The sequence below is a fragment of the Coregonus lavaretus genome (genome assembly GCF_964263955.1).
Source record: "Coregonus lavaretus genome assembly, chromosome: 12".
NCBI lineage: Eukaryota > Metazoa > Chordata > Actinopteri > Salmoniformes > Salmonidae > Coregonus > Coregonus lavaretus.
In genome coordinates this window covers 29283215-29355303 of record NC_139999.1, presented here as the reverse complement: position 1 = coordinate 29355303, position 72089 = coordinate 29283215, and the positions used below count along the sequence as shown (strand labels likewise).

Genomic DNA, 72089 nt, shown 5'->3' with positions numbered 1-72089 from the left:
CACTTTCCTTTCACTAATTCCGTGCAGCAAATCATGCCTCTCATGTCAAGTCCCTAGCAAGCAAGCGATAATGCACACACACAAACACAAACAAGCAAACACACACACACGTACATATATCCCTTGGGGTTTAATGATGCCATAAATAGACCTCTTCTCACATTGAAACACTGTCTGTGAAATGCGATGTTCATCAAACACCATCTCCTTCTCTCTTTTGTCTCTTTCTCTCTCATTTTCTCTCATGACATCACTGCTGGCTGTATCTAGATTTCACCCTTGGCGGGACAGTGTCTAGAGATCTCCCTGGTCTAGAGTCACAAATGGGTGAGGAGGTACCTTTACAAACTGCACCTTGAAGCAAGTTATCACACATGCACCCTCCCATTCTCCGGTCACACACACAAACAAACACCCACACAAACCCAACCCCCTACAGTGGGCTCAGCAGGGTTACACACACTCTCTCAGACAGCCCTAGATCCCTGCACGCTAGACAAGTAGCAAAGTTTTATACACACACTGCACACTAGCCATCAAAGTTGTACACACAGACACACACACACATACACACACACTCACCCGTGCACACCACACAGTAAAGTTGTCCACCCTGAAGCCTTTTACTTCCTCTCTAAAGTGTGATCACTCTGTCATGTTGATCATAATGAGTGAAATAGGGCGTTTACAGTTTTTTACGATTGTTTACACACTAAAATTAAAATGTCCACACAATTAGCAAAATTGTACTCCAATGAGCAAAACACCTCCACAGATTTGCACAACATTACACACAATGTCCGCCTCACCCTTTTTGCAAAACATTACACACAGTGATTTGTAAAACTCTACACACATTTTCACACCTTAGACACAGATAAGGATCGTGAGGTTACTTCCTTGTAATTACAAAGCACCGGATTGCCAATTACCACACTAATGAACGAATTGGATAAACACATCTACCAGGTGTGGAAGCACACATGTGCTAATTTGAAAACGCAGCACTCAGGTGTGCTATAAAAGGCAGCAGGTGAGTTCACCTGTCTTCAACAAAAATGGAAGGAGTTAGAAGAAGAAGAAGAGTGAGAATGAGAGGGAAAGCTCAAAGAGGAGATGAAGGCGGTAGAGGAAGAGGAGAAGGAGGTAGAGGAAGAGGCATAGGTAGAGGAGAAGAAGGTAGAGGAAGAGAAGGAGGTAGAGGAAGACACCTAGGTAGAGGAAGAGGTAGAGAAGGACTTGAAGAGTTGATAGAACCTGAACAAAGAAGACGAGGACCAAATTTGACTCGAGAAATCCGTGCAACACTTATTGACCATGTTATCAACCATGGACTGACACTGATGGAAGCTGGACAAAGAGTTCAACCAAATCTCAGCAGAAATACTGTTGCGTCAGTAATTCGGACATTTCATCGAGAAAACAGGTAAGCTAACCACACAGTATACATTGAAACTGAAGCTTGTATAATCAATATTGTTTACTGTGACATTTGACAGTAGGCTGCATATATATATATATATATATATATATATATATATATATATTTATTTATTTTTATCTTATTTTGTTTTTACATAGGATTGAGGGTCGAGGACACCAAGGTGGAAGGGGCCCTATGTTTAGTCGTGCACAAGAGGCCGCCATTGTGAACATGGTTTTGGCCAATAATTGTATCAGGCTACGAGAAATCCAAGCCAATATCATCAATGATGACAATATTTTCAATAACATCCAACGAGTCTCTCTGTCAACATTAGGTCGAATCCTAAAGAAAAATCAAATATACATGAAGCAACTGTATCGGGTACCATTTGACAGAAATTCAGAGAGAGTGAAACATCTGCGCAATGAATATGTGGAGGTATGCATTGTTCATCTGACTATGGTGTGGTATCATGCACTGCTCATAATGTTCTGTCACAAAAAAAATACTGTGCTATAGATATTGAATAGCATCCTATTTTCTTTAATGTGTTTCAGAGAGTCTTGCAAATGGATGCTGCTGAAATTCAACATGAATTTATATATGTGGATGAGGCTGGATTTAACCTTGCAAAAACAAGAAGAAGAGGGAGAAATGTAATTGGGCACAGGGCAATCACCAATGTGCCAGGGCAGCGAGGGGGTAACATCACCCTTTGCGCTGCTATCACACAAAATGGGGTCCTCCACCACCATGCAAATCTGGGACCCTATAATGCAAATCTGATACTTGCATTTCTTGACCGATTGCATGAGATTGTCACAGCATTACACCAAGTGGACCAGATGCGGTACATTGTCGTTTGGGACAATGTCTCATTTCATCGGGCTGCTCTAGTCCAGAACTGGTTCCATGATCACCCTGATTTTGAAGTTTTATACCTTCCCCCATACTCCCCCTTCCTGAATCCTATAGAATAATTTTTTTCAGCGTGGCGGTGGAAGGTATATGACCTGCGGCCTTATGACCGTTTGCCCCTCATTCAGGCCATGGAACAGGCATGTGATCTTATTGAAGCAGCTTCAGTGCAGGGGTGGATTCGTCACACAAGGCGATTCTTCCAACGGTGCCTTGCCAATGAAGACATAGCCTGTGATGTGGATGAAATGTTATGGCCTGATCCAGCCAGACGGAGAGACGGATAGTTACAGTATTCTTGTTGCTTTTACAGTAGTTTTCTTTCATTTCTGTTTACTTTTACTTTACTTTTCTTCAGAGTCAAAGTGTATGTACTGTAATTCATGCAGTAATTTTTATTTGTCTACGGATTTTATTTGTTTACAGTAATTGATATCATTGTTGGTTGATTACTGTAACTGATTATGGTAAGAAATACTGTAAGTATTGAAATAAATACTTGAAATATTCAGTCTGCAGCATCAAGTGTTGTGCAGTGCTTGGTAAGGTTATAGTAGGCCTACAGTATTTGTCTACATTCTCCTTATATCTCAAAACAAATCATGAATAATGTTGTGAGTTTCTCACTATTTTTTGTCACCTAAATTATCTCTCACATACAGTAAGAATGTCTGGCCAAAAATCTTTTTATTTTTATTTTTTACAAATGTGTTTTTTATTTATCACAGCAGTGTGAAACTGGCTGCAATAGTGTATGATCATTGATGACTGTGTTGGTTAAATGAAAACAAATAGCATTTTCACAAATATGTGTATATGTTTTGACTGAAGTGTGTATGTTTTGACTGAAGTGTGTCATTTTGCAAACAATCTAGGAATTTTGCTAATTGATTGTGGTGTTTGGATAATTGTGATTATATTTTGACAAAAAGAACTCTGTTTTCAAAATCGCGTGTAAACAATTGAAAAAAACGGTAAACTGTTCTTTTACCCTATGCACTTACATGTTACACGCTTAGCCCACGTTCACCTGAGCAGTGTGGGTTATGCAATGACACACAGACTACATGTTTCAGGAACATGCTACACGGAGAGGTCTCTGATAACATGCAGATGACTGATTAGGGTGTGTTTGTTTGTGTGTGTTTGTGTGTGTGTGAGTATGTCTGTGTGCGTGTGCGTGTCTGTGTGTGTGTCGGAGTTTCCGTGTGTCACGGTCAATAACCCCCATGTCACCCCGAAAACATGACATGTCAGACTCATTAATGATTTAGCATAAATCAGGTCAACTCTGCACATGCAATCGCTTTTTCTCTCATTTAAACCTGCCTCGTTCCATCCATCCTTCCCTCCCAGACAGCTTTAGACTTGACTACTTCCTAAGTATTCAATGAGAGATAAGCTGCTCTGGTCTGCAGTCTACATAAAGGGGTACAGGAAAATATTCCTCAACAGTGTAGGAGAAAACTTGTGTTTATGACTTTTCTAAAACAAATTTATTTCTGACCTCTCGATAATCCTCAGAAATCCTTTCAATTAGAGAATGGGGAAGTTCTCCCATTACCCATTACCCCTGTCTCAGGAAGATGCAAGGAGAGTGAGATAATTGGCCAATAAAAAATTTAATAGGGGAGCGGAGTGAACCAGCGTGTTGTGATGTGTGTGTGTTGTTGGGGGGGGGGGGGGGGGGGGGGGGGGACATTGTTGGGCTAATCCGCTGTGACAGGTTTGTTAGGTTTGTTGGTTGATAATTGGATGCTTGCAGACCCACTTTTGCACTAATACAGTAATACTGTACAGACATCATTATTGATAGGAGCCAAATAGACGGCACAGGAGCTGTGTGTGTGTGTGTGTGTGTGTGAGTGTGCATGCTCGTTGCGCCTGTCTCAGGACTAGTGAACCGTTTGGGTGGTATTTGAGCCCATACAGAACTTACAATTACAAATATGGGAAGTTTAGATACAGTATAAACGTGGTTCCCTTAGCTCAGTTGGTTGTCAACACCAAAGTTGTGGGTTTAATTCCCTCTTGGGCCACATATACTGAATAGATGTTTTAGAACTGTAAGTCGCTTTGGATAAAAGCGTCTGCTAAATGAGCATATTATTTTTTATTATCTGTACACTAAAATCCCCTCTCTCTTTTTCATATCAGGGCCATAACAATGATGATAATAGGATCACTATAAATCCCTGGGGTCTGACTGTCCCTGTAGGATGCTCTGGGAGTAGTACTCTGTTCTAGAATTCCACTCTAGCCTACAGGCTTTCTGTTGGCATACTAATGCACACATGTGCAGCTAAGAATGACGGGTATCGGACCAGGGTTGTCCGTGCAACTCAAGAATGCATTACTCCACTGAGATAATGCTAAAGTCTTCAAGACTCAGATGCAAGGTTACTCATCAAATGAGCCTATACACAGACACACAGGTAAATACACACATACACACCCATTTACACACACACATTCAAACGCAATGACACAATAATGTTTGAAGCCCCTGTGTGTGCTTCAGAAAGCTCTTCGTGAAGGAAACCTCCAGATGAAACCTCCAGCCTGTCCATTCCATCTGTAGGGAAGAAAGAGGAGCCAAATGACTGTCTTCCAGTGGGAAAGACGTCACTGATGGATCAAAACCGTCTCTCGTTTTATCTTTCTCAAACATTCATGTTTCTTAATGTGGAACTTTGATGAGATGCTTCAGTTCCTTCACATAGATGTATATTGGTGGGAATTTGTTGGGTTTGTAATCAGGGGGTTTTAATGACACACACCTTACATAGTTTGTAGTTACACACATGTGCATACACACTACTGACGCTGGTGTAATTGTAACACACTCACTAATATAGCAAAGTTAAAGTAGTGAAACTATTTTCAGAAAAACCTTGGGTTTCTAATGCACCACTGCCAGTGTGTGTCAGTCCATTCAACTTTCTCTCTATAACAAATCTGATACGGGAGAAGAAAAGTTCTGAACAATGCTAGCTGGAGGGAGGGAAGGGGCTACACACACACACACACACACACACACACACACACACACACACACACACACACACACACACACACACACACACTTCCCCTGCGGGGAGGCTGGGCTGGTGGGATGCCAGTGTGTGGACAGTGTTAATCTCTCCATTCCTCTCCTCTCTCTCTGTTTTCTGATCTTTCGTTCAGAAGGAGTATTAGACCCCTGAGAAACACCTAACCTCAGCATGAACCTGCAGAGCACCTCAGATATGACAGCTCACACTCCCTCTGATCACACACACACACATAGACACACACACTAACAAGCAAACACACACACACTGCTCTAATAATTAATATGCACACACACCTCTCTCACTCGCATACACTCTCACACACATATTCTAACACTCACTCATCACAGGAGAGTTAAAGTTGGAGAGGGACCTTTGACAGCAGGAAGGAGGAGAAGACAGGAGGGAAAAGAGGAGAGAAAAAAATGAGGATCTGTGACCTTTAATTGTGACAAGTGTGAGAGCACTGACATCTCTCCTCTCCACCTTTTAATCTCTCCCTCTCTCTGCCTCTCCCTCTTTCTCTCCACCTCTCCTTGAGGATGAGTTGTGCTGGTTCTCAGATGGAAGGGCTCAGTGTGTGTGTGCTTGCGTATGTGAGTGTGGTGTGTGCGTGTGTGTTGATGATGAGGCTAGATCAACAGCATGGACGCTTTGATCCAATACCTATTTTTATCCCCAGATGAGAAAGAAGCGGGGGGGGGGGGGGGGGGGGGTTTGGAGGGGAGCTTTTGACATAAACACGATAATGAGCATACAGCCCATTTGGATTGGCTGTGATGCTTAGAATAAAGTATTCTAATAGAAACAGGAGGTTTTGGTTTTCAGTAATTGATGCTCCAATGTGTCTCCAATTAGTGTATCTCAGTGGTGGGTGCTGCTAGGTTCTCTCTCTCTCTCTCTCTCTCTCTCTCTCTCTCTCTCTCTCTCTCTCTCTCTCTCTCTCTCTCTCTCTTCTCAGTGGTGTCGTGTGTCTCTCTGTTGAGGCCTGAGAGTGCATCCCTTTGATCCCCTCCATTCCTCCATCCCCTCCTTTCCCCAGCCCTCAGTCCTCTCTCTCCCCTTCTCCATCCCCATTCTGGCCCTATGGGAGCCAGACCAGGCTATAATGACCGCCTTGTGTCGGCCTAGTGGGGCTGAAGCCTGGGAATAGATTTGAGGCCTCCCCCCTCCTCAGTGACGCCTTTCCAGGCATACCTGGCTGCAAGCTAATCCCTAAGAATGTCCAGCTGGGTCTGAGGGCCTGTTGTTCTGACTGCTCTAATGCCTTTCTCAGATTCTAAGGTGTACGCTGTAGGCTAGAGGGGCTGTGCTAGGGGAGTATTAGTTGTTCAACATAACAGAAACATACACAGAAATGTTTTTTTATGGGAAATGCCATGTGACCCTCTGTGTACTTGATCACATAGATGTGCATTGTGTGGGAATTCTGTTAATCCCTGAGAGAGGGGGGGGGGGGGGATAGGATGGGAAGATGAGTCATAAGAACCTTATTTAAGACCAAATGGGGTGTTCACAGGATGACAGTTGGGACACAAGATCAGAGTGCTTTAAATGGACATCTAAAATCTGATTTTTGATTTGTAAATAACTCAGCCATCTTTTGACCAAACCCTTAGCTTTTATTAAACTAAGTTAAGATGTACGATGGGCCTACATTCCAAAGTGTGTGTCATTTGGTCCTACAGTTGATCAGAAGAAGATTTTTAAAAGTATGATTAGCATAGTTTAGCATATTAGTGTATGTGGTCCTCTGTAGCTCAGCTGGTAGAGCACGGCGCTTATAACGCCAAGGTAGTGGGTTCGATCCCCGGGACCACCCATACACAAAAATAAAAAAAATGTATGCACGCATGACTGTAAGTCGCTTTGGATAAAAAGCGTCTGCTAAATGGCATTTTATTATTATGTGCTAATATGCATCTACTGCATGGCCGTAACTACATATTTTAAAACTACTAATTAAAAAATATATAATAATACAAAATAAAGAAAATACATTTTGGGTCAACATCTAAATATTGCTCCCAGCATTGATCAAAGCTCAGAATGCCTATATTCTTGATCTGACTGAGTTCTAATCGCGCCTGCCTCTTTGTGAATGAGTGGAATCATGAACAGTGGTTTGTTCATTATATTCGCCTGCGTCCCCCTGAAACGTGAAACTAACTACCCCAGCTCACAGTCGGCTCAAGTAGGCAACTAGAGAGTCAGAGACGCTGATGACAGTGTGTTTGTGAGATGTAAGACAAAAGGCCATTTTAAAACCATCCCACGACTCCTGCCATGTCTACAGATATACCCAAACAAACAGAAACCGACTCTCTGAGAATGAATGACCGACTGGTCAATAGACGCTTATAGATATGTCAGTCAGTCAGCCTCCCCCCCACCCCAACCACCGGACCAAACCCTGGTTATGGCCCTGATCTACTGGGATAGTGTGGCCATCTTTGAATGCATTAACATAATTTTTTCTAACTCTTTAGGGACTATGGTGATGAGTCCAAAGACCAAATTTGGAGTGAATCTGACTTTTAGTCCATGAGAAGAAGATTGTTTATGATTATTTAAAGCATTAGCGTTACATAGTCAAAAAGGTGAATTGTTAATAGTTTTCTTATGTTTTAAGATATTAATACCAAACTTAACTTGGTTCATCGTGGTAATGTCTTTGATGGCCTTTAAAAGTTTGAAGCTGATAGGCCATTGTGAAGCAGATTTACAAAGAATTTAAATGGACATGTAAAATCTGATTTCCTGATTTATCAATAACTCAGCCGAATTTTGTGTTATTTCCAAGATGGAGGAAAATCTATCCTGGTGTACCTTATGGGTTCTTGAGGCAACTTGCATACAAAGTTTCAAGTCGGGCGGAGGAGATGAGGGTTTAAGTGAGACTGCTTATAACTGTGCCACCTATAGGCCAATCAGGGCCATTCTTTTTGAACAAGTTACTCATGGCCTTTAGTTTCTGTGTCCCAAATTAGAAAAAATGTTACCAATCTATGATTGAATTATTTGACCATGTCAAGTAAATTTTTTTATCTAAGAATAACAATAGGTTTCACAGTTTAGCTGGGGAGAAGGTTAGAGTGAGAAAGATAGGGGAATGAGAGATAGAGGTACACATAGAGAGAGGATAACACCTTACTAAGATGCTGTCAGTGTTATAAATAACAGTAATCAATGTATCAGCTGGCTTTATCTAAAGTCCTAATTTATTTTCAGTGCCTTCAGAAAGTATTCATTCCCCTTGACTTTTTCCACATTGTGTTGTGTTACACCCTCAATTTAAAATGGATTCAACTTTTATATTTTTTACCACATAATGTGGTAAAATATGTTTTTCGAAATGCTTACAAATTATTTACAAATTAAAAACTGAAATGTCTTCATTCAATAAGTATTCAACCCCTTTGTTATGGCAAGTCTAAATAAGTTCAGGAATAGTTTTTTGCTTAACAAATCACATAATAAGTTACATGGACTCTGTGTGCAATAATATTGTTTAACATAAATATTGTAAAAATGACTAGCTCATCTCTGTACACCACACATACAATTATCTGTACAGTGCCTTGCAAAAGTATTCATCCTCCTTGGCGTTTTTCCTATTTTGTTGCATTACAACCTGTAATTTAAATGGATTTTTATTTGAATTTCATGTAATGGACATACACAAAATAGTCCAAATTGGTGAAGTGAAATGAAAAAAAATTACTTGTTTCAAAAAATTCTAAAAAATACATAACAGAAAAGTGGTGCGTGCATATGTATTCATGCTATGAAGCCCCTAAATAAAATCTGGTGCAACCAATTAGATTCAGAAGTCACATAATTAGTTAAATAAAGTTCACCTTGTACAATCTAAGTGTCACATGATCTGTCACATGATCTCAGTATACGCTACCGTTCAAAAGTTTGGGGTCACTTAGAAATGTCCTTGTTTTTTAAAGAAAATTTTTTGTCCATTAAAAGAACATCAAATTGATCAGAAATACAGTGTAGACATTGTTAATGTTGTAAATGGCTATTGTAGCTGGAAACGGCTGATTTTTAATGGAATATCTACATAGGCGTACAGTGGCTTGCGAAAGTATTCACACCCCTTGGCATTTTTTATATTTTGTTTCCTTACTACCTGGAATTAAAATTGATTTTTTGGGAGTTTGTATCATTTGATATACACAACATGCCTACCACTTTGAAGATGCTAAATATGTTTTATTGTGAAACAAACAAGAAATAATAATAAAAAACTGACTACTTGAACGTGCATGACTATTCACCCCCGCCCCCCCCCCCCCCCCACCAAAGTCAATACTTTGTAGAGCCACTTTTTGCAGCAATTACAGCTGCAAGTCTCTTGGGGTATGTCTCTATAAGCTTGGTACATCTAGCCACTGGGATTATTGCCCATTCTTCAAGTCAAAACTGCTCCAGCTCCTTCAAGTTGGATGGGTTCCGCTGGTGTACAGCAATCTTTAAGTTATACCACAGATTCTCAATTGGATTGAGGTCTGGGCTTTGACTAGGCCATTCCAAGACATTTAAATTTTCCCCCTTAAACCACTCGAGTGTTGCTTTAGCAGTATGCCTAGGGTCATTGTCCTGCTGGAAGGTGAACCTCCGTCCCAGTGTCAAATCTCTGGAAGACTGAAACAGGTTTCCCTCAAGAATTTCCCTGTATTTAGCGCCATCCATCATTCCTTCAATTCTGACCAGTTTCCCAGTCCCTGCCGATAAAAAACATCTCCACAGCATGATGCTGCCACCACCATTCTTCACTGTGGGGATGGTGTTCTCGGGGTGATGAGAGGTCTTGTGTTTGCGCCAGACATAGCGTTTTCCTTGATGGCCAAAAAGCTCAATTTTAGTCTCATCTGAACAGTGTACCTTCTTCCATATGTCTGGGGAGTCTCCCACATTGGCGAACACCAAACGTGTTTGCTTATTATTTTCCTTAAGCAGTGGCTTTTTTCTGGCCACTCTTCCGTAAAGCCCAGCTCTGTGGAGTGTACGGCTTAAAGTGGTCCTATGGACGGATACTACAATCTCCACTGTGGAGCTTTGCAGCTCCTTCAGGGTTATCTTTGGTCTCTTTGTTGCCTCTTTGATTAATGCCCTCCTTGCCTGGTCCGTGAGTTTTGGTGGGTGGCCGTCTCTTGGCAGGTTTGTTGTGGTGCCATATTCTTTCAATTTTTTAATAATGGATTTAATGGTGCTCCGTGGGATGTTCAAAGTTTCTGATATTTTTTTATAACCCAACCCTGATCTGCACTTTTCCACAACTCTGTCCTTGACCTGTTTGGAGAGCTCCTTGGTCTTCATGGTGCCGCTTGCTTGGTGATTCCCCTTGCTTAGTGGTGTTGCAGACTCTGGGGCCTTTCAGAACAGGTGTATACAGTGGGAAGAAGGTACTCCCGAGTGGCGCAGTGGTCTAAGGCACTGCATCGCAGTGCTAGCTGTGCCACTAGAGATCCTGGTTCGAATCCAGGCTCTGTCGTAGCCGGCCGTGACCGGGAGACCCATGGGGCGGTGCACAATTGGTCCAGGGTAGGGGAGGGAATGGCCGGCAGGGATGTAGCTCAGTTGGTAGAGCATGGCGTTTGCAACGCCAGGGTTGTGGGTTCATTTCCCACAGGGGGCCAGTATAAAAAAATATTAATAACAAAAAAATAACATGTAATGTATGCACTCACTAACTGTAAGTCGCTCTGGATAAGAGCGTCTGCTAAATGACTAAAATGTAAGAACAAGTATTTGATACACTGCAGATTTTGCAGGTTTTCCTACTTACAAAGCATGTAGAGGTCTGTAATTTTTATCATAGGTACACTTCAACTGTGAGAGACAGAAACTAAAAGAAAAATCATAGAAAATCACATTGTATGATTTTAAAGTAATTAATTTGCAGTTTATTGCATGACATAAGTATTTGATACATCAGAAAAGCAGAACTTAATATTTGGTACAGAAGCCTTTGTTTGCAATTACAGAGATCATACGTTTCCTGTAGGTCTTGACCAGGTTTGCACACACTGCAGCAGGGATTTTGTCCCACTCATCCATACAGACCTTCTCCAGATCCTTCAGGTTTCGGGGCTGTCGCTGGGCAATACAGACTTTCAGCTCCCACCAAAGATTTTCTATTGGGTTCAGGTCTGGAGACTGGCTAGGCCACTCCAGGACCTTGAGATGCTTCTTACGTAGCCACTCCTTAGTTGCCCTGGCTGTGTGTTTCGGGTCATTGTCATGCTGGAAGACCTAGCCACGACCCATCTTCAATGCTCTTACTGAGGGAAGGAGGTTGTTGGCCAAGATCTCGTGATACATGGCCCCATCCATCCTCCCCTCAATACGGTGCAGTCATCCTGTCCCCTTTGCAGAAAAGCATCCCCAAAGAATGATGTTTCCACCTCCATGCTTCACGGTTGGGATGGTGTTCTTGGGGTTGTACTCATCCTTCTTCTTCCTCCAAACACGGCGAGTGGAGTTTAGACCAAAAAGCTCTATTTTTGTCTCATCAGACCACATGACCTTCTCTCATTCCTCCTCTGGATCATCCAGATGGTCATTGGCAAACTTCAGACAGGCTGGACATGCGCTGGCTTGAGCAGGGGGACCTTGCGTGCGCTGCAGGATTTTAATCCATGATGGCGTAGTGTGTTACTAATGGTTTTCTTTGAGACTGTGGTCCCAGCTCTCTTCAGGTCATTGACCAGGTCCTGCCGTGTAGTTCTGGGCTGATCACTCACCTTCCTCATGATCATTGATGCCCCACGAGGTGAGATCTTGCATGGAGCCCCAGACCGAGGGTGATTGACCGTCATCTTGAACTTCTTCCATTTTCTAATAATTGTGCCAACCGTTGTTGCCTTCTCACCAAGCTGCTTGCCTATTGTCCTGTAGCCCATCCCAGCCTTGTGCAGGTCTACAATTTCATCCCTGTTGTCCTTACACAGCTCTCTGGTCTTGGCCATTGTGGAGAGGTTGGAGTCTGTTTGATTGAGTGTGTGGACAGGTGTCTTTTATACAGGTAACGAGTTCAAACAGGTGCAGTTAATACAGGTAATGAGTGGAGAACAGGAGGGCTTCTTAAAGAAAATCTAACAGGTCTGTGAGAGCCGGAATTCTTACTGGTTGGTAGGTGATCAAATACTTATGTCATGCAATAAAATGCAAATTAATTACTTAAAAATCATACAATGTGATTTTCTGGATTTTTCTTTTAGATTCCGTCTTTCACAGTTGAAGTGTACCTATGATAAAAATTACAGACCTCTACATACTTTGTAAGTAGGAAAACCTGCAAAATCGGCAGTGTATCAAATACTTGTTCTCCCCACTGTATATACTGAGATCATGTGACAGATCATGTGACACTTATATTGCACACAGGTGGACTTTATTTAACTAATTATGTGACTTCTGAAGGTAATTGTTTGCACCAGATCTTATTTAGGGGCTTCATAGCAAAGGGGGGGAATACATATGCATGCACCACTTTTCCGTTATTTATTTTTTAGAATTTTATGAAACAAGTAATTTTATAATTTTCACTTCACCTCACAGGTCCTCAACTGGCAGCTTCATTAAATAGGACCCGCAAAACACCAGTCTCAACATCAACAGTGAAGAGGCGACTCCGGGATGCTGACATTCTAGGCAGAGTTGCAAAGAAAAAGCCATATCTCGGACTGGCCAATAAAAAATAAAAGATGAAGATGGGCAGTCTGAGATATGGCTTTTTCTTTGCAACTCTGCCTAGAAGGTCAGCATCCCGGAGTCGCCTCTTCACTGTTGACGTTGAGACTGGTGTTTTGCGGGTCCTATTTAATGAAGCTGCCAGTTGAGGACCTGTGAGGCGTCTGTTTCTCAAACTAGACACTCTATTGTATTTGTCCTCTTCCTCAGTTGTGCACCAGGGCCTCCCACTCCTCTTTCTATTCTGGTTAGAGCCAGTTTGCGCTGTTCTGTGAAGGGAGTAGTACACAGCGTTGTACGAGATCTCCAGTTTCTTGGCAATTTCTCGCATGGAATAGCCTTCATTTCTCAGAACAAGAATAGACTGACGAGTTTCAGAAGAAAGTTCTTTGTTTCTGGCCATTTTGAGCCTGTAATCAAACTCACAATTGCTGATGCTCCAGATAGTCAACTAGTCTCAAGGCCAGTTTTATTGCTTCTTTAATCAGCACAACAGTTTCCAGCTGTGCTAACATAATTGCAAAAGGGTTTTCTAATGATCAATTAGCCTTTTAAAACAATAAACTTGGATTAGCAAACACAACGTGCCATTGGAACACATGAGTGATGGTTGCTGATAATGGGCCTATGTACGCCTATGTAGATATTCCATAAAAAATCAGCCGTTTCCAGTTACAATAGCCATTTACAACATTAACAATGTCTACACTGTATTTCTGATCAATTTGATGTTATTTGATTGGACAAAAAAATTGCTTTTCTTTCGAAAACAAGGACATTTCTCAGTGACCCCAAACTTTTGAACGGTAGTGTTCTGAAAGGCCCCAGAGTCTGCAACACCACTAAGCAAGGGGCACCACCAAGCAAGCAGCACCATGAAGACCAAGGAGCTCTCCAAACAGGTCAAGGACAGAGTTGTGGAAAAGTACAGATCAGGGTTGGGTTATAAAAAATATCAGAAACTTTGATCATCCCACAGAGCACCATTAAATCCATTATTAAAAAATGGAAAGAATATGGCACCACAACAAACCTACCAAGAGAGGGCCGCCCACCAAAACTCACGGACCAGGCAAGGAGGGCATTAATCAGAGAGGCAACAACGAGACCAAAGATAACCCTGAAGGAGCTGCAAAGCTCCACAGCAGAGATTGGAGTATCTGTCCATAGGACCACTTTAAGCCATACACTCCACAGAGCTGGGTTTTACGGAAGAGTGACCAGAAAAAAGCCATTGCTAAAAGAAAAAAATAAGCAAACACGTTTGGTGTTTGCCAAAAGCCATGTGGGAGACTCCCCAAACATATGGAAGAAGGTACTCTGGTCAGATGAAACTAAAATTGAGCTTTTTGGCCATCAAGGAAAACGCTATGTCTGACGCAAACACAACACCTCTCATCACCCCGAGAACACCATCCCCACAGTGAAGCATGGTGGTGGCAGGGACTTGGAAACTGGTCAGAATTGAAGGAATGATGGATGGCGCTAAATACAGGGAAATTCTTGGGGGAAACCTGTTTCAGTCTTCCAGAGATTTGCGACTGGGAAGGAGGTTCACCTCCTAGCAGGACAATGACCCTAAACAGTAGTCTGTTTTTTTGTATTATTTCTTGTTTGTTTCACAATAAAAAATATGTTGCATCTTCAAAGTGGTAGGCATGTTGTGTAAATCAAATGATACAAACCCCCCAAAAATCCATTTTAATTCCAGGTTGTAAGGCAACAAAAGGGGGGTGAAAACTTTCGCAAGCCACTGAAAACAATCAAAAATTGGAACAGGTCCTTTTTGTCTAGAGAATTACAAAGTCTCATGAAAACCTTAATAATTCAATTCAATTCAATATACTTTATTGACATGGAAAGTAAAATGCTTACATTGTCAAAGTAAACAATTTATTATTTATATACAAGTTATTAGTTATCTATTCTTTCTACAATGTGCTCCATAAATAGACAAGATAGAGGGAAAGAGAGAGGGGGGAACAAGAGAGAGACGGAAAGACGTAAGGAGAGGATTGGGGGCAAAATGCTGCAATAACAATTCTGTATGAGACGTCACTCATTGATTGGTTCAATACATCACTCTCTGAGCAACGCATACACACATGCACACACACAGTTATAGTGAGGGGAAAAAGTATTTGATCCCCTGCTGATTTTGTACATTTGCCCACTGACAAAAAAATTATCAGTCTATAATTTTAATGGTAGGTTTTTTTTAACAGTGAGAGACAGAATAACAACAACAAAATCCAGAAAAACGCATGTCAAAAATGTTATAAATTGATTGGCATTTTAATGAGGGAAATAAATATTTGACCCCCTCTCAATCAGAAAGATTTCTGGCTCCCAGGTGTCTTTTATACAGTTAACGAGCTGAGATTAGGAGCACGCTCTTAAAGGGAGTGCTCCTAATCTCCGTTTGTTACCTGTATAAAATAGCCCTGTCCACAGAAGCAATCAATCAATCAGATTCCAAACTCTCCACCATGGCCAAGACCAAAGAGCTCTCCAAGGATGTCAGGGACAAGATTGTAGACCTACACAAGGCTGGAATGGGCTACAAGACAGTTGGTGCGATTTTTCGCAAATGGAAGAAACACAAAATAACTGTCAATCTCCCTCGGCCTGGGGCTCCATGCAAGATCTCACCTCGTGGAGTTGCAATGATCATGAGAATGGTGAGGAATCAGCGCAGAACTACACGGGAGGATCTTGTCAATGATCCCAAGGCAGCTGGGACCATAGTCACCAAGAAAACAATTGGTAACACACTACGCCGTGAAGGTCTGAAATCCTGCAGCGCCCGCAAGTTCCCCCTGCTCAAGAAAGCACATATACAGGGCTGAAGTTTGCCAATGAACATCTGAATGATTCAGAGGAGAACTGGGTGAAAGTGTTGTGGTCAGATGAGACCAAAATCGAGCTCTTTGGCATCAACTCAACTCGCCGTGTTTGGAGGAGGAGGAATGCTGCCTATGACCTAAAGAACACCATCCCCACCATCAAACATGGAGGTGGAAACATTATGCTTTGGGGGTGTTTTTCTGCTAAGGGGACAGGACAACTTCACTGCATCAAAGGGACGATGGACGGGGTCATGTACCGTCAAATATTGGGTGAGAACCTCCTTCTCTCAGCCAGGGCATTGAAAATGGGTCGTGGATGGGTATTCCAGCATGACAATGAACAAAAACACACGGCCAAGGCAACAAAGGAGTGGCTCAAGAAGAAGCACATTAAGGTCCTGGAGTGGCCTAGCCAGTCTCCAGACCTTAATCCCATAGAAAATCTGTGGAGGGAGCTGAAGGTTCGAGTTGCCAAACGTCAGCCTCAAAACCTTAATGACTTGGAGAAGATCTGCAAAGAGGAGTGGAACAAAATCCCTCCTGAGATGTGTGCAAACCTGGTGGCCAACTACAAGAAACATCTGACCTCTGTGATTGCCAACAAGGGTTTTGCCACCAAGTACTAAGTCATGTTTTGCAGAGGGGCCAAATACTTATTTCCCTTATTAAAATGCAAATCAATTTATAACATTTTTGACATGCGTTTTTCAGGATTTTTTTTTTGTTATTCTCTCTCACTGTTCAAATAACCTACCATTAAAATTATAGATTAATCATGTCTTTGTCAGTGGGCAAACGTACAAAATCAGCAGGGCATCAAATACTTTTTTCCCTCACTGTATACAGCAACTACAGTGCTTTCAGGAAGTATTCGTACCCGTTGACCTATTCCACATTTTGTTGTTACAGCCTGAATTCAAAAATATGTTTTCCCTCTCATTCATTTACACATAGTAGTGAAAACTTTTGCAAATGTATTGAAAATGAAATACAGAAATATCTAATTTACATAAGTATTCACATGTATGTGTCATTTGGCAGCGATTACAGCTGTCTCTAAGAGCTTTGCACACTTGGATTGTACAATATTTGCACATTAATCTGTAAGCGCCAGAGAATGGAGTTCACAAGCATCGATGAAGCCCTGAAGTTAAAGAGAGCCCAGTGCCCTGAGGACAGACAAGCACACTAGGCTACATACAGTGATGCCTAAGACCAGTTTATTGTAAATTGAGACAATATTCCTCCCCCTCAATACAATCTAGACTCTACTGTCCCCAAGTAACTGTTATTCTCTTGGAAGTAACAATAGAACTGATGCCAATGAGATACATGGACACTGAAAACACACTATAAAAGAGGAAATGTAGCATATAAGTAAATAATTGTCAATAATTGTTCTATGGATATGTGTGTGTGCGTGTGGGCGAGAGGGTGTCAGTGGGTGTATGTGTGGGTATGTGTCTGTGCATATGAATGGGAGAGTGAAGGAGGGTGAATATGAAAATGTGTAGGAGGGTGGGAGAGAATGGGTGTGCGGAGCCATTGGGATTATGTTGTGTGTGAATGGATGAGTGGGTGGATGTATAGAGGGGTGTAAATGTATCTGAGAGAAAAGAGGGGGGAAAAGCCGGAGGTTGGGATAAACTGGGCCTGTGTGGGTAAGGGAGGGCAAGGAGGGGAGGTGGTGATACGCTTGGCTTGGGGGGGCAAAGGTGGGTAAGGATGGGAGGGTCAGACAAGCTCGGCTTAGGTGGGAAAGGGGGAGTAAATATGGGAGGCGGGGTTAAGTTTGGCTTGGGTGGAGTAAAGGGAGGAGAACAGGGAGGGGTGGTGGAGAGGGATGGATTTGGTTTGGGAGAGAGAGAGAGAAGGAATTAATTATACTACAATGTAATTGTATTTCTTTTTGTTATGACTAGTAAACCTGTTGTAAAATAAATTCTGGACAGATTAGGAAAGGATGACGAGTCATTATTATTACTTGTTTGACATTACAACTAAGATTCAATGGTGGTTTTTGGTGAGAATGGAGAGGGGTTATATCCAGGGGATTGGGTGACTGGGAATGCATCAGACACTTATCTGACGTGTGCGTGGGGCCTCTACTCATCCAATTTCAGTCTCTTGGAGGACCCACTCACCCCATGTAGACCCCAACCAGCCACTATACTTTAATTTAATTTAGGTAATACAAACCAACCACAGTACTTAAGTGGCAGTCTTTATTCAAATGCATACAATGTACACCACATGACCAAAAGTATGTGGACACCTGCTCGTCGAAATCTCATTACAAAATCATGGGCATTAATATGGAGTTGGTCCCCCCTTTGCTGCTATAACAGCCTCCACTATTCTGGGAAGGCTTTCCACTAGATGTTGGAACATTGCTGCGGGGACTTGCTTCCATTCAGCCACAAGAACATCAGTGAGGTCGGGCACTGATTTTGTGCGATTAGGCCTGGCTCGCAGTCGGCATTCCAATTAATCCCAAAGGTGTTCAATGGGGTTAAGGTCAGGGCTCTGTGCAGGCCAGTCAAGTTCTTCCACACCGATCTCGACAAACCATTTCAGTATGGATCTCGCTTTGTGCACGGGGGCATTGTCATGCTGAAACAGGAAAGGGCCTTCCCAAATCTGTTGCCACAAAGTTGAAAGCACAGAATCATCTAGAATGTCATTGTATGCTGTAGCATTAAGATTTCCCTTCACTGGAACAAAGGGGCCTAGCCCGAACCATGAAAAACAGCCCCAGACCATTATTCCTCCTCCACCAAACTTTACAGTTGGCACTATGCTTTGGGGTAGGTAGTGTTCTCCTGGTATCCGCCAAACCCCGATTTGTCCGTCTGACTGCCAGAAGCGTGATTCATCACTCCAGAGAACGCGTTTCCACTGCTCCAGAGTCCAATGGCGGCGAGCTTTACACCACTCCAGCCAACGCTTGGTATTGCGCATGGTGATCTTAGGCTTGTGTGCGGCTGCTCAGCAATGGAAACCCATTTCATGAAGCTCCCCACGAACAGTTCTTGTAATGACGTTGCTTCCAGAGGCAGTTTGGAACTCGGTAGTGAGTGTTGCAACCGAGGACAGACACTTCACAATAACATCCCTTACAGTTGACCAGGGCAGCTCTAGCAGGGCAGAATTTTGACAAACTGACTTATTGGAAAGGTGGCATCCTATGACGGTGCCATGTTGAAAGTCACTGAGCTCTTCAGTAAGGCCAATCTACTGCCAACGTTTGTCTATGGAGATTGCATTGCTGTGTGCTCGATTCTACACACCGTCAGCAACGGGTGTGGCTGAAATAGCCAAATCCACTAATTTGAAGGGGTGTCCACATACTTTTGAATACTCAGAAATCTCAGGATATAAAATGTACGTGGAAAAAAACGAAATAATGGCAATAGGAAAAATTAAATTAATAGCTCACGATCTATAGCAATCTTTTAAGTGGACCACAGAAAATATGTAATTCTTAGGATGTTTAATAAGTGACAACAAACAACAAATATATGAAGATAACTTTATAACCATTACTCAACAATATGAAAGCAGATCTAATTAAATTGAATAATCTTCCCATAACTCTTACAGGTAGAATAAACCTCTTTAGAATGGCATGGCTGCCAAAAGTTTGGTATTTATTTTCGGTAATACCATTTACTCCACCAAAGACTCGGTCATAACAGACTTTATATCGGCAAATAAAATTCATAGAATAAAAAAGAAAGTTTTACATCTTCCTAAGTCTGAGGGTGGTTTTAACCTTCCAGACATGGAATTGTATCAACTCTCTACCAAAGGCTTTTACTTGCTACATATAGTTAAATTCACTAAAGAGGAACAATGTGTACATATTGAATGGGTACATATTGAAGTCTGTTATGACTGAGTATACTTTTTTTTTAAATGTCTTTGGTGGGGTAATTGGTATTACCAAATAAATGCATGCTCGTCCCCAGAATCTTTTTACGTGTCTGTTTTCAAAGGATAAAGCTAAGAACATTAAAAATGTTATATTTAAGAACACTATAACAATATGGAAGAAAATGAAACGTATTCTACAAGAACCAATATCACTTCCTAAAAACACAACCTTATGGAACAATCCTTGGACAGCTTTTCAGAATTCACGATAAATTGGTCCACATGGAAAACTAAAGGCATAGAAAGCATAAATGACTTTGTAAGAGGAACATTAATTATTACACATTTATTTCCATGACAGAATTAAAAGTAATTTTGGACTGACCGAACACATGCAACTTAAAAGTTATATATCACACAATTTCGATTTGAAATCTTTTGGACATCAGAGCAACCTTGAGGGAATCTTATTTGGTCATAAAAGGATGTTCATATGATAGGGAAGATATACAAAACCTTGCAGAGAGCATATCCAACTGACAATCTCTTAGAAAAAAATATTAACTATTGGAACCAAGACTTAAAAAGAAAGTTGGAGCATAACTAACAAAATAACTAACTAAATTACAGTTAACTAAAATGTACACTTAATCCAGTATAAGCTAATGTATAGAATGCATTATACAAGAGACAAAATTCACAAATTCTACAGCACAATTGCAGAGTCATGTCTTAAGTGTAAAACTAGTAATGACTCAATAATCCATGCTTTCTGGGAATGCTATAAAGTCCGGAAGTTGTGGGCAGAGCTAGAAAGTTGGCTGTCAGAAGTATTACAATGTAAATGTACTTTTAATCCACCTGTCTGCATATTTCAAGACATGGCATATGGGGGTGTAGTGAGATACCCGATGGGTTGGACTATTCTCTTCTCGTCACTCATCATGAAAAAACGTATACTAAAAGCTTGGAAATCAGTCCGCCATAATTAATATATTGGAAAAATCTAATGATTTATTATTTAAATATTGAAAGTGTGTGGGCTACGGAGAGAAACAAAATGGTGCAGTTTCAGGCCATGTGGCAAACAGTAATGCAGGCACTAGGGATGGGGGTGTGAGCATACCGGTCTGGGCAGAGGAGATGTTTGTGTGAGTCTGTAGGTTGTTGTTCGTATGTGTATGTTTGTATTTGGTGTGAGAAAAAAAAAAAAATTCAACCTCTGTTGGTTGTTGAGCATTGCTAGACAGTGATTGCCATAGATTTTCATGCAAATGTAAGTCAAAACTGTAACTCGGCCACTCAGGAACATTCACTGTCTTCTTGGTAAGCAACTCCAGTGTAGATTTGACATTGTGTTTTAGGTTATTGTCCTGCTGAAAGGTGAATTCATCTCCCAGTGTCTGGTGGAAAGCAGTCTTAACCAGGTTTTCCTCTAGGATATTGACTGTGCTTAGCTATATTCTGTTTATTTTTATCCTACAAAACTCCCTAGTCCTTGCTGATAACAAGTTTTACTTTAGTGCCTTATTGCAAACAGGATGCATGTTTTAGAATATTTTTAATTCTGTACAGGGTTCCTTTATTTCACTCAGTCATTTAGGTTATTGTGGATCCATCCTCAGTTTTCTTCTAACACAGCCATTAAACTCTGTAACTGTTTTAAAGTCACCATTGGCCTCGTGGTGAAATCCCTGAGCGGTTTCCTTCCTCTCTGGCAACTGAGTTAGAAAGGACACCTATATCTTTGTAGTGACTGGATGTATTGATACACCAGCCAAAGTGTAATTAATAACTTCACCATGCTCAAAGGGATATTCAATGTCTGCTTTTTTCTACCCATCTACCAATAGGTGCCCTTTGCGAGGCATTGGAAAACCTTCCTGGTCTTTGTGGCTGAATCTGTGTTTGACATTCACTGCTCGACTGAGGGACCTTACAGATAATTGTATGTGGGGGTACAGAGATGAGATAGCCATTCAAAATCATGTTAAACACTATTATTGCACACAGAGTGAGTCCATGTAACTTATTATGTGACTTGTTAAGCAAATTTTCACTCTTGAACTTAGGTAAGCTTGCCATAAAAAAGGGGTTGAATACTTATTGATGCAAGACGTTTCAGCTTTTCATTTTTAATTAATAATAAGGCCAGTGACACAACATCACAATTTAATCAATTTTACATTCAGGCTGTATGTAACACAACAAAATGTGAAAAAGTCAAGGGGTGTGAATACTTTCTGAAGGCACTGTACATGGTAGAGTCCTATCTGCCTATAATAGATCTGCAGACAAAATAAGGGCTGCTCCTCCTCCTAGTGCGAGTTCCAGCACACTGAACTAAATGTGATAACTGAATCTGATAGCTAAACTAATGTATGTATCTGGTTATTTAAAGCTTGTTGACAGAACTTGGTCTTCATGAATGTTTCCTGGTTTAGAAGTAGAAGTATCACTTCAACTTTGACATGATGGAGAGTGTCTGTTATGTTGACTTGTAATTCCTTCTGGTTCCTACGATGTGACTGTTTTGAGTATAGTGAAGGTATGACAGTTGTTCTGACAGGCCTTATTTGTATTTGTATTGAGCAAATGAGAATTATCTTTTCAATTTCCGCACTCCTCATGTTCCTCTCCAATTGAGTAACTATCAAACCTTCCACATGCAGTCTATGTGAACTGAGAGAGATCGAAGTCCTGTATATGTGCATGCCTGTCTATACACATACACACACACAGTCTAGGGATGCAGGGAGACATAATCACAGTGTAATTGCCTAGGTAAACATGCAGAGAGAGCAGCTCAATACAGGGCACTCTGTGCTCTCTACACGACACATACACACACACACACACACACACACACACAGAGAGAGAGAGAGAGAGAGAGAGAGAGAGAGAGAGAGAGAGAGAGAGAGAGAGAGAGAGATACCTTACAGACTGATGCTGCCTGTTTGAGTTTTTTTTAAACAATTAACTGTGGAGATGGAGAGAGCGGGGGCATGATCTGCTCAGGAATTGTTTATTTATTTGAAGATTGTGTTAATGATGGTTTAATGTATGTGTGGGGGAGGGAGAAAAAATGGAATAGAGAGCGAAAGAAAAAGACTAGAGAGGCAGGGAGAGGTAAATGGAAAAACAAAGGGTAAGGAAGACAAATATAAAGAGAGAGAGAGAACAGGGTATGATAGTTAAAAGAGGAGTCCTTGTCCCTTCTGTTTCCCTCCTCATCTCATTTAACCTTGACCTACCTACCTGTCCTGTCTGCTCCTGTGGCAGCTGCTCACACATTCATGAAACACACACACACACACACACACACACACACATACACACAGACACACACACGTACACACACACACACACACACACACACACACATGGACATGAACACACACTGGGATGATGTAATCTGTGGAAGAGGCCATTTATAATAACACACACTCCAGGAGAGTGGAGATGGATTGTGACTCCACACACACACACACACACACACACACACACACACACACACACACACACACACACACACACACACACACACACACACACACACACACACACCTAGAGTGTAAACAGGACGTGTCTGGGATCCATACTCATCTCCCAGGAGAGAGCAGCTGTGTGGTACAGGGATATCAGCCCAGATTCACTCACCTTATACATATCCATTGTTTACTATGGTATACATATCTGTATAGGGATAGAAGACATAGTAGTCTTATATTGGACACACACTGATTTCTACAGTAATACTGTACTTTTTACATCCTTTTTGCCCTAGCTCTAGTGTGCTAGCTGACTGTCAAACTGTGTGAGTTTGTGTAAGGCTAAATGTGACATCTTTGCTAACTCAGCCACCCTACGATAGCCTGGAGAGAGCTTGGGGCTAACCCTGAGCACCAGATGAAGGAACGATTTTTCTTTCCTCTTTCTGCATCTGTTTTCGTCTATTCCATGTTTTGCTAATACAGTACAACTAAAACTTCTCCCTGTATCCTCCTTTTTAGTACATATTGAATAATCAGTCCTTATTCAAGGTACAGCAATCATTCACTATATTGATCCTTTGGCCTAATTTCAGGAGGAATTTGATTGTACTTTCTCTATTGAAATGTGACATTTGGTAGCTACACAATACGACTACACCCCTTCCAATATCAAAAGTGCTCTTACCATTCCTCTTCATAACAACTTCAGTCCCTGTATGTTCCTAGAGTAGGTAACATCCTTGCAGCTGTGATTTTATCACTGTTCCAGGTCAGTCGGATATGGGAAATCGTCCTTTAGTTCCAGTGGATACATCCAAGGATGACACCTAGTGGCAACAAAGACCACTACACAAACACAACATTTCATTCGCTTTCTCACATTCTACCCAAATACAACCCTGCCTTTGCTCTATTCCAGGAATGCCCAGCCCTGTTCCTGGAGCGCTACCGTCCTGTAGGCTTTTGCTCCAACCCTAATCTAGCACACCTGATTCTAATAATTAGCAGGTTGATAAGATGAATCAGGTTAGTAACACCTGGGGTTGGAGCGAAAACCTACAGGAGAGTAGCTCTCCAAAAACAGGGTTGGGCAACCCTGCTCTATTCAATTCAATTCAACAGTTGATTCAACAAGGCTTTATGGAGGGGTGAATAATATACATTTAGGGATAAAGAGAGAAACAAGATGAACATCTCATCCATGGCCCCCCACTGAGGAACATCAGACTGCTGTAGCATTGTTTGTTTACTGAACATAATTAATGTTCATCTGAATCCTTCATGTCTCAAAGCTATATACAGTGGGGAGAACAAGTATTTGATACACTGCCGATTTTGCAGGTTTTCCTACTTACAAAGCATGTAGAGGTCTGTAATTTTTATCATAGGTACACTTCAACTGTGACAGATGGAATCTAAAACAAAAATCCAGAAAATCACATTGTATGATTTCTAAGTAATTAATTAGCATTTTATTGCATGACATAAGTATTTGATCACCTACCAACTAGTAAGAATTCCGGCTCTCACAGACCTGTTCGTTTTTTCTTTAAGAAGCCCTCCTGTTCTCCACTCATTACCTGTATTAACTGCACCTGTTTGAACTCGTTACCTGTATAAAAGACACCTGTCCACACACTCAATCAAACAGACTCCAACCTCTCCACAATGGCCAAGACTAGAGAGCTGTGTAAGGACATCAGGGATAAAATTGTAGACCTGCACAAGGCTGGGATGGGCTACGGGACAATAGGCAAGCAGCTTGGTGAGAAGGCAACAACTGTTGGCGCAATTATTAGAAAATGGAAGATGTTCAAGATGATGGTCAATCACCCTCGGTCTGGGGCTCCATGCAAGATTTCACCTCGTGGGGCATCAATGATCACGAGGAAGGTGAGGGATCAGCCCAGAACTACACGGCAGGACCTGGTCAATGACCTGAAGAGAGCTGGGACCACAGTCTCAAAGAAAACCATTAGTAACACACTACGCCGTCATGGATTAAAATCCTGCAGCGCACGCAAGGTCCCCCTGCTCAAGCCAGCGCATGTCCAGGCCCGTCTGAAGTTTGCCAATCACCATCTGGATGATCCAGAGGAGGAATGGGAGAAGGTCATGTGGTCTGATGAGACAAAAATAGAGCTTTTTGGTCTAAACTCCACTCACCGTGTTTGGAGGAAGAAGAAGGATGAGTACAACCCCAAGAACACCATCCCATCCGTGAAGTATGGAGGTGGAAACATCATTCTTTGGGGATGCTTTTCTGCAAAGCGGACAGGACGACTGCACCGTATTGAGGGGAGGATGGATGGGGCCATGTATCGCGAGATCTTGGCCAACAACCTCCTTCCCTCAGTAAGAGCATTGAAGATGGGTCGTGGCTGGGTCTTCCAGCATTACAACGATCCGAAACACACAGCCAGGGCAACTAAGGAGTGGCTCCGTAAGAAGCATCTCAAGGTCCTGGAGTGGCCTAGCCAGTCTCCAGACCTGAACCCAATAGAAAATCTTTGGAGGGAGCTGAAAGTCTGTATTGCCCAGCAACAGCCCCGAAACCTGAAGGATCTGGAGAAGGTCTGTATGGAGGAGTGGGCCAAAATCCCTGCTGCAGTGTGTGCAAACCTGGTCAAGACCTACAGGAAACGTATGATCTCTGTAATTGCAAACAAAGGTTTCTGTACCAAATATTAAGTTATGCTTTTCTGATGTATCAAATACTTATGTCATGCAATAACATGCAAATGAATTACTTAAAAATCAAACAATGTGATTTTCTGGATTTTTGTTTCAAATTCCGTCTCTCACAGTTGAAGTGTACCTATGATAAAAATTACAGACCTCTACATGCTTTGTAAGCAGGGGCGGTGTGTTCAATAGGGCGATATGGGCGACGCACTGCCAAACGGGAAAAGGAAGGGATTTTTTTTCTAATCAATTATATCACGGCAACAGTAGTTATCAGTGTTGTAATCTAGACGTCTGATCTGCCACAGTGCCACTAAATGTCCAATCAGGCTAAAGTCGTGCTTCAAATGGCCCCCCCCCCTTTTGGGGCGATTTCAGTCAGGTTGAAAATCGCCCAGAAGTCTGTCATAGACTCCCATGTAAAATCTATTTTTTTCAAATATCAGAGCTTTCAATACAATCTCTATGGGTTTCTGAGGGCTTGCACTTACGCGCTTTCGTCATACGTAACATATAACCATGAACGTAACTAAGAAAAGAGCGGGTAGCAGCGTCAATCAATTCACTACTTCTATCAAAATGGCTAGGCTTCAGTGCAACTCGATTGTGTCTTTGAAAGAAGTTCCTTTTTGTCGGCGAACAAATGAAGATAAATTGGCAACGAAACAATTAGGACCTCCCAGACCAAATTTAATAATTCAACAGGTTTCTACTAAAGGGGGGAAGTCCTACACCCGAGGATTTTCCAAAAATTGGTACGAACGAAAAACCTGGCTAGCAGGCTGCGATGTAGCTAATGCAGTCTTCTGCTACCCCCTGCTTACTCTTTCACCCTGAAGGCGGCACGGCAGACAGCACCGCTTGGACAGCGACTGGTGTGTAACGGACATGCACCATCTTTCAGGAAAGATTAAGAAACATGAGCTGTCAAAGACCCACATGGATAGCTGTTTGAGATTGTCTGCTTTGGGGAGAGTGAACATTCCCACTCAACTGGATGAGGGATACAGGCTAGCTGTCCGCCGCCACAACGATGAGGTTAGTGTTGATAATCACAAGTTTACTGGAGAACTGAAACTGACAAGGCTGACAAGATAGGACCCTTTTGTCCATTGTTATTGGATAGGAACAGAACTTATAACCAGCTCCTGACCTAAATAGATCTTAGCACAACATTTTACTCAACATATCATATTCCATATTCACTATAACAAATATATTTACTACGACATTAGCAAGAACCGCCACATCCTCAGCCGGCTAATCCAGTGTGTGAAGTTTTGCGGAGTGTTTGAGTTAGCTTTGCGAGGCAAAGATGAAACTGAGGGCTCCACCAACCCTGGTAAGCCAACACTTTTGAGATCAGTCAATAAATGCTTCTGGTATTGACTTATATGCTGCCCCTGTCTTCATGTTGTTGCTGGACATATCTTTTTAAAAATGTGTGTAGGTCACCTAAATCATCAGAAAAATTGCCCCCCCTGAGAATTTTTTCAGGAGCCGCCACTGTTTGTAAGTAGGAAAACCTGCAAAATCTGCAGTATATCAAATACTTGTTCTCCCCACTGTAGTTGAGGGATCCTCCTCCTCTCCCTCTCCTCCCTCTCTTCCCCAGTGTTCACTATAGATGATGATGGGGGTTGTTTATATATTTTTAAGCTCTGTTCTGTTTTTAAAACTCAACACTGTTTTTAACAAAGATCATACTTGTGTGGTTGTTTCATGTCTTTCTGTTGAAGTTTCCCAATAAAGAGCAGTTGAAATGGAGTTCAGTATTTTATCCCTAAACTCTACATTTCCATAAGGACCTGTGTTAGCTTCCCACTGTCATGAATCAGGATCAGTCAGAACATTCAACAACAGACAGCTTCATGTGGTTGGTTCTCCTGAAGGGGTTAAAGGAACAGGTTGATAGAAGCTGCAGCTCCTCTTCAGTACACATCTGCTGCTTGGTTTGTATCTGTGTCAGAGAACCACCATGTCCTCTCTTTCACCCCAAAAACAAACACACTCCCTCTCTTTCCCCCCTCTCTCTCTTTCATTATTTCTCTCTCCCTCCACCCCCGCCCCTCTTTGATCCATGCCTGCAGACATGTAGGAAAGATGACAGCTCCTCAACAAGCGTGGAATGAGGGAGAAGAGAGAAGAGAGGAGAGCAAGAAGAGAGGAGAGGGGGAGAAGAGAGGAGAGGGGGAAAAGAGAGATGCTGAGGTGCTCATCATGAGGTGAGACGTGAACTCAAACAGCCCTGAAGCTGGGTTAAATGCAACACATCCTGCAAAATACACATACACACCCACGTACACAGACAGACAGACAGGACAGACCATGCCTCTACAAGCTCAGGAACACATGGAGATAACTTTTCTCCTCCACTCCTCGTTCAGATGGTCAGATGTTGAAAAACAAACCGTCCAGCAGCCTACAATCCCCCATGTAATCAGGAGAGGGATTAGACCAGCCGTGAGTGTGTCTCTGGGACCATGTTGACTAGCAATTGATCCACGCAGCATATGGGTTAGAGACCGGAGAGGTGTACAAACCAGACACACACTCTAACACACACATACCCAAACAAATGCTACCAACACACACTTACTCTAACCACCAGCAACAGAACCATGATAATTTTCTGCTAAATCTTGCCCACCCGTGGATTGGGCATAGGAGGTGTTGGATTATTGCTGACACACTGGGAGAAATACAGTGTGACTGGCTGGTGAATGCACTGTACGCGTGTGTGTGTGTGTGTGTGTGTGTGTGTGTGTGTGTTTGAGTAAATGGGATAAATGCCTGGGTTTAGCGAGAGGTTGGTAGTGACAGGGATTTCTGTGTCAGTCAGCTTTTCAACAACTAGGGTTCATTTACTGGTTAATGTGCCCCCCCCCCCCCCCCCCCCCCCCCACACACACACACACACACACAAACAAATGCATGCATGCGTACACACACACACAAATGGACATACAAATAAAAGATGCAGAGTTATGGATTATGAGTCCAATATGCAGTCTCAGCCACTGCAACTAACCTAGCAAAAAAACGGCTCACACTTCCTCATACACCTAGTGAAATACTGATAAAAGCAAGACAAATATGAATTGAGACAATGGCAGTGCACTCAGTTTTATCGACTGTCCCACATCTGAACCCCTGATACTGCACTTCACACTGTACCATGGGGAGTCTGATCAAATACACTCCAATTCCCTACCGCTCCCTCTTTCTGTACACACACACACGCACACACAGTAGCATATGGGGGGGTAGGATTGAATATTAATAGTGGACTTATTTGCAATTCAAGCCGAAGGACTGTAAGCAAATCTGTTCTCTGAGTGAGTGGGGATTTGTGAAGAAAACACATGCAGCCCCTACTGTCAATTCAACCTCTTTACTGAAGGCATCGTGTTAGAATATTCTTATATCAATGAAAACAATAGTACTGAAATTAACAGAATTAATCTTGACTGTTTGTAGAAATGCTGTGTTCAGATGTTTGTGTTTGAGTGTAACATTATAAAAACAGTCAGGATTCACTAGAAATGCAGTTTTGACTTCCTTTTCATAGACGGTGCATGGCAGATACAGTATCTTCCGCTGGCTTTTACAAACTCACTCTCTTTAAGCCTATAGTTGTTGTTCCTCTGAAACTTTGCAGACGAAGCAAAGACGGAACATTTATCAAAGCACAAACCAAACCAAATAATGGGAACTTAATTTTTACCAATGAGCAAATTAACTCAAAACAGCAGCGAGTAAACAGAACGGCATCCATCACCCGTCAGAGGCAGCTGCTTATTGGACAGAAATAAGCTCAGCGTCATTACCAAATCTCCCAAAACAGCCAATCAATTACAGGGAGCTCTTATCCAATCAGCTAATGGGATGACAAATGACTCATCAAATCATGGGCAGAGTATTAATCAGTCAGGAGGGAGGATGTGGTCATCAAATGAAGCCCTAAAGGGTGGCCTGTAGAGCTACAAGGTGAGCTGGGTTGTGTGTGTGTGTGTGTGTGTGTGTGTGTGTGTGTGTGTGTGTGTGTGTGTGTGTGTGTGTGTGTGTGTGTGTGTGTGTGTGTATGTGTGTGTGTGTGTGTGTGTGTGTGTGTGTGTGTGTGTGTGTGTGTGTGTGTGTGTGTGTGTGTGTGTGTGTGTGTGTGTGTGTGTGTGTGTGTGTGTGTGTGTGTGTGTGTGTGTGTGTGTGCGTGCGTGTGTGTGTGTGTGGACGTGTTTAACAGAAGTCCCCACAAGAATAGTAAACAAACAAACATTTGACCAACTGGGGACATTTTGTTGGTCCCCACAAGGTGAAATGCTATTTCTAGGGGGTTTAAGGTTAAGGTTAGAATTAGTGTTAGGGTTAGAATTAGGTTTAGGGTTAGGGTTAGGGTTAGGAGCTAGGGTTAGTTTTAGGGTTAGGGTTAGGAGCTGGGGTTAGGTTTAGGGTTAAGGTTAGATTTTTGGGTTAAGGTTAGGGTTAAGGTTAGGGTTAGGGTAAGGGTACGGGTTAGGGTTAGGGGTTAGGGAAAATAAGATTTTGAATGGGACTGAATTGTGTGTGTGTGTGTGTGTGTGTGTGTGTGTGTGTGTGTGTGTGTGTGTGTGTGTGTGTGTGTGTGTGTGTGTGTGTGTGTGTGTGTGTGTGTGTGTGTGTGTGTGTGTGTGTGTGTGTGTGTGCGTGCGTGCGTGCGTGCGTGCGTGTGTGTGTGGACGTGTTTAACTATACTTGTGGGGACCAGAAGTCCCCACAAGAATAGTAAACAAACAAACATTTGACCAACTGGGGACATTTTGTTGGTCCCCACAAGGTGAAATGCTATTTCTAGGGGGTTTAAGGTTAAGGTTAGAATTAGTGTTAGGGTTAGAATTAGGTTTAGGGTTAGGGTTAGGGTTAGGAACTAGGGTTAGTTTTAGGGTTAGGGTTACGAGCTAGGGTTAGGTTTAGGGTTAAGGTTAGATTTTTGGGTTAAGGTTAGGGTTAAGGTTAGGGTTAGGGTAAGGGTACGGGTTAGGGTTAGGGGTTAGGGAAAATAAGATTTTGAATGGGACTGAATTGTGTCTGTGTGTGTGTGGGGGGGGGGGGCTTGTAGGTGTCAGGCTGGTGTTTCCCATGTCTTAATGAGCCATCTGAAGTCATCAGTGGTCTGATTAGGCCACTCCAGTCTCCAGCTCACTCACTTATCAAAACCCAGAGAGCCATGACACCTGCCAAATCTGTGTCCACTAGAGACTGGTGTGTTTGTGTGTGTGTGTGTGTGTGTGTGTGTGTGTGTGTACATAGTGCATGGTGGACTGTTATGATTACTTCTATCTCAAACGTACCTCAAATTGATTTACACCAATCAGTGACATTTAGTTAGATTCCTTTCAGGATTGCAGCTACGGCAGTAACTCATGCATTAAGTATTAAAGAACATCAAATAGAGATCAAACTACTGCAGTTAAAAAGGGATTTGGCTAAGGAAGGTCAGTAGTTGATCAAATATGCACAGAACAACAGAGTACCTAAACCACCAAAGTGAAACCTTTCATATATATATATATATTAGCATGTTGTTGGTAAGATGATGATGATGAATCTCTGAATAAATGCTTATCTTCAATAGAGAAAACCTGAAAACCATTAAAACTTATTACACATCCATTGTATACAGAATTGGAATGTGCCTCATTCTCATATGGGGTTTAACTCACACAGTCGTTCATTAGAATACAATTTATTTAAATGTTCAACAAAGAATATCACATGCTTTTATTGGTATGAGAATTAGAATGGAAGGGTTAAATGGAGAGCTGGTGACATGACGAGAATAGCAATCCCCATCATAACACTAGCTAGCGGAACGCAGCAAACTGCAGAGTTCTCTGTGGGACAAATACAAACACACACAGAACTCGATCTATCTCTTTCTCTCTCTGGCTCTCTCTCGCTCCCCCTCTCTCTCTCCTAAAGTAGGGTCCACTCCTCCACTGAACCGCCCAGAGCAACTCAAGAATAGAGAAAGTGAGGAAGCAAAGGATAAAAAACTGTATCTGCCAGAAGGCATGTGGTAAGTCTTTAAATAAGAAATTCATTCATGGATATGAATTTAGCCCTGAGCATTTTCTTTCTTTATCTCTCTCTCTTTCTCTCAGTCTTAAGAGCACCAGGAGGACACGTATATAAGTTGTTGAAGGACAAGTTGAAGCTCATCAACAGGGAACCCAGAATCCTCTCAGGTCAGCAAACAGTTGAATCAGATTTCCCCATTTAGACCGATGAACCCAATCAAAGTTTGAATTTGGCCGTGGGCATCCTCAAATTTGCTGAGTTGAGGATAGATCTTTGTAGGCTACGGGATGGAAGAAACTTGATTATGCTTTTTTGCCAATGGCAGTCTTGCACTGCTCCTGAGTGGTTTAATAGTGAAGTGAATTCAACTTCAAAAAAGAACATTCACATACAAGATCAGACAGTTATATGGATGGAGTGTAGTATAATTCTTCAACCACTAAGTGACAGTACAACACAGGGAAAGATGTATTACTGATCCATCCAGCAGCTCCACTGTGACTTTGGCCTGGTTCAATTCCAGTCCTTAGCCACTTTACCTAGCTCTTGGTCCATGCGTAGGAAATTCCTGGCCTTTGGAACTGGCTTTCTTCCATTCATGTCAGAGATTGCTCTGGTTTTCCAGACCTAAATCTGTTACTGATTTGAGGTTAAAGGGAATTGAGAGTGTTCTTGAAATGGAGTAGCTGTTCCTGGTAGTTCAAGAACCCATAGAGGCTGATAAGATATATATTAAATGTCTAGGGGCCTCCCGAGTGGCGCAGCGGTCTAAGGCACTGCATCACTACAGACCCGGGTTCGATCCCAGGCTGTGTCACAACCGGCTGTGATCGGGAGTCCCATAGGGCGGCGAACAATTGGCCCAGCGTCATCCGGGTTAGGGAGGGTTTGGCCTGGGGGGCTTTACTTGGCTCATCGTGCTCTAGTGACTCCTTGTGGTGGGCCGGGCGCCTGCAGGCTGACTTCGGTTGTCAGTTGTACGGTGTTTCCTCCAACACATTGGTGCGGCTGGCTTCCGGGTTAAGCGGACGGGTGTTAAGAAAGGCGGTTTGGCAGGTCATGTTTTGGAGGACGCATGACTTGACCTTCGCCTCCCGAGCCCGTTGGGGAGTTGCAGCGATGAGACAAGATCGAAATTGGGGAGAAAAAGCGGGAGAAAAAAATATATATATATGCAGTACCAGTCAAAAGGTTGGACACACCTAGTCATTCAAGGGTTTTTCTTTATTTTTACTATTTTCTACATTGTAGAATAATAGTGAAGACATCACATCTATGAAATAACACATATGGAATCATGTAGTAACCAAAAAAGTTTTAAACAAATCAAAATGTATTTGCCAAGAGTGTGCAAAGTTGTTTTGATTTGTTTAATACTTTTGTGGTTACTACATGATTCCATATGTGTTATTTCATAGTTTTGATGTCTTCACTATTATTCTAAAATGTAGAAAATAGTAAAAAGAAAAGAAAAACCCTTGAATGAGTAGGTGTGTCCAAACTTTTGACTGGTACTGTATATTTATATAAAATGTCTATGGATGCAAGGCAAGGTAGCAGAGAGTATGAATTCCTTTTTCTATGTACCTGACGTTCACTGAAAAGCTGAAACACTGAAAGATATCTGCTTTGGCATGTTGCTAAGGTGAGTGCCAAACTGTTTCTTCTAAACAACCTTGGCTACATTGAACATCGAAACCAATTCCTCCAATCTTTTTTGTCTGTGTTTTCGCGCCGAGAAATCTGCAGGCCTTACGATCGCAAAATATTGAGAAAGAAAGCAGAAGAAGGGATGTAGAGGGGAGAAACTCTCTCACATGGTTACCATAGAAACGTGTCTTCTCCTTACTCCAGTATCGGCCCTGAGCACAGAGAGACAGAGCTCAGTCTGATCTCACACAGAACACTCGAGAAGACAGACAGCGTGCATTTTTAAAGCTGCTTCACCTCATACATTTACAATCCACAGGTCTCATGTACACACCTTCCATACACACCACACAATGCCTCTGACTGTAACACACCTCACAATGTTTGTCATGTATCAGTGAATTCATTGTTTATTCAATACTACACTTAAAATGTCAATGTTGCATTGCTCACCCTGTATTGCTCACAATGTTATTTTATACATGTACACAGTATCATAATCATGGATCTCTACACAGTTATGCTCAGCTCACTACATAGTTCTAATAATATCTATCAACACTGCTCTAAATTTAGTCCAGTTCTCAGCTCCACACGACTTCAAACCATAACTGAAAACATTTCATATGCACACACATTGCGCGCACACACTCATGCACACACGCCCACACACACACACAGCTCTTTGACAACACTTCCCTCTCCAAGCCAGCACTGAACCCAGCCTACAATTTGAGCAAAGCCTACTCTTAGTTACCGCAGATGTGTGGGGGCAGACTTTAAATTACACCAGCCTCAAAAATAAAGGTTTTTGTTAAGCGCCTGTGTTAGCTCTAGTTTTTTGTCAAGATCTAGCTGTGGGTAATTAATCTCTATTTGACATAATTAATTGCCTATCTCAGATTCGTCCATGACTGGTTCACATTAATGATTGACACCAGAGGTTAGAGGAATGAAAGGAGAAAGAGCAGGGGTTCACTCAGACTGTCTGATAATGGTATGACTTTACAACAGACTTCTATACTTCCACTGGTTCCAGTGGAGTGGAGTAGGCCTACACTTCATTCATATTCTAATGTTCTCTATTGAAATGAATTACATTTTCATTACCATTGCTCTCTTGGGGCAGTGTAGCATAGGCTAAATGCAGGTAATAGAGGCCTTGAATAGATGAATGGATTCATGTCCTTGGAGGTCCACAATGGTTCCAGCTGCTCACTTGACTGTGGAGGGAGAAAAACAACTGTGAAAGAAATACAACATACATATTCTAATAGGACTCAGCACAATCCTTTCATTCATCATAAGACAATATTTTCAAATTTAAAGGATTTTTGTAAACAAAGAAAAGCATATGACTAAACAGCAGGACATTTTTTTAAATAAAGATTGTTCCAGAATAGCGCGCCCCTCATGGCTGTATTGTCTTGTCATCAATATAACATGAAGGTATTTAGTGTGGGAATAGCCCATGTCCATCAGCTCAGTATATAGGCCAAGAATGTACTGTTAAAGCCGAGGACCTTATGTGTTATGTTCAAAGGTAGACTAGCTCTGGCAGCCAAAACAGCCAAATACTTCATCTAAACGTGAATCGATTCTCGATTATGATACGGTTCTAGAAACTTAAAGCCCTGTAATTTCATATCACATCAAAATAATTTCATACATTTGAAATATAAATGTACTGTACAATGTTTTAACCGGTTTTAACACAGTTGCAGCGACAATATTTTAAAGTTACAACACGTTTCTGGCGTCCTTCTGTTACACACAGGTGTTCGTAGACGCTATAGATACAGTGCTTTCAGGAAGTATTCATACCCCTTGACTTATTCCACATGTTGTTGTGTTATAGCCTGAATTAAAAATGGATTAAATGTATTTATTTTCTCACCCATCTACCACAATATCCCATAATGACAAAGTAAAAACATGTTTTTTACAATTATTGCAAATGGATTGAAAAATAAATTCATACATATCTCATTTACATAAGTATTCACACTCCTCAGTCAATACTTTGTAGAAGCACCTTTGGCAGCGATTCCAGCTGTGAGTCTTTCTGGGTAAGTTTCTAAGAGCTTTGCACACCTGGATTTTACAATAACTGGACATAATTCTTTTTAAAATTCTTCAAGCTCTGTCAAGTTGGTTATTGATCATTGCTAGACAGTCATTTTCCAGTCAAAACTGTAACTAGGCCACTCAGGAACATTCAATGTCGTCTTGGTAAGCAACTCCAGCGTATATTTGGCCTTGTGTGTTAGGTTATTGTCCTGCTGAAAGGTGAATTTGTCTCCCAGTGTCTGTTGGAAAGCAGACCGAACCAGGTTTTCCTCTAGGATTTAGCCCTATTCCTTTCTTTTTATCCTAAAAAAACTCCCTAGTACTTGCTGATGACAAGCATACCCATAACAGGATGCAGCCACCACTATGCTTGAAAATATGAAGAGGGGTACTCAGTGATGTGTTGAGTTGGATTTGCCCCAAACATAACGCTTTGTGTTCAGGACATAAAGTTAATTTCTTTGCCAACATTTTTGCGGTTTTATTTTAGTGCCTTATTGCAAACAGGATGCATGTTTTGGAATATTTTTCTTCTGTACAGTCTTCCTTCTTTTCACCACATTAGTGTTATAAAGTAACTACAATGTTGTTGATCCATCCTCAGTTTTCTCCTGTCACAGCCATTAAACTCTGTAACTGTTTTAAAGTCACCATTGGCCTCATGTTGAAATCCCTGAGCGGTTTCCTTCCTCTCTGGCAACTGAGTTAGGAAGGACGTCTGTATCTTTGTAGTGACTGGGTGTATTAATACACCATCCAAAGTGTAATTAATAACTTAACCATGCTCAAAGGGATATTCAATGTCTGCCTTTTATTTATTATATCTACCAATAGGTTCCCTTCTTTGTGAGGCATTGGAAAACCTCCCTCGTCTTTGTGGTTGAATCTGTGTTTGAAATTCACTGCTCGACCGAGGGATCTTACAGATAATTGTATGTGTGGGGTACAGAGATGATGTCATTCAAAAATCATGTTAAACACTATTATTGTACCCAGAGTGAGTCCATACAATTTATTATGTGAATTGTTAAGCACATTTTTATTCCTGAACTTATTTAGGCTTGCCATAACAAAGGGGTTGAATACTTATTGACTCGAGAAATTTCAGCTTTTCATTTTTTATTAATTTGTAAACAATTCTAAAAACAGAATTCCACTTTGACATTATTAGGTATTGTGTGTAGGCCAGTGACACAAAATATCAATTTAATCCATTTAAAATTTAGGCTGTAACACAACAATATTTGGAAAAAGTCAAGGGGTGTGAATACTTTCTGAAGGCACTGTAGCTAATTAAATCAGGTGGTCGCCTCCGTCTTCCATACACAAGCGCTGTAACATGGAAACATGGCCTTGTGGGAACCCTAACCCTTTAAAAATGTGTAGTAGTTCAACATTATTTTGTATTATTATTACTCATCGATATGAAAGTTAAGTTCCAAATGTTTCCAAAACTGTTCTGCCTAAACTTATTTACGTTTAGACTGGGCTTCGGAGCAGTGTCTGTGCATTTGCCCTGGTCGGCAGACAGGTTAGTGAATATACGGCATATGTTTAGCATTACTGTCTATGAAAGGGCTACTCAGTATATTGACAGGGAGAAACTATAGATGTCAAACCTGACACATTTTTCTGTTTAAATATTCTTTGCATTTCACATCAGATTATTGTTTGGACATTATGATATTGGTGAGGAGGCTATGAATGTTCACTTTTTCAGACTGTAGAACAACATTTATACCTGACTGTCTTCTGTGCAATTCATTTAGCAACTTAGATCTACCAGGTAGGCCAATTCTGTTGCCTGGGAATGGCTGCCTGGGGGTGCCTGAGGATACGTACAGTGTCAGGACCACAAGCCCCCTTCAGTGGAAAATATATGACAAATGAATATGCATTGCCTACTATAGCCATTCATGTAAGTACTATGCTGGCCGCGCATCATTTCCAACAGAAAGTTACATTGCGGTCATTTCGGACACAAACTCCGGCAACTTGCATCCACACTGAGGGCCTCTTTTTGTTTTCTTAGCAGTGCTGTCTCAACCTATCCTTGAAAGGGGGGAGGGTAAATGGGTTGAACCACTGGGTTTGATGACCAACTAGAATTTCCAACCAAAAAGGAAATCATAATTCAAACTGCCCAATCGAAGCTTTGGAGTGTTGATGCTCTCCTTTCAGCAGCGAGGATGGGCGGTCCTCTGTGCCAAGAGCCCGCCTTAGAGCCAATCAGTTAGGTTGCGCACATGCTGCAGTTTCAGTTTGTTTTATTCACCATTTTGAGTAGCCGAAGGTAAAATTTAAACTAAAATCGCGTTTGGAAAAGAAATTAGTTCCCGTATTTTTCGTTTTACGCAGTAGCTCAGGCGTTGGAACGTTTCGTTGCGCCCTTTGGAGTTGCAGAGCGGGACGATTTCATTTTTATTTCACTGGATTTCATTTCCCCTTTCTTACATTCTTAACCTCTACAGTATTTCTGCAAAATGTCAAGACCAGTGAGGTACGTTTTTCTAATATGTCCTTCGCTGAGGCAGTACGGCGTGCACGCTGCCTTTACAGGAGACACGTACGTCTCTACCATGTTGTGGTTTTGGCCACAGTTCCGTTTATTTTATGAAACATTTATGTAAATGTTTTTTTTTCTCCTTGTGCACGCACTTGCTAGCATGAATCCTTGCAATGTGGACTGTTCATTCGCCATGGCGGGGTGAAAATGCCTGTATTGCGCGCGCCTTGGCGAGTGTGCGTGCATCTGGTGTGAATCATGCCTAGAAAACCGATCCAACTCGAGTATCATTTGGTGCGCTACCCTTATGTTTCAGTTGTATTTACCTTGGTTTTATGTGTCCCTGGAATGTGGTATGTCATGGTATTTTGTGTGTGAGGGGAGGTAGACCAGCCTGGGGAATATGGCTACCCATTCATCCACGGGAGCCTCTGAAACGCTAATAAAAACCAGGACTGTCGGTGGACATCGGCTCATGGGATGTGATCTTATTAGCACGCAGCCTAGCGACGTCTACACTACTCCAAGTAGGCTATCCACCATTGAAACGCAATTGTCTTATATATTCTATGGTCTTATTAGGGAACAATGAAATGTGGAAGGGGCGACGGCAACCTGTTGGTTTTGAGTGAAAACGCGGTACGAGAAAGGGAGAGCAGAGGAACTACATTTTCACTGATAGCAGGGGGGCGGAATGGCTTTAGAAGTCACCCCACCCCCCACGCCTAGCTCTTCGCTACCTGAAAAGACCGAGAGGGTCGCATTTGAGCGAAGAAAATCAGCTATTTCGCAAGATAAACACAAATGGACGATGGTTGTTATTAAAATGTAACTTATAATCGGAAGCGACTGTTGCAACATTGTAACCGCAAACTATGTAACCGATATTGCAACTAAGTAGCAATGTGGCGTCGATAATTGCCCCTCTTGCTCCCGTTTTTTCCAGGTAATGCATGGGTCCCTCGATATTTTTTTTGGGAGGGGGGGGTTCGTTTGAGCTCATGACGATCGCTTTTCTAGTGGTGGTCAGGGCTTTGTCTTTCGGCCTATGTGTCTTCACGGTGGCGACAGGGCCTGCGTTTGTAAAAGCGTTTATTGCCCTAACTTCCCTTGCTCCCACTAGCACATTTACAGACCTATATCCATCCTGCCCTGCCTTTCGAAAGTATTTGAAAGCCAAGTTAACAAACAGATCACCGACCATTATGAATCCCACCATACCTCTGGTCATGGGTGCACCTCAGCCACGCTCAAGGTCCTAAACTATATTATAACCGCAATCGATAAAATACAGTACTGTGCAGCTGTCTTCATCGACCTGGCCAAGGCTTTCGACTCTGTCAATCACCGCATTCTTATTGGCAGACTAAATAGCCTTGGTTTCTCAAATGACTGCCTCGCCTGGTTCACCAACTACTTCTCAGATAGAGTTCAATGTGTCAAATCGGAGGGCCTGTTGTCTGGACCTCTGGCAGTCTCTATGGGGGTGCCACAGGGTTCAATTCTCGGGCCGACTCTATTCTCTGTATATCAATGATGTCGCTCTTGCTGCTGGTGACTCTCTGATCCACCTCTACGCAGACGACACCATTTTGTATACATCTGGCCCTTCATTGGAAACTGTGTTAACAAATCTCCAAACAAGCTTCAATGCCATAACACTCCTTCCGTAGCCTGCAATTGCTCTTAAACGCTAGTAAAACTAAATGCATGCTCTTCAATCGAACGCTGCTTGCACCCGCCCGCCCGACTAGAATCACTACTCTCGGCAGGTCTGACTTAGAATATGTGGACAACTACAAACACCTAGGTGTCTGGTTGGACCGTAAACTCCTCCTTCTCACTTTAAGCATCTCCAATCCAAAGTGAAATCTAGAATCAGCTTCTTATTTCGCAAAACAAAGCCTCCTTCACTCACGCTGCCAAACATGCCCTCGTAAAACTGACTATACTATACTGACTTCGGCGATGTTATTTACAAAATAGCCTCCAACACTCTACTCAGCAAATTGGATGTAGTCTATCACAGTGCCATCCGTTTTACATTACATTTACGTCATTTAGCAGACGCTCTTATCCAGAGCGACTTACAAATTGGTGCATTCACCTTATAATAGGCAGTGGGACAACCACTTTACCAATTTATTTATTTTAATTTTTTGAGTATATTTTTAATTTTCATTTGTTTTATGTTTTCTTATTTTCTTATTTTTTGTGGGGGTGGGGTAGGGTTTTCTCACCAAAGCCCCATATACTACCCACCATTGTGACCTGTATGCTCTCGTTGGCTGGCCCTCACTACATATTCGTCGCCAAACCCACTGGCTCCAGGTCATCTATAAATCACTGCTAGGAAAATCCCCGCCTTATCTTAGCTCATTGGTCACCATAGCAACACCCACCCGTAATATGCGCTCCAGCAGGTATATCTCACTGGTCATCCCCAAAGCCAACACCTCCTTTGGCCGCCATTCCTTCCAGTTCTCTGCTGCCAATGACTGGAACAAATTGCAAAAATCTCTGAAGCTGGAGACACTTATCTCCCTCACTATATTTAAGCATCAGTTGTCAGAGCAGCTTACCGATCACTGCACCTGTACACAGCCCATCTGTATTTAGCCCACCCAACTACCTCATCCCCATATTGTTATTTATTTTGGTCATTTGCACCCCAGTATCTCTATTTGCACATCATCTTCTGCACAGCTAACACTCCAGTGTTAATACTAAATTGTAATTATTTTGCACTATGGCCTATTTATTGCCTTACCTCCATAACTTACTACATTTGCACACACTGTATATAGATTTTCTATTTTTGACTGTACGTTTTTGTTTGTCCCATATGTAACTCTGTGTTTTTTATCGCACTGCTTTGCTTTATCTTGGCCAGGTCGCAGTTGTAAATGAGAACTTGTTCTCAACTGGCCTACCTGGTTAAATAAAGGTTAAATAAAAAATTAAATTAACCATATGTGGTACTATGGTAGCCTATAATTACTATTACAGACAATGTTTCCAATCACTTTAGTGTGTGTTAGGAGGTCAGGGGGATGGGAAAATAGAAGGATGTGTGTGTATACGAGAGCAAGACCACTGTAGGCCCGTGTAGCTCAGTTGGTAGAGCATGGCGCTTGCAACGCCAGGGTTGTGGGTTCGTTTCCCACGGGGGGCCAGTATGAAAATGTATGCACTCACTAACTAAGTCGCTCTGGTTAGGAGCGTCTGCTAAATGACTAAAATGTAAATGTATATAGGTTATGTATGCCTCATGCCTGTGTGTGTGTATTACATCACAGCTCTGAAGGTGTGTATTACATTTAGCACCTGCCTGTGGTCAGCTGTGTGTCACCTGCAGCACTGGTCTGTAGTGTGTGTTTTAACCCATTCCACTCATCCACTTTCCCAAATGAGCCCTTGAAACTGAAGAAGTGAGACACGAGCATCCAGTTTACTAGAGAAACTAGCCCCATCTGTGTGAGGGAACTTTAAAAACAAAACGCATACTGCTGATGCATGATTGATGGCTGAGTGTGTTTGGGGGTGTGGCGGAATAGAGGGAACTGAAGTGGATGAAATCCTGTTGCGCCTTGATTTGGAATGATTGGAAATACATTGCGTTGGCTGCATGAGATGAGAAGAACCGTACAGAGTTGGGCATCTTATATGAACCGGGTGTGGTTCCTAGAGTTATGTTTGTCTAATCTGGGTCCATCTTTGCCCTTCTGACTCTACATTACATTGAAGTCATTGAATCTTTCTTTTGATTCGCTGAGGGGAATTGATCAAATTGTGAAACGTTCGATCTAAAATCCTCGATTGTGATACGTTTTTGGAAACCTTGAGCACAATTTATAATCCAAAAACAACTTTACTAATACAAAAGTTGTATTTGTCACATGCGCCGAATACAACCGGTGTAGACCATACCGTGAAATGCTTACTTACAAGCCCTTAACCAAGAATGCAGTTTTAAGAAAATATTTATTAAATAAAGTAAAAAGTAACACAATAAAATTATTAAGACAATAGTAAATAGTAATATGCCATTTAGCAGACGCTTTTATCCAAAGCGACTTACAGTCATGTGTGCATACATTTTTACGTATGGGTGGTCCCGGCGATCGAACCCACTACCCTGGCGTTACAAGCGCCATGCTCTACCAATTGAGCTACAGAGGACCACATGCTATGTGCGGGGGTACAGGTTAGTCGAGGTAATTTGTACATGTAGGTAGGGGTAGAGTGACTATGCATAGATAATAAACAGCGAGTAGCAGCAGTGTAAAAACAGGGGGGGGTTAATGTAAATAGTCCGGGTGGCCATTTTATTAATTGTTCAGCAGTCTTATGGCTTGGGGGGTAGAAGCTGTTAAGGAGCCTTTTGGACCTAGACTTGGCATTCCAGTACCGCTTGCCGTGCAGTAGCAGAGAGAACAGTCTATGACTTGGGGGACTGGAGTCTTTGACACTTTTTTTTGCCTTCCTCTGACACCGCCTAGTATAGAGGTCCTGGATGGCAGGTAGCTTGGCCCCAGTGATGTATTGGACCGCACACACTACCCTCTGTTGGCGCCTTACGGTCGGAAGCCGAGCAGTTGCCATACCAGGCATTGATGCAACCGGTCAGGATGCTGTCGATTATGCAGCTGTATAACTTTCTGGGGGCCCATGACAAATCTTTTCAGTCTCCTGAGGGGGAATAGGCGTTGTCGTGTCCTCTTCACGACTGTCTTGGTGTGTTTGGATCATGATAGCTTGTTGGTGATGTGGACACCAAGGAACTCGAAGCTCTCAACCTGCTCCACTACAGCCCTGTTGATGTGAATAAGGGCTTGTTTCCTTTGTCTTGCTCACGTTGAGGGAGAGGTTGTTATCCTGGCACCACACTGCCAGGTCTCTGACCACCTCCCTATAGGCTGTCTCATCGTTGCCGGTGATCAGACCTGCCAGCAAACTTAATGATGGTGTTGGAGTCATGACCTGCCTTTCAAAGCACTTCATAGCTAACGACGTTGGTGGTATTCATTTAGGCATGTTACCTTTTCTCGTTCTTGGGCACAGGGACTATTGTGGTCTGCTTGAAACATGTAGGTATTACAGACTCGGTCAGGGAGAGGTTGAAAATGTCAGTGAAGACACTTGCCAGTTGGTCCTTTGCATGCTCTGAGTACATGTCCTGGTAATCCGTCTGGCACCGCGGCCTTGTGAATATTGACTGGTTTAAAGGTCTTGCTCTCATGCATGCTTCAGTGTTGCTTGCCTCAAAGCGAGCATAAAAGGCATTTAGCCCATCTGGTAGACTCGTGTCACTGTGCAGCTCGCGGCTGGGTTTCCCTTTGTAGTCCGTAATAGTTTGCAAGTTCACATCCAATGAGCGTCAGAGCCGGTGTAATCCATGGCTTCTGGTTGGGATATGTACGTACGGTCACTTTGGGGATGACGTCGTCGATGCACTTATTGATGAAGCCGGTGACTGTGGTATACTCCTCAATGCCATTGGATGAATCCCGAAACATATTCCAGTCTGTTAGCAAAACAGTCCTGTAGCGTAGCATTCGCATCATCTGACCACTTTCGTTTTGAGCGAGTCACTGGTACTTCCTGCTTTGGTTTTTGCTTTTAAGCAGGAATCAGGAGGATAGAATTTTGCCCTGTTTCCTATCGAAATGCATTGAAAATTGTGCACTGTCTCTTTAAGAATGTCACGTTTGGGTGTGATGACATGCAATTCATTCATTGCTATGATCATTTGATCTCCTGAAGAAGCTGTCCTTTTAACATTCTTTCTGTGCCCCCAAATGTTTGGATATACTGCTAAAGTTGCCAGGTTGTTAGCCAGCTAATGAGGTAACGTCATGACTGAACAAGGTGTTAACGGCCCGCAACATGGTTTACCTGGGTGGTAGGTAGCCTAGATGTTAATAGTGTCGGACAAGTAACCAAAATGTCGCTGGTTCGAATCCCGAGCCGACTAGGTGGGGAAAAAATATGTGCCCTTGAGCAAGGCACTTAACCATAATTGCTCATGTAAGTCTCTCTGGATAAGAGCGTCTGCTAAAGGACTAAAAAAAGTTAAATGGTTTATGAATGTAAAATGCGGCCCACCAACGGCGAAGCATCCAGCAAAACGTAGCGCAGATAATATGGTCACAACTTTTGAACGGTTTGGGCTAGAGACAAGCAGTTCTCTGTGTAGTAATGCATCTTTTTCATGAATCTTAATTTTTATATAGCGCACTCTGAAAAAGCGGTACAGCAACGCCAAATCATTAAAACAATTATACTCTGGCTGATAACTGGTGCTCCCAAATTAAAATTACAGGTTTGCACAGAAATATGTGACCAAAATGGTCGCACTTAGAGCCCTGTCCTCCAAATAGCTTTCATCCACCCTCTGTGTTGATCGGTGCAGATGAAGGAGAGGAAGCCACGTTAGACTATTGACTTGTACCCTATTTCAGGGATGGGCAACTCCAATCCTGGAGGGGCTGATTGGTGTCACAGCTAACACAACTGGCTCCAATAACGAACTAATCATGAACTTCAGTTTAATTTTTTCGTTTAATCAGCTATGTTTGCTACGGATGGGGGGTAAAGTGTTAACTCCCCCTGACAGCATGTAACTGTTAGTGAAAGGCTGTCATGATGATGACGATGATTATTATTTCTGCATGTTTTGTCCTACGACAACAGTCCTCATCCTACCGACTATAAACAGGAGAGGAAATCTCTGTTTGTGTTTACTTCACAGGAACAAGAAGGTGGTGAATTACTCACAATTCCAGGAGTCTGATGACGCAGGTGAGAGAGCGAGAGTTTGTGTGTGCAACTGCAACCCCTCTCCCCTGTAAACTGTGTGTTTAACCCCTTTTTTCCTTCCCTTGTAGATGAGGAGTATGGGAAGAACTCCGACAAGCCTAAGAAGCCTCGTGCGGCTCCTCGCGAGGTGAAGCGCAAGCGATCAAAGAACTCTCAGGAGGACAGGTGAGCCCAGAGAACAGCAGCACAAGGCTGAATCCTAACTCTCAGGAGGACAGGTGAGCCCAGAGAACCGCAGCACAAGGCTGAATCTTGACTCAAACTTCAGGGAACATCTTCCATTGGCATCATGCATGATTTAGAAATAAGAGTTGAGGGCGTTCAACTCAAGATTTGGTGGTTCTATTAAAAAGCAGACTTGGTGTGTATCTTGTTGCTCAATTGTTGTTTTTTGTTTCAGTGAGGATTCTGATGAAAAACTCTCCAAATCCAAAAATGATTCAGCAGGTAAGCCATTCTGACATTTCCATTCATCAACTGGTTGATTAACAATATTATATTTGTGATAGATCTATGAATTATGATAAATCTATGATCCCTTTCAGAAGTGGAAATGTTGTTCAAGCTTGGTCTTGGGGTTAGGGAAAATGTCCTTTAGAGGAGGCTATGGTTAGAGGTTAGGATCCAGATAGTGATGGGGGGGAGAAATCGATACAGTTAAATATATTATTTCTGACTATGTATTGTTTTGACAATATCGCTATATAATTTTTTTCACTACTTTATTAACCTTTATTTAAACAGGGAGTCACATAAAAACTATTTATACTGAACAAAAATATATGCACCATGTGAAGTGTTGGTCCCATGTTTCATGAGCTGAAATATTTACAAAAAGCTTATTTCGCAACAACAAAAATCACTAATTTGTTTACATCCCTTTTAGAGAGCATTTCTCCTTTGCCAAAATAATCCATCCACCTGACAGGTGTGGCATGTCAAGAAGCTGCTTAAACAGCATGATCATTACACAGGTGCACCTTGTGCTGGGGACAATAAAAGGCCACTCTAAAATGTGCAGTTTTGTCACACAACACAATGCCACAGATGTCTCATGTTTTGAAGGAGAATGCAATTGGTATGCTGACTGCAGGAATGTCCACACCAGCCCAGGACCTCCACATCCGGCTTCATCACCTGCGGGATCATCTGAGACCAGACGGCTGATGAAACTGGGTTGGCACAACCGAAGAATTTCTGCACAAACTGTCAGAAACCATTTCAGGGAAGCTCATCTGCGTGCTTGTCCTCACCAGGGTCTTAATCTGACTGCAGTTCGGCTTCGTAACCGACATCAGTGGACAAATGCTCACTTTCGATGGCCACTGGCTCGCTGGAGTAATGTGCTATTCAGGGATTTATCACTGTTTCAACTGTACCGGGCAGATGGCAGACAGCATGTATGGTGTCGTGTGGGCTAGCGGTTTGCTGATGTCAACGTTGTGAACAGACGGCCCCATGGTGGCGGTGTGGTTATGGTATGGGCAGACAGATACAGTGGGGGGAAAAAAGTATTTAGTCAGCCACCCATTGTGCAAGTTCTCCCACTTAAAAAGATGAGAGAGGCCTGTAATTTTCATCATGGGTACACGTAAACTATGACAGACGAAATTAGAAAAAAAAATCCAGAAAATCACATTGTAGGATTTTTAATAAATGTATTTGCAAATTATGGTGGAAAATAAGTATTTGAGACCAAAGAGCTGTCAAAGGACACAAGAAACAAAATTGTAGACCTGCACCAGGCTGGGAAGACTGAATCTGCAATAGGTAAGCAGCTTGGTTTGAAGAAATCAACTGTGGGAGCAATTATTAGGAAATGGAAGACATACAAGACCACTGATAATCTCCCTCGATCTGGGGCTCCACGCAAGATCTCACCCCGTGGGGTCAAAATGATCACAAGAACGGTGAGCAAAAATCCCAGAACCACACGGGGGGGACCTAGTGAATGACCTGCAGAGAGCTGGGACCAAAGTAACAAAGCCTACCATCAGTAACACACTACGCCGCCAGGGACTCAAATCCTGCAGTGCCAGACGTGTCCCCCTGCTTAAGCCAGTACATGTCCAGGCCCGTCTGAAGTATGCTAGAGTGCATTTGGATGATCCAGAAGAGGATTGGGAGAATGTCATATGGTCAGATGAAACCAAAATAGAACTTTTTGGTAAAAACTCAACTCGTCGTGTTTGGAGGACAAAGAATGCTGAGTTGCATCCAAAGAACACCATACCTACTGTGAAGCATGGGGGTGGAAACATCATGCTTTGGGGCTGTTTTTCTGCAAAGGGACCAGGACGACTGATCCGTGTAAAGGAAAGAATGAATGGGGCCATGTATCGTGAGATTTTGAGTGAAAACCTCCTTCCATCAGCAAGGGCATTGAAGATGAAACGTGGCTGGGTCTTTCAGCATGACAATGATCCCAAACACACCGCCCGGGCAACGAAGGAGTGGCTTCGTAAGAAGCATTTCAAGGTCCTGGAGTGGCCTAGCCAGTCTCCAGATCTCAACCCCATGGAAAATCTTTGGAGGGAGTTGAAAGTCCGTGTTGCCCAGCGACAGCCCCAAAACATCACTGCTCTAGAGGAGATCTGCATGGAGGAATGGGCCAAAATACCAGCAACAGTGTGTGAAAACCTTGTGAAGACTTACAGAAAACGTTTGACCTGTGTCATTGCCAACAAAGGGTATATAACAAAGTATTGAGAAACTTTTGTTATTGACCAAATACTTATTTTCCACCATAATTTGCAAATAAATTCATTAAAAATCCTACAATGTGATTTTCTGGATTTCTTTTCCTCATTTTGTCTGTCATAGTTGACGTGTACCTATGATGAAAATTACAGGCCTCATCTTTTTAAGTGGGAGAACTTGCACAATTGGTGGCTGACTAAATACTTTTTTCCCCCACTGTATATACTACGGACAACAAACACAATTGCATTTTATCGATGGCAATGTGAATGCACAGAGAGACCTTGACAAGATTCTGAGGCCCATTGTGGTGCCATTAATTCGCTGCCATCACATGTTTCAGCATGATCATGCACGGCCCCATGTCGTAAGGATCTGTACACAATTCCTGGAAGCTGAAAATGTCCCAGTTCTTCCATGTCCTGCATACTCACCGGACATGTCACCCATTGGGCATGTTTTGGATGCTCTGGATCGACGTGTACCACAGCGTGTTCGAGTGCCCTCCAATATCTAGCAACTTTGCACACCCATTGAAGAGGAATGGGACAACATTCCAGAGGCCACAATAAACGGCCACAATCAACGGCTTAATAAACTATGCGAAGGAGATGTTGCGCTGCGTGAGGCAAATGGTGGTCACACCAGATACAGACTGATCCCCGCCCCTACCTTTAAAAAAAAATTCTCAGTCATGTGAAATCCATAGGTTAGGGCATAATTAATTCATTTCAATTGACTAATTTCCTTATGAACTGTAAATCTCTGAAATTGTTGCGTTTTAGTGTTTTTCAATGTATATAAAATAAAACACTAAATAAAATGCAACAGCCCTACAAAGACATTACAAATAAAACACAATAAAATACACATTAAACATATTTAAGAAAAGCAATCCCATTCTGTAACATAAGTCTCCAATCAATCATTGTAAATGCCTGAAAGGCACCAGAATATCTAACTGCAAGGATTTCTGCATATTGTTCCACACCTAAAAAGCAGATTTTCCCAATCCTATGGAGACCAAAGGGATCTCCAGAGTTATCCATCCCTGAGAACGGGTTTGGTAATTTGTATGTCTGAATTTAATCAATGAAGTTATGTACAGAAAAAGTTTATGCAAGACGGCTTTGTAAATAAGAGTGCAGCTCTCTTCTTACAGACAGAGAGGTCCATGCCACATTTTTGTACAGAACACAATGATGAGTCCTAAAGACGTCCCGAGTGATAAAACGAGTTGCTGAATGGAATACTGAGTCCAATGGTTTCAAAACAGAGGCTGCCACATGCATATAAATAATGTCAGCATAGTCTATTACAGGGAGAAGCCTTGTTTGAACAATCTTCCTATTTGTGTCAGAACTGAGGCAGGATTTATTTCTATATAAAAAATGTAAAATAGATCATAGATCTCAGCTTTGTCATTTTCAATGTGTGTTTCAAAAGACAACTTGTCATCAATCCAGATACCTAAGTACTCCTAGTGAGAAACATGCTCAATTTGGGCTTCATTTGGAGTGCAAGTACGCATGTCCTCAGTCAACGTTACGAGACCTAGAGAACGGTATTTGCATTTAACACTAAGTTAATATCAGGAAGTGATTGTTGGATTAAGTCATGCTGAAGGTCACTAATGGCCTGCTGCACTGAAGAGGCACAGGAATAAATAACTGTAATCTGTGTAGAGATGAATGTTACAGGTGTTAACAGTATTTCCAATGTCATTTATATACAACGTGAACAACAATGGCCCCAAAATCGAACCCTGGGGTACCCCATTAAGCACTTTAAGAAATGTGGATTTAACCCTGTCTATCATAAAAGCCTTGGTTCTGTCACTAAGATAATTCTGAAACCACAAACAGGCATCAGTGCCAAGGCCTAACACGGACAACTTACTCAATATGATAGAATGATCAACTGTATCAAAAGCTTTTGACAAATCCTATAAATAGGGCAGCACAATTCATCTTAGCATCCAAAGCATTGACAATATAATTTACAACAGATGTGGTTGCAGTAATAGTACTGTACCCTGGTCTAAACCCTGATTGATGTACATTCATAATACAGTTCACAGATTTAAAAAATATTTAAAAAAGAACGAAGTTGCACATTCACCAATGATTGAAGAATCTTAGCTAAACAAGGAACCCTTAATATGGGACAATAGTGGTCAAGATCACAACAATCACCTCCCTTATGTAGTGGCAGCGCATAAGCTTGTTTCCACACTTTAGGAATATTTCTTGATAAGTGTTTAAATTAAAGATGTGGGTTATTAAACCAACAATGACCTGGATCCAAGTGGTCGGCCCATGTAGATATCGTAATGTCAACAACACATTTTCTGTGAATTGCCAAAAGGGAAAACCCTGACTGACATTTTCTAAATTATTCAGTAAAATTCCCCCATTAACATCCAGTACATTGTCACAGTGAGTAGGCTTTTGAATTGTATCAGAGAGCCTGCAGAAATAAAATGTTAATTTAAATTATTAAATTATCAGTAATAGGGCCAGACTACATTCATTTGTAAGGGAAGAGTAGAGGAAGTACAACCCTTTTTAATTATTTCACAGTTTTCCAGAATTTATAGGGATTTCCAGTACAGTCAGTGAGTGTCTTTTACACAGATTTCTCAATTCTCTGAAGGATTGCCAGTCCCGGCTGGAGTCAGTACTTCTAGCCATGGCCCAGGCAACATCTCTATTGCGTATGAACTCAAGATAGTTATTACAAAAATCCTTTAACCGGTCTGAGTCTTGGGTTCCTCAGGACAGGTTCAAGTCACCTGCGACCAACATCTCAGAAGTAGAAAAATAAGCTATTAAGTCAGTGGGACTAGTTAACAAACATTTCTTAGGGTGGTAGACTCCCGAACAGTTACTTGAGAATTAGAACCTAGTTGAAGACTTAAAGCTAGAAATTCAAATTGTTTAGGACTGGAAGTAGCCTTGAAGAGACACAGAAAGGTGACTTTTTGTATAGATAGCAACACCACCACCTTTGCCCGTTCTATCAGCCCTGAATACTCTAAAACCATCAATAGTAACCTCAGCATCCACCATTTTCTCAGATAACCATGTTTCTGATCAAATAAAAATATCTGGATCTGCCTGGGAAGCCCAGATCTAGTTGTAGTCCATTTTTGACGAAAGGCTGCAAACATTTAATTAATAATTAAGCTAAGTGGATTTTGACTCATCATTACCACTTACATGGGATGTGCAAATTCACAAGCATCATGCGCTCTCCCTCCTCCGCGTAAAGAAATTTGACTGCAACCAGCCACAGCGCACTCAAATTGTACCGGGAGGCGGGACAGACAGCAGACTGCGTTTCGCTGTCATCGCTCTCTTTGTGACTGACAGGCACCTATCTTATCAATAGATAGCTAGAAGATGCATATCGTTCACTCTAGCGGGAGCGTGCTCGACAGACTAGTGAATTGAAACTTTTAAATGGAAAGTAGCCTAGTTAATATGAAATCAAAAAAGTAGAAATGAATCTGTGACCGGCTGATTAGCCGACCCGGCGCTAATGGAAAACACTGCGAAGGGGGGAAGGGGACTAGGGCTATGAGAAGGGAACTAGGGCTAGTGGCCAGGAGTTGTTTTGGGACTGGGCTAGTGGTAAATGTTTTTGTGTTGGGATGCAGATGACTTTGGCAGTGATGAAGACAACGACTTTGGAGAGGAGGATGATGAGGATGGAGGGAGTGACTACGAAGCTAAACGAGGGAAAAAGGGAAAGACAGCCAAGGTGGCAAAGCCCACTAAGAGGACACCCAAGAGAAAACGACCCGCAGGTAAGAATCATACACTGAGGTGTCTGTGTGTGCGCCAGTTATAATATGACTGTGTGTGTTATAACCTGGCTACATCTTTCTGTGTGTAGATGACAGTGATGAGGAGGTGAGTCGTAAGGTGCGTACGGTGCGGCAGGCTGCCACCAAGGCTGTGTCCAAACAGAGAGAGATCTTGCTGGGAGACGGAGGCAGCGAGGACGAGGAACGCGAAGACAAGGAGGAGGCCTTCGCAGACCGTAAGTCAACCACTCAAAACAGGCCTACCCGGACCAAGCCCTTGATCATGACTCTGTTCCATTACATTACACACAAGTCATTGAACGAAGGCATCGGGCTGGGCGATATGGCCAAAATATCATATCACTGTATTTTAAAAGAATTTGACGGAAATTTATGTTTTTGAATAATAAAAGTTCTAAATTTGCTTTATGAGTAGTGCGTGACCCTAGGGTGGCAACATATACATTCTAAGTAATTTGAATGGGTCTTTCTCCATTCTGATTGTTTTATACTGTTCAATTTGACCTATCTATTTCTGCATTTCCTGCACTAATTTGAGATCATTACCACACTGCCACGTAGGGTTGTACGATATGGGCAAACAACCTAGGCCTTATTTTGAACCAAATATTGCAATTGTTATTTTACTTGCGATTTAGAGCAAAACACTTGGGTGAACTGTTGGAATCATGCAAATATAATTATTATTCTAATTCTATAGGTAGAATATAATATTGGGCACTTTCAATACAGTGTTGGACATGAAAACTAATACAAATGCCAGGGATAAGTTATTGTGACAGGGTAGGAGTGTTGACAAGGGTTTCCTAGCGGACCCTATATTCTTTGGCTACATTGAATGTTTTCTCTTAGCGACTTCATGTAGCTAACATATTAATGCGTCGCGTATTCCTCTTTGATTTAGAAGATATATTTAGAAGAACAACATGCTAATTTAGGTCTACACCATCACTGGTATTATTATGCTGTACATGTATAAATAAATGTACTGAGTCAGCGCAAACGTAATTAGCTACAGTGCATTCAGAAAGTATTCAGACCCCTTCACTTTTTCCACATTTTGTTACGTTACAGCCTTATTCTAAAATGGATTAGATTGTTTCCCCCCCCCCCCCCCCATCAATCTACACACAATACCCCATAATGACAAAGCAAAAACAGATTTTTAGAAACTTTTGCAGAAACCTGAAATCCATGTACCTAAGTATTCAGACCCTTTACTCAGTACTTTGTTGAAGCACCTTTGGCAGCGATTACAGCCTTGAGTCTTCTTTGGTATGACGCTATAAGCTTGGCACACCTGCATTTGGGGAGTTTCTCCCATTCTTCTCCGCAGATCCTCTTAAGCTCTGTCAGGTTGGATGGGGAGCGTCGCTGCACATCAATTTTCAGGTTTCTCCAGAGATGTTCAATCGGTTTCAAGTCCGGGCTCTGGCTGGGCCAATCAAGGACATTCAGAATCTTGTCCCGAAGCCACTCCTGCGTTGTCTTGGCTGTGTGCTTAGAGTCGTTGTCCTGTTGGAAGGTGAGCCTTCGCCCCAGTCTGAGGTCCTAAGCGCTCTGGAGCAGGTTTTCATCAAGGATCTCTCTCTACTTTGCTCTGTTCATCTTTCCCTCGATCCTGACTAGTCTCCTAGTCCCTGCCGCTGAAAAACATCCCCACTGCATGATGCTGTCACCACCATGCTTCACCGTAGGGATGGTATTGACCATAAAAGCCTGATTGGTGGAGTGCTGCAGAGATGGTTGTCTTTCTGGAAGGTTCTCCCATCTCCACAGAGGAACTCTGGAGCTCTGTCAGAGTGACCATCGGGTTTGGCCGGGCGGCCAGCTCTAGGAAGAGGCTTGGTGGTTCCAAACTTCTTCCATTTAAGAATGATGGAGGCCGCTGTGTTCTTAGGGACCTTCAATGCTGCAGACATTTTTTGGTAACCTTCCCCAGATCGGTGCCTCGACATAATCCTGTCTCGGAGCTCTACGGACAATTCCTTCAACCTCATGACTTGGTTTTTGCTCTGACATGCACTGTCAACTGTGGGACCTTTATATAGACAGGTGTGTGCCTTTCCAAATAATGTCCAATCAAATGAATTTACCACAGGTGGACTCCAAGTTGTAGAAACATCTCAAGGATGATCAATGGAAACAGGATGCACCTGAGCTCAACTTCGAGTCTCATAGCAAAGGGTCTGAATACTTATGTAAATTTGCAAACATTTCTAAACCTGTTTTCGCTTTGTCATTATGGGGTATTGTGTGTAGATGAGGAAAAAAATAAATGTAATCCATTTTAGAATAAGGCTAACGTGACAAAGTGGAAAAAGTGAAGAAGTCTAAATACTTTCCGAATGCACTGTAGCTAATTACGTTTGCGCTGACTCAGTACATTTATTTGCTAGCTAGCCAGCTAACTAGCGATTAGCATTAGCGGCCAATAAGATTTAGGCCCAACTTGCTAAGAAAATACAAACTAGCTGTTTGCAGATGTAGAAACTCAAACGAATAATGTAATTGTAGAAAGCTTGTGGATTTATATTAAGAAGCAAAGTGAAAACAGCATCGTTGTCATCAACATTGTTGCATGTGCTGCAATGACCATGCAGACTGAACGCAAGTGTCTCATGGTCGAGGAACAACAAATGTGCTCCTTGAGTGACGGGGCGTGGCTAGGTCTGTGTGGAAAGCGGCATGGAGAGCGATGACTCAATTAGATAAGTAAATTATAAAAGTGGACGTACACAAGGCATATTCCATTTTATCAAACCAAACATTAAAATACCGTTATAGAAGGTAAAGTAAAAACCCAAACATGTCCGTGCATCAATACCGGTATATCGTAAAATAAGTTATACCGCCCAGCCCTACGAAGGAGTCTTCTATACGGGGGAGTGTTAAAATTGGTGTATAAAATTGAGCACACAGCCATGCAATCTCCATAGACAAACATTGGCAGTAGAATGGCCCGTACTGAAGAGCTCAGTGACTTTCTACGTGGCACCGTCATAGTCAGTTTGTCACATTTCTGCCCTGCTAGAGCTGCCCAGGTCAACTGTAAGTGCTGTTATTGTGAAGTTGAAACGTCTAGGAGCAACAACTGCTCAGCTGCAAAGTGATAGACCACACAAGCTCACAGAACGGGATCACTGAGTGCTGTAGCGCGTAAAAATCGTCTGTCCTCTGTTTCAACACTCACTGCTGAGTTCTAAACTGCCTCTGGAAGCAACGTCAGCACAAAAACTGTTCTTCTGGAGCTTCATGAAATGGGTTTCCATGGCCGAGGAGCCGCACACAAGCCTAAGATCACCATGCGCAATGCCAAGCGTCGGCTGAAGTGGTGTAAAGCTCGCCGCCATTGGACTCTGGAGCTGTGTAAACGCATTCTCTGGAGTGATGAATCACGCTTCACCATCTGGCAGTCCGACGAACAAATCTGTGTTTGGCGGATGCCAGGAGAACGCTACCTGCCCCAATGCATAGTGCCAACTGTAAAGTTTGGTGCAGGTGGAATAATGGTCTGGGGCTGTTTTTCATGGTTCGGGCTAGGCCCTTTAGTTCCAGTGAAGGAAATGTTAATGCTACAGCATGCAATTACATTCTAGACGATTCTGTGCTTCCAGCTTTGTGTCAACAGTTTGGGGAAGACCCTTTCCTGTTTCAGCATGACAATGCCCCCGTGCACAAAGCGAGGTCCATATAGAAATGGTTTGTCGAGATCGGTGTGGAAGAACTTGACTGGCTTGCACAGAGTCCTGACCTCAACCCCATCGAACACCTTTGGGATAAATTGGAATGCAGACTGCGAGCCAGGCCTAATCGCCCAACATCAGTGCCCGACCTCACTAATGCTCTTTTGACTGAATGGAAGCAAGTCCCCGCAGCAATGTTCAAACATCTAGTGGAAAGCCTTCCCAGAAGACTGGAGGCTGTTGTAGCAGCAAAGGGGGGACCAACTACATATTAATGCCAATGATTTTGGAATGAGATGTTTGACGAGCAGGTGACCACATTCTTTTGGCCATGTAGTGTATTTTTCAGGTGAAATTACCAATAATCACCACCTCGTCCTCCTCTCTCTAGCTGATGAGTCGGGCAGTGATGAAGACTTCATGGTTGAGGATGATGATGATAGTGACTATGGCCGCTCCAAGAGCAAGAGGAGCAGCAAGAAGGTGATCAAACGGAGCCGGCCGGAAAGGAAGGAAAAGAAATCCCCCAAACCACGACTAAAGGCCACTGGTAGGACCGCTCACCATGAATCAATCACCCATATCCTTCAGAACTGCAAGCATCGGTTGTTAAATGTTTTTTTCAGATAATGTGTAAGTATCTTCCCAGCCTCATAACGTCATTGAATGAATGTGTATCCATAACTTTGTGTGTGCTTCTCCTCCCCCAGTGACCCCCAGCCCAATGAAAGGAAAGGGTAAAGGTCGCCCCAGTGCTGCCAAGGCCCTGGAGAAGAGCTCGCCCAAAGAGGAGGAGGAAGAGGAGGAGCCAGAGAGCCCTTTGGAGGAGGAAGAGGAGGAGGTGGTGAAGAAAGACTCCTCCCCCGCACCCAAGAAAACGAAGGAGGCACCCGGGAAGGAGAAGAAGGAAAAGGAAGATGAGGAGGAGGAGGAAGAGGAGGACGGATCGGAAGAGGACGTGCCCTCTGGGGAAGACTAGACCCACAGAAGTCCCACCTCTCTCTCTCTCCCCCCTCCCCTTCCCTCTCTCTCTTTACCTTCTCAAGTTTTTGTTTCTCTTGGTTTAGAGTTTATTTTGGTTTCATTGGTGGCCTGGCTCAATGGTTTGAACCTCATTTGTTGTTTAGTGTTAGTTGTTTAGTGTCTGGCTTCCCGTAATGACTGACTGACTGACTGACTGACTGACTGAGGACATGGTATCTGTGTGCATGAGATCATGCATACCATATGGCTGTGAGGGATGGAAGGAAAGAACAAGTGAGATTTTACTCCATCTCTCTGAACATGTCCCATCCCTCCATCCCTGTCCCCTCTGCTCAGCTACACCTCCCTCCACTGGCACACCTCTCCTCTCCTTTCTCATCTCCCTCTCTGCAGTGACTGCATTAGTCTTTCCTACACAAGTCTGTGTGAATCTCAAAAAACGGTTTCTTTAGGCTTTGTTAGTTTGCCTTTTTCTGAGAGCTCCGTGCTAGTGGACATCCGTCCTCAACAGTCGCTTGGAGTGTAGAGTCACTAGTTTTCTTTCTGCAGGCTGATGTGTGTGTGTGTGTGTGCAAGTGAGCCTTCTATAAAAAAATAAATTCTAGCCATCTTCTTTCTCTGCTGAGTTCTCCATTCCCCTCTCCTCCCCAAGTAATCTCTGGTCTGACATGACTGAATAGGTGAAAGCTATGTAGAATAACCCTTGCTTGACCTATCCAGGAGAGTTAGATCAGTGATTACTGAGCCCTGGGTTTGTTCAGCCAGTCTGGGTTTCTATCTCTATCCTGGTTTCTCAGTGGACTGCTGTTGTCCAATCAAAGCACTTTTTTATTCACTGTGCCACACTACCCATTGGTTTAGTTACAGCCCAACGCTGACTAATCAGAGAAGGCCACACTGGAGACTCTTTGAGGGAGGATATGTCAGCGTGTTTCCTGTCTGTCTATTTCCCTGTTGTATCTAGATTGTTCTCCCTCAGTTCCTGTGCCCACTAACCCCATAGCGCTGTGCCAACACTGACAGTGCTTTTTAAACTCAAACACAACACGTTTTAAGGAAGGTTTTACGGTTGTTATTTTAATGTTAACTTGGTTGAATTAATGCTGTTCTATTTCCCCCTACTCTGAGGTTACGCTCTGGCCCTGTGTCAAGGACCTTCAGTTTAACACATACATATTCAATAACAAAACAAGCTTTGTGTAACTGTTCAGTCATGTGCTTTGAGATCAATTGTTTTTATTGTATTATAAAGCAAATAGGCAGAATAATCGGCATTGGACAAATAGCAATCAGCACACGTCCAACACATTTTTTCATGATATTCAATATAACAGTACATTCATAGTACAAGGAACAGAGTTGAAGATCACTTTGGAGTAGCAGTGTGTTATTGTGCTTTAGACCGAGAGATTACTCTGAGCGTCTGCGATGTGCTGTAAACGGTTATTTGTGTGGTGAGCGAGGGGGTCATGGAAGCAGGTTCTAGATCAGCCCTAAGAGAGCCTGTTTGTTTGCTGTGCTGGTACTACCATTGTGCGGGTGTGATGGAGCACACACTCAGGGGATTTGGTGTTTCCTCACCCTAGACCCTCTACCATTTGGTTTGTGGTTCAGAGATTTTGGATGCCTCTGTGCTAGGCATGACACATGCATACACCGTACACACATGCCAGCAGACACGCACACTACCCTGGTATGGCCAGAGCATCCTTTCATTGTTCAACCCTTTGTGCCAGGCATCCACAAGCTTTTTTTAAATTGAATCGAGAGTTGTTTTTTTGAGAGGCCCTAAAATGAATGTTTTTTTTGTTGGTTTGTTTTAATTCTCTATTCAGATTTTTTGTAATGTTTGTTTTTTAAGAAAATTAATAAAATGTATCTTGATTTTAAAGAGAAAAGTTGACCCAATCCATCTGTTTTTCTGCTGGGTTTAGGAAGACTGGGAGAGCAGACCCAGCAATCCCTCCTTTCTGTTCCACTCTCCTCCTTTTCTCTCATTCTATCACTCATCTCACGTGCTCTCCCTCTCCTGCACTCAGCTCATACTCACTCCTTCCCTCTCTCTCACACACACATGGCTCATTCCCCTCAGACAGAAGTAGTCAGGGTGTTGATGTAGTCAACAGTGATGCTGGCTAATGTTTCACTCCATACCTCTCCTCTACATCCAAGAAACACTAGCTGCATTTCCCCTACTCTGCCCTTCACAGATCTGATAGGACTGGATAAGTGACAGCAATAGAGCCCCACAGTGGAGGTGTCATAATACCCATAAAACCTACCGGTCAAACAGGGAAATGGTTCCAATTGTTTTTTCACCATAAATTTTTCCCTTATGGAATTTTAGAAACACTTAAAATAAGGGCAGTGTTTCGTGTAGGCTTACCCTGGCGAGATGTTTTGATAACCGTGTAAATATCTCTCAGACAAGATGATTTTTTTAAATCAATATATTCGGCTCTATTTACTGATTGAAAAATGCTAATTAGTGTCAAAGTAGACATGCAAGACTACAAATCCCTGCAAGCTCCTGCATGTCATCTCTAGCTGACATCTTTGCTAACGGGTATTGTGTCAATTTAAAACTTGCGCAAGACAGTTCACAGAATTGTCCATTTAAAGAAATGTAGCCAATTTATTAATGCCTAAACTTAGCTAAAATTAGTTAACCCAGAGATTCTTACCTTTACCTCGATTCAGCAGTCTCATCCAGATCATCATGGTATTTGTAGTTCTTAATGATAGCCACATTAGCAGCTAATTAGCGTTTAATTTTTGGAGGGTAAATATAGGCCAATATAGTGATAAGTTATCTTGTCCTAGAGAGATTTACACGGCTATCAAAACGTCACGCCAGGGTAAGCCTACACGAAACAGACCTTATTTTAAGTGTTTCTAAAATCCCCTATGGGAAAAATGAATGGTGGGAAAACGATTGGAACCATTTCCTTGTTTGACCGCTAGGTTTTATGGGTATTATGACTCATACTGTGGTACTCTATATGAAGGAATCTAGGTCAAACCACTGCTTATGCCTTCCCGGTTGTTTCAGATCTGCAAATAGGAGAATACAAGGGCAGAAGTGAGAGAGAAGGCATGAAATGAGTGCAAGAGAATGTTTTGGTGTTGCTCCTCCCTGGGTTGAAAAACATTTTTGAGCCAAACCTATGGTATCGTAATGCATTCTTGGTCTATATGGGTTCATTATTGTTTTCGCTGAGAATTAAAGCTACTAGTTATTCAAACGAGTTTGGGCGCTTAAAGATTGAGTCGGTTTCTTATTGCCTTATTTTCCCTTGGTACTACTGAACTAGAGGAGCACTTGGTATGGTGTGATACATGGGGACTGGAGGGGATTTTAGGGTGAATACTAAACTTGTAGATCAGAAATGATTCCACCCAGCCTACAGGAGTGCCTAGGGCGTTGGGGCTAGTGGTCGCTTTGGAATTCAGCAAATGAGTGCTCTGCCTCGGATGCTGACCAACTGAAGCCATAGATCTGACATAGTATAAGAGGAGGACGTGGAGGGGGTGTCTGTCATCAAAGAAAATAATGAAATAGAAGACTAGCTGACAGATCAAAGCTGTCATTATACCAAGGGACCACTGTATGTATGTATATATATATTGGCCTATCAGTCAGACCCAATGATGTTCTGACCAATACCAAATCGCTCAAGATCCCAAGACTGCATATATGTGCCCTAGAAGCTGTTTCAGCAGACCCAAACCGAACCTTGGTTCTGGTGCACTTTCCCTGGTACCCTCCTGATGGCAGTGGACAAGTGTTTATATGCCTAATTCCAAACTGGCCCCTATATTCCAAGCACTTCTGTAGATCTTAGATAGGTATTAGCAAATTTTAATGACAAAAGTAAATTGCTTATACCTATTCAAGCCTTGGCTACACATGGGCCTTAGTGTTAGGGTTAGCAGTTAATTTGGATTGGTCATCTTCGTATAGGGCTTGTATCATGTTCCTGAATGTCACTGAAAGCTTGTACTGTATGGGGTTTCTGTGTCCAGGCAGTAGGGGCTCCCACAGAGAGCTCCCCAACAGGGCTATGAGGTCCGTACTGCTAGGCTTCTTTTCTGATAGTTAACTGAATGATTCATGTCACTGGTGTCCCAGGTCTGAATCAGTCCCTTATTGGAGGGGGAGGATTGAAACCAGTAGTGCTGTGTACCTCCAGGCCCTGTTTAACATGAACACATGACCATGATAAACAATGGATTAACTATTTATTTCCATCATTTCTTCAGTATCCCTGCGTTTATATTGCTTTTCATTTGTTTTTTCTATGTATCTTAAATTGTACTGGCAATGTAAATGTAAGCAAAATTGTGATTCTTACAGGTGATTGCGCCGAGAAGCTTTTGTCAGTGTTGTGGAATGGGAACGCTGAACTGTTGAATATTTTGCATGTTGTGGAAAAGTGAGTAGCGACGATGAAGGTAATGATGATGAGGGCAATATTGTGGTCTTAAAAAGTATTAACGACAACAATGATGTTGATGACATTTTGGTTTCCCAGCTTCTAATAAAGGCAACCTACTTTTTATACGGATTTAATTAGTTGTTTTCTGATGTCAAGCTCTGTGTTTCATCTGTGAGTAGGGTTGCACAGCTACCGGTATTTTAACAAAGTTACCGGAAAATTCTATAATTTTGGTAATTACCATGACATCTATGGCAATCTATGGTAACTTTGGTCATTTATACTTGAATAACTTTTAAATGTATTCATATATAGTATAAATGTTTTATCTGTCCATATTGTCCTTGAGGGCTAGTGGATAGACCATATGATTAAAGAGAAAATAGCCTAATTAATGAAAAAAGCATTAATCAACAATGCCATTATTTTCAATTAACTCTGTTTTGGCGCCAAAACATTAAAGACATATTGACATAGTAAAATAAATAAAAGTGTGAAAAAAAAAAAAAGTCATCTTATTTGATATATTTTACATGTAAGAAGGCCAGAGATAATTACAGACAACTGAGATAATCTGAAGTACCCAAAAGGGCCACTTGTGATAAATTACATAAAATCCATGAAAATTACCAAAATTCTGGTAGTTTACTGGTAAACTTTGAAAGTGACCAGTAATATACCCTCCCTCCTATGTGAGTGATGTGGGGCTCATTCCAGGGGCCCAACCTGTGCACTATTCACTGTTAGCCACACAGTGGCACTGTTTCCATGCAGTCCAGGGGTGCATCACAATAGTCTGGTCTAGTGGCCTCATCTCCTTCATTTACCTTAGTCACAGGAAAGAATAGGTGAAAACAATATGGTGGATTCCCACTGGAAATGTCACCTGTCCAGTCCTTACACATCAGTGCAGATAAAGGAAAGGAGAAAAGAAGAGTAAACCTCCGTTAAAATGCACCCTGTCAATAGACATTAGAATCCTCTATGCCCTGCCAATTCTGTGTACATGCCTCTGACATGACCTTATCAAATCAAAATGTATTTGCCACATGCGCCGAATACAACAAGTGTAGACATTACAGTGAAATGCTTACTTACAAGAAAAAAGTGTTAAGTAAAATAAATAAAAGCAAATAACTAAAGAGCAGCAGTAAAACAAAATAACGGTAGGGAGGCTATATACAGGGGGGTACCGGTACAGAGTCAATGTGCGGGGGCACCGGCTAGTCGAGGTAGTTGAGGTAATATGTACATGTGGGTAGAGTTAAAGTGACTATGCATAAATAATAAACAGCTATATGTAGCAGCAGCGTAAAAGAGGGGGATGGGGAAGAGTGGGGGGGCAGTGCAAATAGTCTGGGTAGCCATGATTAGCTGTTCAGGAGTCTTATGGCTTGGGGGTAGAAGCTGTTGAGAAGCCTTTTGGACCTAGACTTGGCGCTCCGGTACCGCTTGCCGTGCGGTAGCAGAAAGAACAGTCTATGACTAAGGTGGCTGGAGTCTTTGACCATTTTTAGGGCCTTCCTCTGACACCGCCTGTATAGAGGTCCTGGATGGCAGGAAGCTTGGCCCCAGTGATGTACTGGGCCGTACGCACTACCCTCTGTAGTGCCTTACGGTCGGAGGCCGAGCAGTTGCCATACCAGGGTGTGATGCAACCAGTCAGGATGCTCTCGATAGTGCAGCTGTATAACTTTTTGAGGATCTGAGGACCCATGCCAAATCTTTTCAGTCTCCTGAGAGGGAATAGGCATTGTCGTGCCCTCTTCACAACTGTCTTGGTGTGTTTGGACCATGATAGTTTGTTGGTGATGTGGACACCAAGGAACTTGAAGCTCACCAAGGAACTTGCACATGATAAAACATGATCTTAATCATTACACATAATCATAAACACATTAACATCTGATCATCAGTAGCCTGGTCATAAAAAGGGATAAGGTCTCAATCAGTCCACTATAGGTCTACAGAACATTAGTATAATGTTCCCATAGCTCTGCAGTGAGGCTGCTGACAAAACGAAGTGTACTCGTTTAGATAGGTGGACACTTTGTTGAAGCCTTTATTTTTTAAAACTTTTTATAAGCGATAATTATCCTATCATGGCCTATGATCAACGTCAAACGTTTTCCTCATATCGATATAGAAAGGGTTTTAGCTACCTAATTTGCTTTGTCCAATCACACTGCAGTAGAGAGTCAGGCAGTTACATATTAATCTGGCTCCGCTACTAAACAGGGAAGCATCCCCAAGCGCGAGCACAGGCTCCGCAGAATGAAGCCGCTGGTTCCACCACTGGGGTTCAACAGGTACAGTAACTTTAAACGCACCTCTCATTTTGTACAAAAGTGATCTTTAGTCAGTTAGCCTAGAACAGTATATTGCCAGTTTACTTGCAGGTAGTTTGGTTCTTTAATTACTTTTGATGTATTGTTTGGGAGCTTGGTTTAATTAGGCTATGTGCGTTTAATGCATTAGCCTTTTTTAATGTCCTGACATCACGATTTGGCCTACCATTTCCGGAATGAGCTCTTAACTTGTCAGTGTGAATGAGCTAGCCAACGTCGCCATAACATCGCCTACAAGTGTGATCTGGTATTTCTATTGGAGAAGCAGTTTTAGCCTATCTTTATACTGTACTATCTTTGATATTAATGTAGTCAAAGCCTACTTTCTGTAGCTTTTTATTTTATTTATTTCACCTTTATTTAACCAGGTAAGCCAGTTGAGAACAAGTTCTCATTTACAACTGCGACCTGGCCAAGATAAAGCAAAGCAGTGCGATAAAAACAACAACACAGAGTTACATATGGGGTAAAAAAAACAAAGTAAAAAAATACAACAGAAAATATATATACAGTGTGTGCAAATGTAGGTAAGGCAATAAATAGGCTATAGTGCAAAATAATTACAATTAGTATTAATACTGGAATGCTAGATGTGCAAGAGATTATGTGCAAATAGAGATACTGGGGTGCAAAAGAGCAAAATAAATAACAATATAGGGATGAGGTAGTTGGGTGGGCTAATTTCAGATGGGCTGTGTACAGGTGCAGTGATCGGTAAGGTGCTCTGACAACTGATGCTTACATGTAAAATGAGCACAATTCTCACATAGATTTTGAAAAGTAGCCTACTTTTAGTGCTTACGAAGTTGTTTTAAAACACGTGTTTTAGTAGCTAAACTCATGCGTAGAAACACTTAATCGGTCTAAAAGGCAATTTATGCTTGATCCTAAAATGTGGTCGGAGGCTCCATATGGAGGGTGTGACGCAATTGCGGAGCCTCCGAAGGCATGCAGAGGCCTCATTGAACTTGGTACCGCATCGCTGTGCGTCTCCCAAATGTTGTAACAATGCGGAGGGCTCCATATAGCTCCGCATTGACATGATTAGTTGACGGTAGGTGGGGGCGGGAAGTCCTTTATAAACACAAACTCACTTCCTTGATAACTTCCTTCACAACAGCTCTGCGCCAAGCGCAATAAGTATTAATGCCCTGACTTCTGCAGAGGCCATATCACCATAAATGCTGCAAGGCCAATGCAGAATAAAGATTGACCATGCAGTGCCTTTCGGTCGTCTCGCTGCGCGTGTGCATGCCTTCAACAGTGGTGGGAACAGTATCCAATTGTCATACTTGAGTAAAAGTAAAGAGACCTTAACAGAAAATGACTCAAGTAAAAGTGAAAGTCACCCAGTAAAATACAACTTGAGTAAAAGTATTTGATTTTAAATGTACTAAAGTATCAAAAGTAAAAGTATAAATCATTTCAAATTCCTTATATTAGGGAAACTAGAAGGCACAATTTTCTTGATTTTTTAAAATTTACTGATAGTCAGGGGCACACTCCAACACTCAGACATAATTTACAAATGAAGCATTTGTGTTTAGTGAGTCCACCAAATCAGAGGCAGTAGGGATGTGCAGGGATGTTCTCTTGATATGTGCATGAATTTGACAATTTTCCTGTCCTGTTAAGCATTCAAAATGTGTCAGGGAAAATGTATGGAGTAAAAAGTACATTATTTTCTTTAGGAATGTAGTGAAGTAAAATTAAAAGTAGTCAAACATATAAATAGTAAAGTACAGATACCCCAAAAAACTACTTAAGTAGTACTGCAAAGTACTTTTACTTAAGTACATTACACCACTGGCCTTCAAATCAAAAGGCACTCCTTCCATATACATTTGTTTTTGACGAAAATGAAAACGTGTCAGTTTGTCACTTAAACAAGGTTGCAGTAATAACAATACTTAAGACATTGGTTCGAATCTAGGTTGTGCCTAGATTTCGGAAGAATATTTCACTTCTCTCATTGGGCGTGTTTGAGTGGTAATCCGACTGTAGACAGAAGTGGACAAGTAAAGTCTGGGGAAGTACATGCACCAACAGCAAATCGGACAACTTCTGCCGTTTCTAGGAAACGCAACTCGAACCAGGTTTCCATCCAACCTTTTTATGCAAGTAAAGTACATTTTGGATAAAAAAAAATGTCATGACAGGCCTGATGGAAACAGAACATTTTTCTGTAAACTTACCAAATGTCAACAAAACTAAATATGCTAGACAAGGTGGGATCTTTTTGTGTCAAATGATGCTAGAAATGTTGGTGTAAACGCTTTTATGCGCAAATATTGATATAATAACCATTATATTGAAGTAAACTTGGAGTCACGTGATGACATGTTGTATGGTCCTCCCACTATGACTTGGGGAAACCATGCAGTTTATTAGACTACAGATGAAATAAATTATGATGAACTTCACAGGGTGGTGAAAGTGCAAGGTGATGAGCTTGATGCTGCTTTCCAAAAAATATTGAGGGTCTTATTCTGTTGACATGATCATCGGTGCTTGGCTGCCGTTTGACAAATAAAAAATAATCTTGTCCATAATAATCTCATCATGTAGGCTATAAATGCGCTCTATCCAACAGCTAGAGCGCAGATAGTGTCAAGGGGTGCTGAAGGTGGGTGTGGTGCATGAATCAAGCGCAGGACGCAGAAGCTCAGTCCAAAAGACTTTAGTGCAATATTCACGTAGAAAATAAGCACAATAAGCCGAAGGCGAAATAACGGCGCACACAGGCGTCAAACAAACGGCGCACTAACATGTGCGAAAAACCTCTCCAAAACACTGGAGGGAAGTACGTAGCTCCAACACAAAACAGAAGAGCAATCACACACAAAGACAAACACACACAACGAGAACTAAATAGGACACTAACGAGGACTAACAAGACACAGGTGTACAACATCAAGACAAAACCAAACGAACATGAAACATAGATCGGTGGCAGCTAGTACTCCGGGGACGACGACCGCCGAAGCCTGCCCGAACCAGGAGGAGGAGCAGCCTCGGCCGAAACCGTGACAGATAGGCTACATAACTGGCGCTGTTGGCTAGAACCGAGTTTCCCAAACTCGGTTTGGTTTTTGCCCTAGCACTACACAACTGATTCAAATAACCAACTCATCATCAAGGTATGATTATTTGAATCAGCTGTGTAGTGCTACGGTAAAAAACAAAATGTGCACCCAGGTGGGCCCCAGGACAGAGTTTGGGAAATCCTGGGCTAGCGTGCACTTGCCAATACCAGAGGGCACACTCGCTATATAATGCAAAATAAATGTGTGAGAAAAACATCAGTAGAGTTGAAAATGCGATGTAAACCTGTTTAACTTGTATTTTTTATTCGGTACATGGGAATTTAACCGTAAAAATGTATTTTTATGTGCACTACATCATCACGCACAGCCTTTTAGCTGCAACAAGTCAATTTGATGGAAACACATCTCTGGCGGGAAAATTCACAGTTTTTATGCGGATTTTAGAATAATCGCATGAAAATCTGTTGCCAATTGGATAGATACCTAGCTAATAACCAGGTTTCCATCCAACCTCTTTATGCGAGTAAAGTAGATTACATGTCGGATAAAAAATGGTAACAGCAAATTAGTAGGTCAACAAAACAAAATATGCTCGACAAGGTGGGATCTTTTTGTGTTGGTAAAATGTATTATGTGAGAAATGGCAGTGGAAACGCCTTTATGCAAAAAATATTGATATAATAACCATCATATCAAAGTAAACTTGAAATCAGACGATGATATGGTGTGTGGTCCTCCCACTACGACTCGGGAAAGCATGCAGTTTATTAGACTACAGATGAAATAAATTATTGTAGCGACCCGCACAGACAGCTGTGTGTTATGTGTTAGGCTAGTAGATGGTTGTGTTGTACCTACCAGTACCCAGTGTTCGCGGGGTCCGACATGTCAATCAACCTGCTATCTGCCAATCACGGGAATGCCTGGAATGTTCTGATGCCGGGCATCCTGGCGGTTGGCGGAGTGGCGTGGAGGGGGGTTGGGCAGGGGGATGGAGCATTGGAAGTTAAGACCAGGTTTAGCCTTTGTTCTCTCTCTTTTTTATGTCTGGGCTTCACAAGAGAAGGTCGCGATTGGCTTGTGGGTTATCTTTCATTTATTTGGCGTGGGCTACGGCCAAACAGTAGCCTGTGTAAAGTTGGTTTAATAAACCGTCCATTCGTAAACTCAATCCTCTGTCTGGACAGTTGTTATTTTATGATCTAGTCAGGTCATTACATTGGTGTCAGAAGTAAAAACGTTGATAAAAGTTAGCCAGCTAGCTAGCTGACTTCTGTGGCTAGCTACCGTAGGTGAGAACGGGGGTTGAAGATGCTTCGAGGGAAGCCGAAAGTGAAGGTGGAGGTAGGGGACGATTATGGCCAAGGAGGTGCGTGTGCATGGACGTCGGGGGTTCTGGCTGAGGAGATCGCCAGGGCATCGGAGCCCAGAGGCCGCTTGAGGGAGGACGTTAGAGTGATGGCGGCTGAAGCGGGCATGAGTGCTTCGTCGACTGTGTTTCGCGCGGATTCTGGTGGGCGGACCGAAGGGGTGACGTCGACGCGGCGGGACGAGGAATCTGGGGCTCAGGATGTAAACAAACATGGCGGCGCCCAGTTCCCGGCTGCGTCCGTATCCGTTAAGACCCCGAAGTATTCCGGTAAGGCGGATTGGGAAGCTTTTCATGCTCAGTTTGAACTGTTAGCTCATTTTAGGGGGTGGTCGGATGAAGATAGGGCACTGCAGTTGGCTTTATGCCTCACGGATGAAGCTCTGGCCTGTTTGATATTGATTAGCCCCGAGGACAGACGTGATTATGGTGCTTTAGTGGGAGCACTGAGGAGGCGCTATGGACAGTGTGTACAGCCCGGGCTACTGCGCTCTGAACTGAGTAATAGACGCAGGCAGCCTGGAGAGCCTCTACGGGTGCTAGCTAATGACATTGAGAGCCTCTCTCGGCGGGCATATGCTCACATGCCCCCCTCCGTGCAGAGCGAGCTAGCACGGGACCAGTTCATACAGGCGCTCTCTCCTACGGAGCTGCGCATACAGACCCAGCTGGCTCATCCTGAGTCATTGCAGGTAGCCTTGGAGATGGCTTTGGAGAGGGAGCTGGTGTGGGCTGGGGCTTCAGCTGGGGCTTTGGTGGGGGTGCAGGGAGACAGACCCTCTGTGCGAGCTGGGGGGCAGAGCAGCCCGGAGCCGGAAAAGCCTGCATGGGTGGCTGAAATGACAGAACTCATTCGTGCTGTGTCGCTACAGGCGGCACGAAACACACGCCCTGGTCCCAGGGTCTGCTGGGGTTGTGGCCAGCCAGGCCATCTGCGCCGAGATTGCCCCATGTCCCCCAGAGCTCAGGGAAACGGCTCGGGGTCCGCATAGACCGGGTAGTGCGGACCCCTGGCTTTCTATCCCAACCACCATCTTCTTCAGGAGGAGCCCACCGGCACAGACGGGGAAGCAAGGCTCCACTTCCCCCAGAAGCAGACGAGGGCAAGCGGATGGAGCCTGTTGTTGTGGTGGGCCGGACCTGTGTTGGGGACTTTTGTCATGTCCCTGTCACTGTGGAGGGGGTGCCCTGCTCCACCCTGGTGGACACTGGGTCCACAGTAACCCTGGTGAGGCCAGATATTGTGCCAGGTTGGACTCAGTGTGAGCCTACAACTGTGCAGCTCCGCACAGTCACAGGTGAGCTGGCACCCATGAAAGGGAAGGGAATAATGACTCTGACAGTAGGGGGCAGGACTGTGCGTCATCCTGTGTGGGTGGCGGCTTTGCAGGACCCTTGTATCCTGGGGTTGGACTTTTTTAGGAGCACAGGCTGCCAGTTAGACCTAAATAGGGGCACACTGAGCTTCCAGGGAGGGCCGGAGGTCACCATGGCCCCTAATGTCACATTCACTCAACCCAACAAACCCTTTACTCCAACAGTTAAAGCAGCAGAGACTCATGGCTGCCCCCCCTCCCCCACATCTGGGTGTGACTTTTCCCCAGCCCCCCTGTCACCTACGGCGTTGCGTTACATTCCCCCAGCTACCTCCACGACACAGTCCTCTGTGAGCCCGGGCCGCGCCCCCCTAGCCCAGCTACCCCAGATGGGAGGGGAGAGGACACTGTCTGCAGTGAGGGAGATATGGGGGAGGAACTGTGTTGGTCTTGACCCCGAGCAGCAGGAACGGTTGAGGCAGTTACTGTTTGAATTCAGAGACAGCTTTGCGCTGAGTGAGGAAGAGGTGGGTCAGACTCATCTGGTGCAGCATGAGATCGACACAGGTGATGCTCGACCTATCAAGATGCGTCCCCGCCGTATCCCGCTGGCACGCCAGGAGGCGGCAGACAAGGCTGTGTTGGAGATGCAGCGGGCAGACTTCATTGAGCCCTCAGACAGCCCCTGGGCGGCGCCAGTCGTCATGGTTCCGAAGAAGGGGGGCAAGCTGAGGTTCTGTGCGGACTACAGGCGGCTGAATGAGGTAACCAGGAAGGACTCATACCCCATACCACGTATCGATGAGTCGCTGGACCTGGTTAGGGGGTCCTCCTGGTTCTCCTCACTAGACCTCCGCAGTGGCTACTGGCAGGTGCCCCTCTCCCCAGAGGCCAGAGCCAAAACTGCGTTCTCCACTAACAGAGGACACTGGCAGTTCAAGGTCCTGTGCTTTGGCCTGTGCAACGCTCCAGCTACTTTTGAGCGTTTGATGGACAGGGTGCTGGATGGCATCCCCCGACAGCAGTGTCTGGTATACCTCAATGACATCCTGGCCCATGGCAGCTCCTTCCAGTCAGCCCTGGGGGCGCTACGGTGTGTGCTGGAGAGGGTGGCTGCCGCAGGTCTGAAGCTCCACCCCGAGAAGTGCCACTTCATGAGGAGAGAGGTGTCCTTCTTGGGCCACCGAGTGGGGAAGGAGGGGATCAGCACCATGGAGGACAAGGTAGCGGCTGTCAGAGACTGGCCCACCCCCACCGACCAGCGTCAGCTGAAGAGCTTCCTGGGCCTGGCCTCGTACTACAGGATGTTTGTACGGGGCTTCTCAAGCGTTGCTGCTCCACTGAACCGCCTGCTGCCGAAGGACAAGGCTTTCACTTGGACAGTGGAGTGTGAGGAGGCGTTCAACACCCTCAAACGTGCACTGATCGAGGCCCCCGTGCTCGCCCCCCCTGACCTCACATTGCCCTTTATCCTGGACACAGACGCGAGCAATGTGGGCATGGGTGGGGTGCTGGCCCAGGTGGGTCCAGAGGGGGAGAGAGCGGTGGCGTACTTCAGCAAAACATTTGACAAACATGAGCGCCGCTACTGTGTCACCCGGCGGGAGCTCTTGGCTGTTGTGGCTTCCGTCAAACACTTCAAGTACTACCTGGGTGGTCTGCCCTTTACTGTAAGGACTGACCACTCTGCTCTCCAGTGGCTCATGTCTTTCAGAGAGCCAGAGGGGCAGGTGGCACGCTGGTTGGAGGAGCTTCAGCCGTATGACTTCACGGTGGTGCACAGGGCAGGGGCACGCCACTCCAACGCCGACGCCATGTCCCGTCGGCCCTGTACTGCAGACGGCTGCCGCCACTGTGAACGGAGAGAGGGACGGGAGAGAGAGCTGTGTGCAGAGGAGGGGGTCTGTGCCACAGTGTGTCGGGCGAGCGGGCCTGTCTGCTGTGAGCTGCAGACTGTCGACGTGGCTGAATGGGGGCAGCAGCAGGGACGGGACACAGACCTACAGCCAGTGCTACAGTGGGTAGAGGCGCAGGTGAGGCCACCATGGGAAGAGGTGACAGCGCTCTCACTCGCGACCAAAGGGTTGTGGTCAAAGTTTGAGCGACTGCGGCTGGCTGATGGCGTGTTACAGCGGGCATGGAAGGAGTCAGCTACGGGGGAGGAGAGGTGGCAGGTGGTGGTCCCAAAAGCCTTGCGGGAGGCTGTGCTCCAGAGTACTCATGGGGGGGTGGGGACTGGACACTTTGGGGTCACAAAAACACTGCGCCGCCTCCGTCAGGGCTTTTACTGGGGGCAGCACAAGAGGGATGTGGAAGACTTTTGCCGCCGCTGTGACAACTGCACAGCGAGAAAGGGCCCCCCAGGCCGCTCCCATGCTCAGCTCCAACAGTTCCCAGTGGGGGCTCCCATGGAGAGGGTGGGAGTGGATGTAGTTGGGCCGTTCCCCACCACAGACAGTGGAAACCGCTGGGTGCTCACGGCCATGGACTATTTCACAAAATGGCCCGAGGCCTATGCTCTGCCTGACCAGGAGGCAGAGACCATCGTCGACGCCCTGACAGCGGGGATGTTCAGCAGGTTTGGAGCTGCAGAGTCCATCCACAGCGACCAAGGCAGAAACTTTGAGTCCCGTGTGTTCGCCACCATGTGTGAGAGGCTGGGTATGCACAAGACCCGCACTACTCCTCTCCATCCTCAAAGTGATGGCCTTGTGGAGTGCTTCAACAAAACGCTTGGACAGCAGCTGGCCATCGTCTCTTCCAAACACCAGCGTGACTGGGACAAGCACCTGCCTATGGTCCTCATGGCATGCCGCTCCGCTGTCCAAGACTCCACCTCCTGCACGCCTGCCCTCCTCATGCTGGGGAGAGAGATCCGTACCCCTGCGGAGATGGCGTTTGGTCGGCCCCTGGATAGCCCTCATGTTTCCCCGGGGCCGGAGTATGCCCGGAGACTCCAGGACCGCCTGGAGACAGCCCACACCTTCGCCAGAGAGCAGCTGCTGAATGCAGGTGTGAGGCAGAAGAGGAACTATGACGTGCACACCCGGTGAAGGCACTTTGTGGCTGGGGAGCTGGTCTGGGTCTACAGCCCGCTAAGGAAAAAAGGCAGATGCCCCGAGTTGGACAGTCACTGGGTGGGACCCTGCAGTGTCCTGGAGAGGGTAGGGGAGGTTGTTTACCGGGTGCAGCTTCCTCCCAGGGGGAGAAAGGTGACACTGCACCGGGACAGGTTAGCCCCATATAGAGGGG

At 43.4% G+C, this 72089-nt stretch overlaps 1 protein-coding gene across 2 annotated transcripts; it reads left to right on the top strand.

Moving 5' to 3' along the window:
• The first annotated feature begins 38036 nt into the window (after positions 1–38036).
• On the top strand, positions 38037–60886 carry nucks1a (nuclear casein kinase and cyclin-dependent kinase substrate 1a). Of its 2 annotated transcripts, XM_084172539.1 has the most exons (8): positions 38037–38288; positions 45049–45098; positions 45185–45281; positions 45517–45563; positions 51478–51627; positions 51717–51863; positions 55726–55884; positions 56045–60886. In XM_084172539.1, exons 1-8 carry the CDS (start codon positions 38272–38274, stop codon positions 56311–56313), a joined length of 936 nt encoding a protein of 311 aa, XP_084028665.1. In that variant the 5' UTR covers positions 38037–38271; the 3' UTR covers positions 56314–60886. The 2 variants fall into 2 exon arrangements, with proteins under 2 accessions (XP_084028665.1, XP_084028666.1); XM_084172540.1 differs by lacking the exon at positions 55726–55884.
• The last annotated feature ends 11203 nt before the right edge of the window (positions 60887–72089 follow it).

Coding starts and splice junctions, on each gene's coding strand:
- nucks1a (XM_084172539.1), top strand. Junction 51,628..51,716: donor CAAGAGAAAACGACCCGCAG/GTAAGAATCATA, acceptor TTCTGTGTGTAG/ATGACAGTGATGAGGAGGTG. Junction 55,885..56,044: donor ACCACGACTAAAGGCCACTG/GTAGGACCGCTC, acceptor CTCCTCCCCCAG/TGACCCCCAGCCCAATGAAA.